We start from the raw sequence: 72089 nt of genomic DNA, 5'->3' as shown, positions 1-72089 counted from the left end.
ACGTATAACGTTATATACTATTACGTAATAACGCATAACGTTATATACTAATACGTAACAACGTATAACATTATATACTATTACGTACTAACGTACAACGTTATATAGTATTACCGGATGACGTATAACGTTATATACTATCACGTAATGACGTATAACGTTATATACTATTACGTAATAACGTGTAACGTTATATATTAATACGTAATATCGTATAACGTTATATACTATTACGTAATAACGTGTAACGTTATATACTATTACGTAATATCGTATAACGGTATATACTAATACGTACTAACGTATAACGTTATATACTAATAAGTAACAACGTATAACATTATATACTATTACGTACTAACGTACAACGTTATATAGTATTACCGGATGACGTATAACGTTATATACTATTACGTAATAACGTGTAACGTTATATACTAATACGTAATAACGTGTAACGTTATATACTATTACGTAATAACGTGTAACGTTATATACTAATACGTAATAACGTGTAACGTTATAAACTAATACGTAATGACGTATAACGTTATATACTATCACGTAATGACGTATAACGTTTTATACTATTACGTAATAACGTGTAACGTTATATACTAATACGTAATAACGTGTAACGTTATAAACTAATACGTAATGACGTATAACGTTATATACTATTACGCAATGACGTATAACGTTATATACTATTACGTAATATCGTATAACGGTATATACTAATACGTACTAACGTATAACGTTATATACTATTACGTACTAACGTGTAACGTTCTATAGTATTACCGGATGACGTATAACGTTATATAGTATTAGCGGATGACGTATAACGTTATATACTATTACGTAATGACGTATAACGTTATATACTATTACGTAATAACGTATAACGTTATATACTAATAAGTAACAACGTATAACATTATATACTATTACGTACTAACGTACAACGTTATATAGTATTACCGGATGACGTATAACGTTATATACTATTACGTAATAACGTGTAACGTTATATACTAATACGTAATAACGTGTAACGTTATATACTATTACGTAATAACGTGTAACGTTATATACTAATACGTAATAACGTGTAACGTTATAAACTAATACGTAATGACGTATAACGTTATATACTATCACGTAATGACGTATAACGTTTTATACTATTACGTAATAACGTGTAACGTTATATATTAATACGTAGTATCGTATAGTGTTATATACTATTACGTAATAACGTGTAAGGTTTTATACTATTACGTAATAACGTGTAACGTTATATATTAATACGTAGTATCGTATAGCGTTATATACTATTACGTAATAACGTGTAACGTTATATACTAATACGTAATAACGTATAACGTTATATACTATTACGTACTAACGTATAACGTTATATAGTATTACCGGATGACGTATAACGTTATATACTATTACGTACTAACGTATAACGTTATATACTATTACGCAATGACGTATAACGATATATACTATTACGTACTAACGTATAACGTTATATATTATTACGTACTAACGTATAACGTTATATAGTATTACCGGATGACGTATAACGTTATATAGTATTATCGGATGTCGTATAACGTTATATACTATTACGTAATGACGTATAACGTTATATTCTATTACGTACTAACGTATAACGTTATATACTATTACGTTATGACGTATAACGTTATATACTAGTACGTACTAACGTGTAACGTTATATAGTGTTACCGGATGACGTATAACGTTATATAGTATTACGTAATAACGTATAACGTTATATACTATTGCGTACTAACGTATAAAGTCATATAGTATTACCGGATGACGTATAACGTTATATAGTATTACCGATATGACGTATAACGTTATATAGTATTACCGGATGACGTATAACGTTATATACTATCACGTAATGACGTATAACGTTTTATACTATTACGTAATAACGTGTAACGTTATATATTAATACGTAGTATCGTATAGCGTTATATACTATTACGTAATAACGTGTAACGTTATATACTAATACGTAATAACGTGTAACGTTATAAACTAATACGTAATGACGTATAACGTTATATACTATTACGCAATGACGTATAACGTTATATACTATTACGTAATATCGTATAACGGTATATACTAATACGTACTAACGTATAACGTTATATACTATTACGTACTAACGTGTAACGTTCTATAGTATTACCGGATGACGTATAACGTTATATAGTATTACCGGATGACGTATAACGTTATATACTATTACGTAATGACGTATAACGTTATATACTATTACGTAATAACGTATAACGTTATATACTAATAAGTTACAACGTATAACATTATATACTATTACGTACTAACGTACAACGTTATATAGTATTACCGGATGACGTATAACGTTATATACTATTACGTACTGACGTATAACGTTATATAGTATTACCGGATGACGTATAACGTTATATACTATTACGTACTAACGTATAACGTTATATACTATCACGTAATGACGTATAACGTTATATACTATTACGTAATAACGTATAACGCTATATACTAATAATTAATAACGTACAACGCTATATACTAATACGTAACAACGTATAACATTATATACTATTACGTACTAACGTATAACGTTATATAGTATTACCGGATGACGTATAACGTTATATACTATTACGTACTAACGTATAACGTTATATACTATTACGCAATGACGTATAACGATATATACTATTACGTACTAACGTATAACGTTATATACTATCACGTAATGACGTATAACGTTATATACTATTACGTAATAACGTGTAACGTTATATATTAATACGTAATATCGTATAACGTTATATACTATTACGTAATAACGTGTAACGTTATATACTAATACGTAATAACGTGTAACGTTATAAACTAATACGTAATGACGTATAACGTTATATACTATTACGTAATGACGTATAACGTTATATACTATTACGTAATATCGTATAACGGTATATACTAATACGTAATAACGTATAACGTTATATACTATTACGTACTAACGTATAACGTTATATAGTATTACCGGATGACGTATAACGTTATATACTATTACGTACTAACGTGTAACGTTCTATAGTATTACCGGATGACGTATAACGTTATATAGTATTACCGGATGACGTATAACGTTATATACTATTACGTAATGACGTATAACGTTATATACTATTACGTAATAACGTATAACGTTATATACTAATAAGTAACAACGTATAACATTATATACTATTACGTACTAACGTACAACGTTATATAGTATTACCGGATGACGTATAACGTTATATACTATTACGTACTGACGTATAACGTTATATAGTATTACCGGATGACGTATAACGTTATATACTATTACGTACTAACGTATAACGTTATATACTATCACGTAATGACGTATAACGTTATATACTATTACGTAATAACGTATAACGCTATATACTAATACTTAATAACGTACAACGCTATATACTAATACGTAACAACGTATAACATTATATACTATTACGTACTAACGTATAACGTTATATAGTATTACCGGATGACGTATAACGTTATATACTATTACGTACTAACGTATAACGTTATATACTATTACGCAATGACGTATAACGATATATACTATTACGTACTAACGTATAACGTTATATACTATCACGTAATGACGTATAACGTTATATACTATTACGTAATAACGTGTAACGTTATATATTAATACGTAATATCGTATAACGTTATATACTATTACGTAATAACGTGTAACGTTATATACTAATACGTAATAACGTGTAACGTTATAAACTAATACGTAATGACGTATAACGTTATATACTATTACGTACTAACGTATAACGTTATATAGTATTACCGGATGACGTATAACGTTATATAGTATTATCGGATGTCGTATAACGTTATATACTATTACGTAATGACGTATAACGTTATATTCTATTACGTACTAACGTATAACGTTATATACTATTACGTTATGACGTATAACGTTATATACTAATACGTAACAACGTATAACATTATATACTATTACGTACTAACGTACAACGTTATATAGTATTACCGGATGACGTATAACGTTATATACTATCACGTAATGACGTATAACGTTATATACTATTACGTAATAACGTGTAACGTTATATAGTATTACCGGATGACGTATAACGTTATATAGTATTACCGGATGACGTATAACGTTATATAGTATTACCGGATGACGTATAACGTTATATAGTATTACCGGATGACGTATAACGTTATATGTTATTACTTACTAACGTGTAACGTTATATAGTATTACCAGATGACGTATAACGTTATATAGTAATACGTACTAACGTATAACGTTATATTCTATTACGTACAAACGTATAACGTTATATACTATTACGTTATGACGTATAACGTTATATACTATTACGTAATATCGTATAACGGTATATACTAATACGTACTAACGTATAACGTTATATACTATTACGTACTAACGTGTAACGTTATATAGTATTACCGGATGACGTATAACGTTATATAGTATTACCGGATGACGTATAACGTTATATACTATTACGTAATGACGTATAACGTTATATACTATTACGTAATAACGCATAACGTTATATACTAATACGTAACAACGTATAACATTATATACTATTACGTACTAACGTACAACGTTATATAGTATTACCGGATGACGTATAACGTTATATACTATCACGTAATGACGTATAACGTTATATACTATTACGTAATAACGTGTAACGTTATATATTAATACGTAATATCGTATAACGTTATATACTATTACGTAATAACGTGTAACGTTATATACTATTACGTAATATCGTATAACGGTATATACTAATACGTACTAACGTATAACGTTATATACTAATAAGTAACAACGTATAACATTATATACTATTACGTACTAACGTACAACGTTATATAGTATTACCGGATGACGTATAACGTTATATACTATTACGTAATAACGTGTAACGTTATATACTAATACGTAATAACGTGTAACGTTATATACTATTACGTAATAACGTGTAACGTTATATACTAATACGTAATAACGTGTAACGTTATAAACTAATACGTAATGACGTATAACGTTATATACTATCACGTAATGACGTATAACGTTTTATACTATTACGTAATAACGTGTAACGTTATATACTAATACGTAATAACGTGTAACGTTATAAACTAATACGTAATGACGTATAACGTTATATACTATTACGCAATGACGTATAACGTTATATACTATTACGTAATATCGTATAACGGTATATACTAATACGTACTAACGTATAACGTTATATACTATTACGTACTAACGTGTAACGTTCTATAGTATTACCGGATGACGTATAACGTTATATAGTATTAGCGGATGACGTATAACGTTATATACTATTACGTAATGACGTATAACGTTATATACTATTACGTAATAACGTATAACGTTATATACTAATAAGTAACAACGTATAACATTATATACTATTACGTACTAACGTACAACGTTATATAGTATTACCGGATGACGTATAACGTTATATACTATTACGTAATAACGTGTAACGTTATATACTAATACGTAATAACGTGTAACGTTATATACTATTACGTAATAACGTGTAACGTTATATATTAATACGTAGTATCGTATAGCGTTATATACTATTACGTAATAACGTGTAACGTTATATACTAATACGTAATAACGTATAACGTTATATACTATTACGTACTAACGTATAACGTTATATAGTATTACCGGATGACGTATAACGTTATATACTATTACGTACTAACGTATAACGTTATATACTATTACGCAATGACGTATAACGATATATACTATTACGTACTAACGTATAACGTTATATATTATTACGTACTAACGTATAACGTTATATAGTATTACCGGATGACGTATAACGTTATATAGTATTATCGGATGTCGTATAACGTTATATACTATTACGTAATGACGTATAACGTTATATTCTATTACGTACTAACGTATAACGTTATATACTATTACGTTATGACGTATAACGTTATATACTATTACGTAATATCGTATAACGGTATATACTAATACGTAATAACGTATAACGTTATATACTATTACGTACTAACGTATAACGTTATATAGTATTACCGGATGACGTATAACGATATATACTATTACGTACTAACGTATAACGTTATATACTATTACGCAATGACGTATAACGATATATACTATTACGTACTAACGTATAACGTTATATATTATCACGTAATGACGTATAACGATATATACTATTACGTAAGAACGTGTAACGTTATATATTAATACGTAATATCGTATAACGTTATATACTATTACGTAATAACGTGTAACGTTATATACTAATACGTAATAACGTGTAACGTTATAAACTAATACGTAATGACGTATAACGTTATATACTATTACGTACTAACGTGTAACGTTATATACTATTACGTAATATCGTATAACGGTATATACTAATACGTAATAACGTATAACGTTATATACTATTACGTACTAACGTATAACGTTATATAGTATTACCGGATGACGTATAACGATATATACTATTACGTACTAACGTATAACGTTATATACTATTACGCAATGACGTATAACGATATATACTATTACGTACTAACGTATAACGTTATATATTATCACGTAATGACGTATAACGATATATACTATTACGTAAGAACGTGTAACGTTATATATTAATACGTAATATCGTATAACGTTATATACTATTACGTAATAACGTGTAACGTTATATACTAATACGTAATAACGTGTAACGTTATAAACTAATACGTAATGACGTATAACGTTATATACTATTACGTACTAACGTGTAACGTTATATAGTATTACCGGATGACGTATAACGTTATATAGTATTGCCGGATGACGTATAACGTTATATACTATTACGTAGTGACGTATAACGTTATATACTATTACGTAATAACGTATAACGTTATATACTAATGCGTAACAACGTATAACATTATATACTATTACGTACTAACGTATAACATTATATAGTATTACCGGATGTCGTATAACGTTATATACTATTACGTAATGACGTATAACGTTATATACTATTACGTAATAACGTATAACGATATATACTAATACGTAACAACGTATAACATTATATACTATTACGTACTAACGTATAACGTTATATACTAATACGTAATAACGTATAACGTTATATATTATTACGTACTAACGTATAACGTTATATACTGTTACGTTATGACGTATAACGTTATATACTAGTACGTACTAACGTGTAACGTTATATAGTATTACCGGATGACGTATAACGTTATATAGTATTACGTAATAACGTATAACGTTATATACTATTACGTACTAACGTATAAAGTTATATAGTATTACCGGATGACGTATAACGTTATATAGTATTACCGGATGACGTATAACGTTATATAGTATTACCGGATGACGTATAACGTTATATGTTATTACGTACTAACGTGTAACGTTATATAGTATTACCAGATGACTTATAACGTTATATACTAATACGTACTAACGTATAACGTTATATTCTATTACGTACTAACGTATAACGTTATATACTATCACGTTATGACGTATAACGTTATATACTAATACGTAATGACGTATAACGTTATATACTATTACGTACTAACGTATAAAGTTATTTATTACTACGTACTAACGTGTAACGTTATATAGTATTACCGGATGACGTATAACGTTTTATACTATTACGTACTAACTTATAACGTTATATAGTATTACGTAATAACGTATAACGTTATATACTATTACGTACTAACGTATAAAGTTATATAGTATTACCGGATGACGTATAACGTTATATAGTATTACCGGATGACGTATAACGTTATATAGTATTACCGGATGACGTATAACGTTATATGTTATTACGTACTAACGTGTAACGTTATATAGTATTACCGGATGACGTATAACGTTATATACTATTACGTACTGACGTATAACGTTATATAGTATTACCGGATGACGTATAACGTTATATACTATTACGTACTAACGTATAACGTTATATACTATCACGTAATGACGTATAACGTTATATACTATTACGTAATAACGTATAACGCTATATACTAATACTTAATAACGTACAACGCTATATACTAATACGTAACAACGTATAACATTATATACTATTACGTACTAACGTATAACGTTATATAGTATTACCGGATGACGTATAACGTTATATACTATTACGTACTAACGTATAACGTTATATACTATTACGCAATGACGTATAACGATATATACTATTACGTACTAACGTATAACGTTATATACTATCACGTAATGACGTATAACGTTATATACTATTACGTAATAACGTGTAACGTTATATATTAATACGTAATATCGTATAACGTTATATACTATTACGTAATAACGTGTAACGTTATATACTAATACGTAATAAAGTGTAACATTATAAACTAATACGTAATGACGTATAACGTTATATACTATTACGTAATGACGTATAACGTTATATACTATTACGTAATATCGTATAACGGTATATACTAATACGTAATAACGTATAACGCTATATACTATTACGTACTAACGTATAACGTTATATAGTATTACCGGATGACGTATAACGTTATATACTATTACGTACTAACGTATAACGTTATATACTATTACGCAATGACGTATAACGATATATACTATTACGTACTAACGTATAACGTTATATATTATCACGTAATGACGTATAACGATATATACTATTACGTAAGAACGTGTAACGTTATATATTAATACGTAATATCGTATAACGTTATATACTATTACGTAATAACGTGTAACGTTATATACTAATACGTAATAACGTGTAACGTTATAAACTAATACGTAATGACGTATAACGTTATATACTATTACGTACTAACGTGTAACGTTATATAGTATTACCGGATGACGTATAACGTTATATAGTATTGCCGGATGACGTATAACGTTATATACTATTACGTAGTGACGTATAACGTTATATACTATTACGTAATGACGTATAACGTTATATACTAATACGTAACAACGTATAACATTATATACTATTACGTACTAACGTATAACGTTATATAGTATTACCGGATGACGTATAACGTTATATACTATTACGTACTAACGTATAACGTTATATACTATTACGTAATGACGTATAACGTTATATACTAATACGTAATAAAGTATAACGTTATATACTATTACGTACTAACGTATAACGTTATATAGTATTACCGGATGACGTATAACGTTATATAGTATTATCGGATGTCGTATAACGTTATATACTATTACGTAATGACGTATAACGTTATATTCTATTACGTACTAACGTATAACGTTATATACTATTACGTTATGACGTATAACGTTATATACTAGTACGTACTAACGTGTAACGTTATATAGTGTTACCGGATGACGTATAACGTTATATAGTATTACGTAATAACGTATAACGTTATATACTATTGCGTACTAACGTATAAAGTTATATAGTATTACCGGATGACGTATAACGTTATATAGTATTACCGGATGACGTATAACGTTATATAGTATTACGGGATGACGTATAACGTTATATAGTATTACCGGATGACGTATAACGTTATATAGTATTACCGGATGACGTATAACGTTATATGTTATTACTTACTAACGTGTAACGTTATATAGTATTACCAGATGACGTATAACGTTATATAGTAATACGTACTAACGTATAACGTTATATTCTATTACGTACAAACGTATAACGTTATATACTATTACGTTATGACGTATAACGTTATATACTATTACGTAATATCGTATAACGGTATATACTAATACGTACTAACGTATATCGTTATATACTATTACGTACTAACGTGTAACGTTATATAGTATTACCGGATGACGTATAACGTTATATAGTATTACCGGATGACGTATAACGTTATATACTATTACGTAATGACGTATAACGTTATATACTATTACGTAATAACGCATAACGTTATATACTAATACGTAACAACGTATAACATTATATACTATTACGTACTAACGTACAACGTTATATAGTATTACCGGATGACGTATAACGTTATATACTATCACGTAATGACGTATAACGTTATATACTATTACGTAATAACGTGTAATGTTATATATTAATACGTAATATCGTATAACGTTATATACTATTACGTAATAACGTGTAACGTTATATACTAATACGTAATAACGTGTAACGTTATAAACTAATACGTAATGACGTATAACGTTATATACTATCACGTAATGACGTATAACGTTTTATACTATTACGTAATAACGTGTAACGTTATATATTAATACGTAGTATCGTATAGCGTTATATACTATTACGTAATAACGTGTAACGTTATATACTAATACGTAATAACGTGTAACGTTATAAACTAATACGTAATGACGTATAACGTTATATACTATCACGTAATGACGTATAACGTTATATACTATTACGTAATAACGTATAACGCTATATACTAATACTTAATAACGTACAACGCTATATACTAATACGTAACAACGTATAACATTATATACTATTGCGTACTAACGTATAACGTTATATAGTATTACCGGATGACGTATAACGTTATATACTATTACGTACTAACGTATAACGTTATATACTATTACGTAATGACGTATAACTTTATATACTAATACGTAATAACGTATAACGTTATATACTACTACGTACTAACGTATAACGTTATATAGTATTACCGGATGACGTATAACGATATATACTATTACGTACTAACGTATAACGTTATATATTATCACGTAATGACGTATAACGTTATATACTATTACGTAAGAACGTGTAACGTTATATATTAATACGTAATATCGTATAACGTTATATACTATTACGTAATAACGTGTAACGTTATATACTAATACGTAATAACGTGTAACGTTATAAACTAATACGTAATGACGTATAACGTTATATACTATTACGTACTAACGTGTAACGTTATATAGTATTACCGGATGACGTATAACGTTATATAGTATTGCCGGATGACGTATAACGTTATATACTATTACGTAGTGACGTATAACGTTATATACTATTACGTAATAACGTATAACGTTATATACTAATACGTAACAACGTATAACATTATATACTATTACGTACTAACGTATAACGTTATATAGTATTACCGGATGTCGTATAACGTTATATACTATTACGTAATGACGTATAACGTTATATACTATTACGTAATAACGTATAACGTTATATACTAATACGTAACAACGTATAACATTATATACTATTACGTACTAACGTATAACGTTATATACTAATACGTAATAACGTATAACGTTATATATTATTACGTACTAACGTGTAACGTTATATAGTATTACCGGATGACGTATAACGTTATATGTTATTACGTACTAACGTGTAACGTTATATGGTATTACGAGATGACGTATAACGTTATATACTAATACGTACTAACGTATAACGTTATATTCTATTACGTACTAACGTATAACGTTATATACTGTTACGTTATGACGTATAACGTTATATACTAGTACGTACTAACGTGTAACGTTATATAGTATTACCGGATGACGTATAACGTTATATAGTATTACGTAATAACGTATAACGTTATATTCTATTACGTACTAACGTATAACGTTATATACTATTACGTACTAACGTATAACGTTATATACTAATACGTAATAACGTATAACGTTATATATTATTACGTACTAACGTGTAACGTTATATAGTATTACCGGATGACGTATAACGTTATATGTTATTACGTACTAACGTGTAACGTTATATAGTATTACCAGATGACGTATAACGTTATATACTAATACGTACTAACGTATAACGTTATATACTATCACGTAATGACGTATAACGTTATATACTATTACGTAATAACGTATAACGCTATATACTATTACGTACTAACGTGTAACGTTATATAGTATTACCGGATGACGTATAACGTTTTATACTATTACGTACTAACTTATAACGTTATATAGTATTACGTAATAACGTATAACGTTATATACTATTACGTACTAACGTAAAACGTTATATAGTATTACCGGATGTCGTATAACGTTATATACTATTACGTAATGACGTATAACGTTATATACTATTACGTAATAACGTATAACGTTATATACTAATACGTAACAACGTATAACATTATATACTATTACGTACTAACGTATAACGTTATATACTAATACGTAATAACGTATAACGTTATATATTATTACGTACTAACGTGTAACGTTATATAGTATTACCGGATGACGTATAACGTTATATGTTATTACGTACTAACGTGTAACGTTATATAGTATTACCAGATGACGTATAACGTTATATACTAATACGTACTAACGTATAACGTTATATTCTATTACGTACTAACGTATAACGTTATATACTGTTACGTTATGACGTATAACGTTATATACTATTACGTACTAACGTATAACGTTATATACTATCACGTAATGACGTATAACGTTATATACTATTACGTAATAACGTATAACGCTATATACTAATACTTAATAACGTACAACGCTATATACTAATACGTAACAACGTATAACATTATATACTATTACGTACTAACGTATAACGTTATATAGTATTACCGGATGACGTATAACGTTATATACTATTACGTACTAACGTATAACGTTATATACTATTACGCAATGACGTATAACGATATATACTATTACGTACTAACGTATAACGTTATATACTATCACGTAATTACGTATAACGTTATATACTATTACGTGATAACGTGTAACGTTATATATTAATACGTAATATCGTATAACGTTATATACTATTACGTAATAACGTGTAACGTTATATACTAATACGTAATAACGTGTAACGTTATAAACTAATACGTAATGACGTATAACGTTATATACTATTACGTAATGACGTATAACGTTATATACTATTACGTAATATCGTATAACGGTATATACTAATACGTAATAACGTATAACGTTATATACTATTACGTACTAACGTATAACGTTATATAGTATTACCGGATGACGTATAACGTTATATACTATTACGTACTAACGTATAACGTTATATACTATTACGCAATGACGTATAACGATATATACTATTACGTACTAACGTATAACGTTATATATTATCACGTAATGACGTATAACGTTATATACTATTACGTAAGAACGTGTAACGTTATATATTAATACGTAATATCGTATAACGTTATATACTATTACGTAATAACGTGTAACGTTATATACTAATACGTAATAACGTGTAACGTTATAAACTAATACGTAATGACGTATAACGTTATATACTATTACGTACTAACGTGTAACGTTATATAGTATTACCGGATGACGTATAACGATATATAGTATTGCCGGATGACGTATAACGTTATATACTATTACGTAGTGACTTATAACGTTATATACTATTACGTAATGACGTATAACGTTATATACTAATACGTAACAACGTATAACATTATATACTATTACGTACTAACGTATAACGTTATATAGTATTACCGGATGACGTATAACGTTATATACTATTACGTACTAACGTATAACGTTATATACTATAACGTAATGACGTATAACGTTATATACTAATACGTAATAACGTATAACGTTATATACTATTACGTACTAACGTATAACGTTATATAGTATTACCGGATGACGTATAACGTTATATAGTATTATCGGATGTCGTATAACGTTATATACTATTACGTAATGACGTATAACGTTATATTCTATTACGTACTAACGTATAACGTTATATACTATTACGTTATGACGTATAACGTTATATACTAGTACGTACTAACGTGTAACGTTATATAGTGTTACCGGATGACGTATAACGTTATATAGTATTACGTAATAACGTATAACGTTATATACTATTGCGTACTAACGTATAAAGTTATATAGTATTACCGGATGACGTATAACGTTATATAGTATTACCGGATGACGTATAACGTTATATAGTATTACCGGATGACGTATAACGTTATATAGTATTACCGGATGACGTATAACGTTATATGTTATTACTTACTAACGTGTAACGTTATATAGTATTACCAGATGACGTATAACGTTATATACTAATACGTACTAACGTATAACGTTATATTCTATTACGTACAAACGTATAACGTTATATACTATTACGTTATGACGTATAACGTTATATACTATTACGTAATGACGTATAACGTTATATACTACTACGTAATAACGCATAACGTTATATACTAATACGTAACAACGTATAACATTATATACTATTACGTACTAACGTACAACGTTATATAGTATTACCGGATGACGTATAACGTTATATACTATCACGTAATGACGTATAACGTTATATACTATTACGTAATAACGTGTAACGTTATATATTAATACGTAATATCGTATAACGTTATATACTATTACGTAATAACGTGTAACGTTATATACTAATACGTAATAACGTGTAACGTTATAAACTAATACGTAATGACGTATAACGTTATATACTATCACGTAATGACGTATAACGTTTTATACTATTACGTAATAACGTGTAACGTTATATATTAATACGTAGTATCGTATAGCGTTATATACTATTACGTAATAACGTGTAACGTTATATACTAATACGTAATAACGTGTAACGTTATAAACTAATACGCAATGACGTATAACGTTATATACTATTACGCAATTACGTATAACGTTATATACTATTACGTAATATCGTATAACGGTATATACTAATACGTACTAACGTATAACGTTATATACTATTACGTACTAACGTGTAACGTTCTATAGTATTACCGGATGACGTATAACGTTATATAGTATTACCGGATGACGTATAACGTTATATACTATTACGTAATGACGTATAACGTTATATACTATTACGTAATAACGTATAACGTTATATACTAATAAGTAACAACGTATAACATTATATACTATTACGTACTAACGTACAACGTTATATAGTATTACCGGATGACGTATAACGTTATATACTATTACGTACTGACGTATAACGTTATATAGTATTACCGGATGACGTATAACGTTATATACTATTACGTACTAACGTATAACATTATATACTATCACGTAATGACGTATAACGTTATATACTATTACGTAATAACGTATAACGCTATATACTAATACTTAATAACGTACAACGCTATATACTAATACGTAACAACGTATAACATTATATACTATTGCGTACTAACGTCTAACGTTATATAGTATTACCGGATGACGTATAACGTTATATACTATTACGTACTAACGTATAACGTTATATACTATTACGCAATGACGTATAACGATATATACTATTACGTACTAACGTATAACGTTATATACTATCACGTAATGACGTATAACGTTATATACTATTACGTAATAACGTGTAACGTTATATACTAATACGTAATAACGTGTAACGTTATAAACTAATACGTAATGACGTATAACGTTATATACTATTACGTAATGACGTATAACGTTATATACTATTACGTAATATCGTATAACGGTATATACTAATACGTAATAACGTATAACGTTATATACTATTACGTACTAACGTATAACGTTATATAGTATTACCGGATGACGTATAACGTTATATACTATTACGTACTAACGTATAACGTTATATACTATTACGCAATGACGTATAACGATATATACTATTACGTACTAACGTATAACGTTATATATTATCACGTAATGACGTATAACGATATATACTATTACGTAAGAACGTGTAACGTTATATATTAATACGTAATATCGTATAACGTTATATACTATTACGTAATAACGTGTAACGTTATATACTAATACGTAATAACGTGTAACGTTATAAACTAATACGTAATGACGTATAACGTTATATACTATTACGTACTAACGTATAACGTTATATAGTATTACCGGATGACGTATAACGTTATATAGTATTGCCGGATGACGTATAACGTTATATACTATTACGTAGTGACGTATAACGTTATATACTATTACGTAATGACGTATAACATTATATACTAATACGTAACAACGTATAACATTATATACTATTACGTACTAACGTATAACGTTATATAGTATTACCGGATGACGTATAACGTTATATACTATTACGTACTAACGTATAACGTTATATACTATTACGTAATGACGTATAACGTTATATACTAATACGTAATAAAGTATAACGTTATATACTATTACGTACTAACGTATAACGTTATATAGTATTACCGGATGACGTATAACGTTATATAGTATTATCGGATGTCGTCTAACGTTATATACTATTACGTAATGACGTATAACGTTATATTCTATTACGTACAAACGTATAACGTTATATACTATTACGTTATGACGTATAACGTTATATACTATTACGTAATATCGTATAACGGTATATACTAATACGTACTAACGTGTAACGTTATATATTAATACGTAATATCGTATAACGTTATATACTATTACGTAATAACGTGTAACGTTATATACTAATACGTAATAACGTGTAACGTTATAAACTAATACGTAATGACGTATAACGTTATATACTATCACGTAATGACGTATAACGTTTTATACTATTACGTAATAACGTGTAACGTTATATATTAATACGTAGTATCGTATAGCGTTATATACTATTACGTAATAACGTGTAACGTTATATACTAATACGTAATAACGTGTAACGTTATAAACTAATACGTAATGACGTATAACGTTATATACTATTACGCAATGACGTATAACGTTATATACTATTACGTAGTGACGTATAACGTTATATACTATTACGTAATAACGTATAACGTTATATACTAATACGTAACAACGTATAACATTATATACTATTACGTACTAACGTATAGTTATATAGTATTACCGGATGACGTATAACGTTATATACTATTACGTACTAACGTATAACGTTATATACTATTACGTAATGACGTATAACTTTATATACTAATACGTAATAACGTATAACGTTATATACTACTACGTACTAACGTATAACGTTATATAGTATTACCGGATGACGTATAACGATCGTATAACGATATATACTATTACGTACTAACGTATAACGTTATATATTATCACGAAATGACGTATAACGTTATATACTATTACGTAAGAACGTGTAACGTTATATATTAATACGTAATATCGTATAACGTTATATACTATTACGTAATAACGTGTAACGTTATATACTAATACGTAATAACGTGTAACGTTATAAACTAATACGTAATGACGTATAACGTTATATACTATTACGTACTAACGTGTAACGTTATATAGTATTACCGGATGACGTATAACGTTATATAGTATTGCCGGATGACGTATAACGTTATATACTATTACGTAGTGACGTATAACGTTATATACTATTACGTAATAACGTATAACGTTATATACTAATACGTAACAACGTATAACATTATATACTATTACGTACTAACGTATAACGTTATATAGTATTACCGGATGTCGTATAACGGTATATACTATTACGTAATGACGTATAACGTTATATACTATTACGTAATAACGTATAACGTTATATACTAATACGTAACAACGTATAACATTATATACTATTACGTACTAACGTATAACGTTATATACTAATACGTAATAACGTATAACGTTATATATTATTACGTACTAACGTGTAACGTTATATAGTATTACCGGATGACGTATAACGTTATATGTTATTACGTACTAACGTGTAACGTTATATAGTATTACCAGATGACGTATAACGTTATATACTAATACGTACTAACGTATAACGTTATATTCTATTACGTACTAACGTATAACGTTATATACTGTTACGTTATGACGTATAACGTTATATACTAGTACGTACTAACGTGTAACGTTATATAGTATTACCGGATGACGTATAACGTTATATAGTATTACGTAATAACGTATAACGTTATATACTATTACGTACTAACGTATAAAGTTATATAGTATTACCGGATGACGTATAACGTTATATAGTATTACCGGATGACGTATAACGTTATATAGTATTACCGGATGACGTATAACGTTATATGTTATTACGTACTAACGTGTAACGTTATATAGTATTACCAGATGACTTATAACGTTATATACTAATACGTACTAACGTATAACGTTATATTCTATTACGTACTAACGTATAACGTTATATACTATTACGTTATGACGTATAACGTTATATACTAATACGTAATGACGTATAACGTTATATACTATTACGTACTAACGTATAAAGTTATATATTACTACGTACTAACGTGTAACGTTATATAGTATTACCGGATGACGTATAACGTTTTATACTATTACGTACTAACTTATAACGTTATATAGTATTACGTAATAACGTATAACGTTATATACTATTACGTACTAACGTATAAAGTTATATAGTATTACCGGATGACGTATAACGTTATATAGTATTACCGGATGACGTATAACGTTATATAGTATTACCGGATGACGTATAACGTTATATGTTATTACGTACTAACGTGTAACGTTATATACTAATACGTAATAACGTGTAACGTTATATAGTGTTACCGGATGACGTATAACGTTATATAGTATTACGTAATAACGTATAACGTTATATACTATTGCGTACTAACGTATAACGTTATATAATATTACGTAATAACGTGTAACGTTATATACTAATACGTAATAACGTGTAACGTTATATAGTGTTACCGGATGACGTATAACGTTATATAGTATTACCGGATGACGTATAACGTTATATAGTATTACGTAATAACGTATAACGTTATATACTATTGCGTACTAACGTCTAACGTTATATACTATTGCGTACTAACGTATAAAGTTATATAGTATTACCGGATGACGTATAACGTTATATAGTATTACCGGATGACGTATAACGTTATATAGTATTACCGGATGACGTATAACGTTATATAGTATTACCGGATGACGTATAACGTTATATGTTATTACTTACTAACGTGTAACGTTATATAGTATTACCAGATGACGTATAACGTTATATAGTAATACGTACTAACGTATAACGTTATATTCTATTACGTACAAACGTATAACGTTATATACTATTACGTTATGACGTATAACGTTATATACTATTACGTAATATCGTATAACGGTATATACTAATACGTACTAACGTATAACGTTATATACTATTACGTACTAACGTGTAACGTTATATAGTATTACCGGATGACGTATAACGTTATATAGTATTACCGGATGACGTATAACGTTATATACTATTACGTAATGACGTATAACGTTATATACTATTACGTAATAACGCATAACGTTATATACTAATACGTAACAACGTATAACATTATATACTATTACGTACTAACGTACAACGTTATATAGTATTACCGGATGACGTATAACGTTATATACTATCACGTAATGACGTATAACGTTATATACTATTACGTAATAACGTGTAACGTTATATATTAATACGTAATATCGTATAACGTTATATACTATTACGTAATAACGTGTAACGTTATATACTAATACGTAATAACGTGTAACGTTATAAACTAATACGTAATGACGTATAACGTTATATACTATCACGTAATGACGTATAACGTTTTATACTATTACGTAATAACGTGTAACGTTATATATTAATACGTAGTATCGTATAGCGTTATATACTATTACGTAATAACGTGTAACGTTATATACTAATACGTAATAACGTGTAACGTTATATACTAATACGTAATAACGTGTAACGTTATAAACTAATACGTAATGACGTATAACGTTATATACTATTACGTACTAACGTATAACGTTATATAGTATTACCGGATGACGTATAACGTTATATAGTATTGCCGGATGACGTATAACGTTATATACTATAACGTAGTGACGTATAACGTTATATACTATTACGTAATGACGTATAACATTATATACTAATACGTAACAACGTATAACATTATATACTATTACGTACTAACGTATAACGTTATATAGTATTACCGGATGACGTATAACGTTATATACTATTACGTACTAACGTATAACGTTATATACTATTACGTAATGACGTATAACGTTATATACTAATACGTAATAAAGTATAACGTTATATACTATTACGTACTAACGTATAACGTTATATAGTATTACCGGATGACGTATAACGTTATATAGTATTATCGGATGTCGTCTAACGTTATATACTATTACGTAATGACGTATAACGTTATATTCTATTACGTACTAACGTATAACGTTATATACTATTACGTTATGACGTATAACGTTATATACTAGTACGTACTAACGTGTAACGTTATATAGTGTTACCGGATGACGTATAACGTTATATAGTATTACGTAATAACGTATAACGTTATATACTATTGCGTACTAACGTATAAAGTTATATAGTATTACCGGATGACGTATAACGTTATATAGTATTACCGGATGACGTATAACGTTATATAGTATTACCGGATGACGTATAACGTTATATAGTATTACCGGATGACGTATAACGTTATATGTTATTACTTACTAACGTGTAACGTTATATAGTATTACCAGATGACGTATAACGTTATATAGTAATACGTACTAACGTATAACGTTATATTCTATTACGTACAAACGTATAACGTTATATACTATTACGTTATGACGTATAACGTTATATACTAATACGTAATATCGTATAACGGTATATACTAATACGTACTAACGTGTAACGTTATATAGTATTACCGGATGACGTATAACGTTATATGTTATTACGTACTAACGTGTAACGTTATATAGTATTACCAGATGACGTATAACGTTATATACTAATACGTACTGACGTATAACGTTATATTCTATTACGTACTAACGTATAACGTTATATACTGTTACGTTATGACGTATAACGTTATATACTAGTACGTACTAACGTGTAACGTTATATAGTATTACCGGATGACGTATAACGTTATATAGTATTACGTAATAACGTATAACGTTATATACTATTACGTACTAACGTATAAAGTTATATAGTATTACCGGATGACGTATAACGTTATATAGTATTACCGGATGACGTATAACGTTATATAGTATTACCGGATGACGTATAACGTTATATGTTATTACGTACTAACGTGTAACGTTATATAGTATTACCAGATGACTTATAACGTTATATACTAATACGTACTAACGTATAACGTTATATTCTATTACGTACTAACGTATAACGTTATATACTATTACGTTATGACGTATAACGTTATATACTAATACGTAATGACGTATAACGTTATATACTATTACGTACTAACGTATAAAGTTATATATTACTACGTACTAACGTGTAACGTTATATAGTATTACCGGATGACGTATAACGTTTTATACTATTACGTACTAACTTATAACGTTATATAGTATTACGTAATAACGTATAACGTTATATACTATTACGTACTAACGTATAAAGTTATATAGTATTACCGGATGACGTATAACGTTATATAGTATTACCGGATGACGTATAACGTTATATAGTATTACCGGATGACGTATAACGTTATATGTTATTACGTACTAACGTGTAACGTTATATACTAATACGTAATAACGTGTAACGTTATATAGTGTTACCGGATGACGTATAACGTTATATAGTATTACGTAATAACGTATAACGTTATATACTATTGCGTACTAACGTATAACGTTATATAATATTACGTAATAACGTGTAACGTTATATACTAATACGTAATAACGTGTAACGTTATATAGTGTTACCGGATGACGTATAACGTTATATAGTATTACCGGATGACGTATAACGTTATATAGTATTACGTAATAACGTATAACGTTATATACTATTGCGTACTAACGTCTAACGTTATATACTATTGCGTACTAACGTATAAAGTTATATAGTATTACCGGATGACGTATAACGTTATATAGTATTACCGGATGACGTATAACGTTATATAGTATTACCGGATGACGTATAACGTTATATAGTATTACCGGATGACGTATAACGTTATATGTTATTACTTACTAACGTGTAACGTTATATAGTATTACCAGATGACGTATAACGTTATATAGTAATACGTACTAACGTATAACGTTATATTCTATTACGTACAAACGTATAACGTTATATACTATTACGTTATGACGTATAACGTTATATACTATTACGTAATATCGTATAACGGTATATACTAATACGTACTAACGTATAACGTTATATACTATTACGTACTAACGTGTAACGTTATATAGTATTACCGGATGACGTATAACGTTATATAGTATTACCGGATGACGTATAACGTTATATACTATTACGTAATGACGTATAACGTTATATACTATTACGTAATAACGCATAACGTTATATACTAATACGTAACAACGTATAACATTATATACTATTACGTACTAACGTACAACGTTATATAGTATTACCGGATGACGTATAACGTTATATACTATCACGTAATGACGTATAACGTTATATACTATTACGTAATAACGTGTAACGTTATATATTAATACGTAATATCGTATAACGTTATATACTATTACGTAATAACGTGTAACGTTATATACTAATACGTAATAACGTGTAACGTTATAAACTAATACGTAATGACGTATAACGTTATATACTATCACGTAATGACGTATAACGTTTTATACTATTACGTAATAACGTGTAACGTTATATATTAATACGTAGTATCGTATAGCGTTATATACTATTACGTAATAACGTGTAACGTTATATACTAATACGTAATAACGTGTAACGTTATAAACTAATACGTAATGACGTATAACGTTATATACTATTACGCAATGACGTATAACGTTATATACTATTACGTAGTGACGTATAACGTTATATACTATTACGTAATAACGTATAACGTTATATACTAATACGTAACAACGTATAACATTATATACTATTACGTACTAACGTATAACGTTATATAGTATTACCGGATGACGTATAACGTTATATACTATTACGTACTAACGTATAACGTTATATACTATTACGTAATGACGTATAACTTTATATACTAATACGTAATAACGTATAACGTTATATACTACTACGTACTAACGTATAACGTTATATAGTATTACCTGATGACGAATAACGATATATACTATTACGTACTAACGTATAACGTTATATATTATCACGTAATGACGTATAACGTTATATACTATTACGTAAGAACGTGTAACGTTATATATTAATACGTAATATCGTATAACGTTATATACTATTACGTAATAACGTGTAACGTTATATACTAATACGTAATAACGTGTAACGTTATAAACTAATACGTAATGACGTATAACGTTATATACTATTACGTACTAACGTGTAACGTTATATAGTATTACCGGATGACGTATAACGTTATATAGTATTGCCGGATGACGTATAACGTTATATACTATTACGTAGTGACGTATAACGTTATATACTATTACGTAATAACGTATAACGTTATATACTAATACGTAACAACGTATAACATTATATACTATTACGTACTAACGTATAACGTTATATAGTATTACCGGATGTTGTATAACGTTATATACTATTACGTAATGACGTATAACGTGATATACTATTACGTAATAACGTATAACGTTATATACTAATACGTAACAACGTATAACATTATATACTATTACGTACTAACGTATAACGTTATATACTAATACGTAATAACGTATAACGTTATATATTATTACGTACTAACGTGTAACGTTATATAGTATTACCGGATGACGTATAACGTTATATGTTATTACGTACTAACGTGTAACGTTATATAGTATTACCAGATGACGTATAACGTTATATACTAATACGTACTAACGTATAACGTTATATTCTATTACGTACTAACGTATAACGTTATTTACTGTTACGTTATGACGTATAACGTTATATACTAGTACGTACTAACGTGTAACGTTATATAGTATTACCGGATGACGTATAACGTTATATAGTATTACGTAATAACGTATAACGTTATATACTATTACGTACTAACGTATAAAGTTATATAGTATTACCGGATGACGTATAACGTTATATAGTATTACCGGATGACGTATAACGTTATATAGTATTACCGGATGACGTATAACGTTATATGTTATTACTTACTAACGTGTAACGTTATATAGTATTACCAGATGACTTATAACGTTATATACTAATACGTACTAACGTATAACGTTATATTCTATTACGTACTAACGTATAACGTTATATACTATTACGTTATGACGTATAACGTTATATACTAATACGTAATGACGTATAACGTTATATACTATTACGTACTAACGTATAAAGTTATATATTACTACGTACTAACGTGTAACGTTATATAGTATTACCGGATGACGTATAACGTTTTATACTATTACGTACTAACTTATAACGTTATATAGTATTACGTAATAACGTATAACGTTAAATACTATTACGTACTAACGTATAAAGTTATATAGTATTACCGGATGACGTATAACGTTATATAGTATTACCGGATGACGTATAACGTTATATAGTATTACCGGATGACGTATAACGTTATATGTTATTACGTACTAACGTGTAACGTTATATAGTATTACCAGATGACGTATAACGTTATATACTAATACGTACTAACGTATAACGTTATATTCTATTACGTACTAACGTATAACGTTATATACTATTACGTTATGACGTATAACGTTATATACTATTACGTAATATCGTATAACGGTATATACTAATACGTACTAACGTATAACGTTATATACTATTACGTACTAACGTGTAACGTTATATAGTATTACCGGATGACGTATAACGTTATATACTATCACGTAATGACGTATAACGTTATATACCATTACGTAATAACGTGTAACGTTATATATTAATACGTACTATCGTATAACGTTATATACTATTACGTAATAACGTGTAACGTTATATACTAATACGTAATAACGTGTAACGTTATAAACTAATACGTAATGACGTATAACGTTATATACTATCACGTAATGACGTATAACGTTATATACTATTACGTAATAACGTGTAACGTTATATAATAATACGTAGTATCGTATAACGTTATATACTATTATGTAATAACGTGTAACGTTATATACTAATACGTAATAACGTGTAACGTTATAAACTAATACGTAATGACGTATAACGTTATATACTATTACGCAATGACGTATAACGTTATATACTATTACGTAATATCGTATAACGGTATATACTAATACGTACTAACGTATAACGTTATATATTATTATGTACTAACGTGTAACGTTCTATAGTATTACCGGATGACGTATAACGTTATATAGTATTACCGGATGACGTATAACGTTATATACTATTACGTAATGACGTATAACGTTATATACTATTACGTAATAACGTATAACGTTATATACTAATACGTAACAACGTATAACATTATATACTATTACGTACTAACGTACAACGTTATACAGTATTACCGGATGACGTATAACGTTATATACTATTACGTACTAACGTATAACGTTATATAGTATTACCGGATGACGTATAACGTTATATACTATTACGTACTAACGTATAACGTTATATACTATCACGTAATGACGTATAACGTTATATACTATTACGTAATAACGTATAACGCTATATACTAATACTTAATAACGTACAACGCTATATACTAATACGTAACAACGTATAACATTATATACTATTACGTACTAACGTATAACGTTATATAGTATTACCGGATGACGTATAACGTTATATACTATTACGTACTAACGTATAACGTTATATACTATTACGCAATGACGTATAACGATATATACTATTACGTACTAAAGTATAACGTTATATACTATCACGTAATGACGTATAACGTTATATACTATTACGTAATAACGTGTAACGTTATATATTAATACGTAATATCGTATAACGTTATATACTATTACGTAATAACGTATAACGTTATATACTATTACGTACTAACGAGTAACATTATATAGTATTACCGGATGACGTATAACGTTATATAGTATTACCGGATGACGTATAACGTTATATACTATTACGTAATAACGTATAACGTTATATACTAATACGTAACAACGTATAACATTATATACTATTACGTACTAACGTATAAGGTTATATAGTATTACCGGATGACGTATAACGTTATATACTATTACGCAATGACGTATAACGTTATATACTATTACGTAATAACGTATAACGTTATATACTAATACGTAACAACGTATAACATTATATACTATTACGTACTAACGTATAACGTTATATACTAATACGTAATAACGTATAACGTTATATGTTATTACGTACTAACGTGTAACGTTATATAGTATTACCAGATGACGTATAACGTTATATACTAATACGTACTAACGTATAACGTTATATTCTATTACGTACTAACGTATAACGTTATATACTGTTACATTATGACGTATAACGTTATATACTAGTACGTACTAACGTGTAACGTTATATAGTATTACCGGATGACGTATAACGTTATATAGTATTACGTAATAACGTATAACGTTATATACTATTACGTACTAACGTATAAAGTTATATAGTATTACCGGATGACGTATAACGTTATATAGTATTACCGGATGACGTATAACGTTATATAGTATTACCGGATGACGTATAACGTTATATGTTATTACGTACTAACGTGTAACGTTATATAGTATTACCAGATGACTTATAACGTTATATACTATTACGTACTAACGTATAAAGTTATATAGTATTACCGGATGACGTATAACGTTATATAGTATTACCGGATGACGTATAACGTTATATAGTATTACCGGATGACGTATAACGTTATATAGTATTACCGGATGACGTATAACGTTATATGTTATTACGTACTAACGTGTAACGTTATATAGTATTACCAGATGACGTATAACGTTATATACTAATACGTACTAACGTATAACGTTATATTCTATTACGTACTAACGTATAACGTTATATACTATTACGTTATGACGTATAACGTTATATACTATTACGTAATATCGTATAACGGTATATACTAATACGTACTAACGTATAACGTTATATACTATTACGTACTAACGTGTAACATTATATAGTATTACCGGATGACGTATAACGTTATATACTATTACGTAATAACGTGTAACGTTATATATTAATACGTAATATCGTATAACGTTATATACTATTACGTAATAACGTGTAACGTTATATACTAATACGTAATAACGTGTAACGTTATAAACTAATACGTAATGACGTATAACGTTATATACTATCACGTAATGACGTATAACGTTATATACTATTACGTAATAACGTGTAACGTTATATATTAATACGTAGTATCGTATAACGTTATATACTATTACGTAATAACGTGTAACGTTATATACTAATACGTAATAACGTGTAACGTTATAAACTAATACGTAATATCGTATAACGGTATATACTAATACGTACTAACGTATAACGTTATATACTATTACGTACTAACGTGTAACGTTCTATAGTATTACCGGATGACGTATAACGTTATATAGTATTACCGGATGACGTATAACGTTATATACTATTACGTAATGACGTATAACGTTATATACTATTACGTACTAACGTATAACGTTATATACTAATACGTAATAACGTATAACGTTATACATTATTACGTACTAACGTGTAACGTTATATAGTATTACCGGATGACGTATAACGTTATATGTTATTACGTACTAACGTGCAACGTTATATAGTATTACCAGATGACGTATAACGTTATATACTAATACGTACTAACATATAACGTTATATACTATTACGTTATGACGTATAACGTTATATACTAATACGTAATGACGTATAACGTTATATACTAATACGTAATGACGTATAACGTTATATACTATTACGTACTAACGTATAACGTTATATATTACTACGTACTAACGTGTAACGTTATATAGTATTACCGGATGACGTATAACGTTTTATACTATTACGTACTAACTTATAACGTTATATAGTATTACGTAATAACGTATAACGTTATATACTATTACGTACTAACGTATAAAGTTATATAGTATTACCGGATGACGTATAACGTTATATAGTATTACCGGATGACGTATAACGTTATATAGTATTACCGGATGACGTATAACGTTATATGTTATTACGTACTAACGTGTAACGTTATATAGTATTACCAGATAACGTATAACGTTATATACTATCACGTAATGACGTATAACGTTATATACCATTACGTAATAACGTGTAACGTTATATATTAATACGTACTATCGTATAACGTTATATACTATTACGTAATAACGTGTAACGTTATATACTAATACGTAATAACGTGTAACGTTATAAACTAATACGTAATGACGTATAACGTTATATACTATCACGTAATGACGTATAACGTTATATACTATTACGTAATAACGTGTAACGTTATATAATAATACGTAGTATCGTATAACGTTATATACTATTATGTAATAACGTGTAACGTTATATACTAATACGTAATAACGTGTAACGTTATAAACTAATACGTAATGACGTATAACGTTATATACTATTACGCAATGACGTATAACGTTATATACTATTACGTAATATCGTATAACGGTATATACTAATACGTACTAACGTATAACGTTATATATTATTATGTACTAACGTGTAACGTTCTATAGTATTACCGGATGACGTATAACGTTATATAGTATTACCGGATGACGTATAACGTTATATACTATTACGTAATGACGTATAACGTTATATACTATTACGTAATAACGTACAACGTTATACAGTATTACCGGATGACGTATAACGTTATATACTATTACGTAATATCGTATAACGGTATATACTAATACGTACTAACGTATAACGTTATATATTATTATGTACTAACGTGTAACGTTCTATAGTATTACCGGATGACGTATAACGTTATATAGTATTACCGGATGACGTATAACGTTATATACTAATACGTAACAACGTATAACATTATATACTATTACGTACTAACGTACAACGTTATACAGTATTACCGGATGACGTATAACGTTATATACTATTACGTACTAACGTATAACGTTATATAGTATTACCGGATGACGTATAACGTTATATACTATTACGTACTAACGTATAACGTTATATACTATCACGTAATGACGTATAACGTTATATACTATTACGTAATAACGTATAACGCTATATACTAATACTTAATAACGTACAACGCTATATACTAATACGTAACAACGTATAACATTATATACTATTACGTACTAACGTATAACGTTATATAGTATTACCGGATGACGTATAACGTTATATACTATTACGTACTAACGTATAACGTTATATACTATTACGCAATGACGTATAACGATATATACTATTACGTACTAAAGTATAACGTTATATACTATCACGTAATGACGTATAACGTTATATACTATTACGTAATAACGTGTAACGTTATATATTAATACGTAATATCGTATAACGTTATATACTATTACGTAATGACGTATAACGTTATATACTAATACGTAATAACGTATAACGTTATATACTACTACGTACTAACGTATAACGTTATATAGTATTACCGGATGACGTATAACGTTATATAGTATTACCGGATGTCGTATAACGTTATATACTATTACGCAATGACGTATAACGTTATATACTATTACGTAATAACGTATAACGTTATATACTAATACGTAACAACGTATAACATTATACAGGGTGCGCCGTTAGAATCCGGACAAAAGAAGTTTTGTGCAGAAAGTTGTTTATTTAAGTCAATACACAAAAACACATGAAAATGTTGTTATATCTCATTTAAAGGGTCCTTGCTGAGAACTTTTATTCTATGTAACCACCCTCTGCCTTTATGACCTGCTCTATTCTTGCTCTAAAGCGCGAGCACGCTGACTTCAACTGGTCGCGTTTAATTGTCGCGAATTCTGACTCGATAGCAGCTCGTAGGGAGTTGACGTTGGGGTGCCTGCATTTATTAGTTTGTCTCTCGATAACGCCCCACACGTAATAGTCCAATGGGTTTAGGTCGGGACTGTTAGGAGGCCAGAAATCTTTCGACCAAAACATGTCCACATTGTCAGAGAGCCAATTTTGAACAAGATGACTTGTGTGAGCAGGTGCGCCATCTTGTTGAAATAAATACGGCCTTCCAGAAGCCGTAATTTCCATCCACGGCTTTATTACTGTCTTCAGGACCTCCAAATAAACCTCCTTTGTGATTCTTTCGCCTTTTTGGAAGAAGTGCGGAGGCATGACGTCGCCCTCACTTGAGACAACGCTCAAAACGTGAACACTTGCTGGAAATTTGGTTTTGCCCACAACAGGAACATCTTCGAGATTGTGGGCCAGCCAACGGTCGTTCCTCCGAATTTTATAATTTCGACCGGCGTTCTCCCGGCGCGAAGACTTTCTATAATCGCCGCTCTTCTATCGTATTCCGGGTTTTGCTTAACGAGTTCTGTCATTTTGAGGTTATAGAAGACTTATTGACATATTTAACTAACTTCAGAGTCAATCAGCACAAACATCTGAATTCTAATATGGTGGGAACTACAAATTGAATTCTGTCCGAATTCTAACGGCGCACCCTGTATACTATTACGTACTAACGTATAACGTTATATACTAATACGTAATAACGTATAACGTTATATGTTTTTACGTACTAACGTGTAACGTTATATAGTATTACCAGATGACGTATAACGTTATATACTAATACGTACTAACGTATAACGTTATATTCTATTACGTACTAACGTATAACGTTATATACTGTTACATTATGACGTATAACGTTATATACTAGTACGTACTAACGTGTAACGTTATATAGTATTACCGGATGACGTATAACGTTATATAGTATTACGTAATAACGTATAACGTTATATACTATTACGTACTAACGTATAAAGTTATATAGTATTACCGGATGACGTATAACGTTATATAGTATTACCGGATGACGTATAACGTTATATAGTATTACCGGATGACGTATAACGTTATATGTTATTACGTACTAACGTGTAACGTTATATAGTATTACCAGATGACTTATAACGTTATATACTATTACGTACTAACGTATAAAGTTATATAGTATTACCGGATGACGTATAACGTTATATAGTATTACCGGATGACGTATAACGTTATATAGTATTACCGGATGACGTATAACGTTATATGTTATTACGTACTAACGTGTAACGTTATATAGTATTACCAGATGACGTATAACGTTATATACTAATACGTACTAACGTATAACGTTATATTCTATTACGTACTAACGTATAACGTTATATACTATTACGTTATGACGTATAACGTTATATACTATTACGTAATATCGTATAACGGTATATACTAATACGTACTAACGTATAACGTTATATACTATTACGTACTAACGTGTAACGTTATATAGTATTACCGGATGACGTATAACGTTATATAGTATTACCGGATGACGTATAACGTTATATACTATTACGTAATAACGTGTAACGTTATATATTAATACGTAATATCGTATAACGTTATATACTATTACGTAATAACGTGTAACGTTATATACTAATACGTAATAACGTGTAACGTTATAAACTAATACGTAATGACGTATAACGTTATATACTATCACGTAATGACGTATAACGTTATATACTATTACGTAATAACGTGTAACGTTATATATTAATACGTAGTATCGTATAACGTTATATACTATTACGTAATAACGTGTAACGTTATATACTAATACGTAATAACGTGTAACGTTATAAACTAATACGTAATATCGTATAACGGTATATACTAATACGTACTAACGTATAACGTTATATACTATTACGTACTAACGTGTAACGTTCTATAGTATTACCGGATGACGTATAACGTTATATAGTATTACCGGATGACGTATAACGTTATATACTATTACGTAATGACGTATAACGTTATATACTATTACGTACTAACGTATAACGTTATATACTAATACGTAATAACGTATAACGTTATACATTATTACGTACTAACGTGTAACGTTATATAGTATTACCGGATGACGTATAACGTTATATGTTATTACGTACTAACGTGCAACGTTATATAGTATTACCAGATGACGTATAACGTTATATACTAATACGTACTAACATATAACGTTATATACTATTACGTTATGACGTATAACGTTATATACTAATACGTAATGACGTATAACGTTATATACTATTACGTACTAACGTATAACGTTATATATTACTACGTACTAACGTGTAACGTTATATAGTATTACCGGATGACGTATAACGTTTTATACTATTACGTACTAACTTATAACGTTATATAGTATTACGTAATAACGTATAACGTTATATACTATTACGTACTAACGTATAAAGTTATATAGTATTACCGGATGACGTATAACGTTATATAGTATTACCGGATGACGTATAACGTTATATAGTATTACCGGATGACGTATAACGTTATATAGTATTACCGGATGACGTATAACGTTATATGTTATTACGTACTAACGTGTAACGTTATATAGTATTACCAGATGACGTATAACGTTATATACTAATACGTACTAACGTATAACGTTATATTCTATTACGTACTAACGTATAACGTTATATACTATTACGTTATGACGTATAACGTTATATACTATTACGTAATATCGTATAACGGTATATACTAATACGTACTAACGTATAACGTTATATACTATTACGTACTAACGTGTAACGTTATATAGTATTACCGGATGACGTATAACGTTATATAGTATTACCGGATGACGTATAACGTTATATACTATTACGTAATGATGTATAACGTTATATACTATTACGTAATAACGTGTAACGTTATATATTAATACGTAATATCGTATAACGTTATATACTATTACGTAATAACGTATAACGTTATATACTATTACGTACTAACGTGTAACATTATATAGTATTACCGGATGACGTATAACGTTATATAGTATTACCGGATGACGTATAACGTTATATACTATTACGTAATAACGTATAACGTTATATACTAATACGTAACAACGTATAACATTATATACTATTACGTACTAACGTATAACGTTATATAGTATTACCGGATGACGTATAACGTTATATACTATTACGTACTAACGTATAACGTTATATACTATTACGTAATGACGTATAACGTTATATACTAATACGTAATAACGTATAACGTTATATACTACTACGTACTAACGTATAACGTTATTTAGTATTACCGGATGACGTATAACGTTATATAGTATTACCGGATGTCGTATAACGTTATATACTATTACGTAATGACGTATAACGTTATATACTATTACGTAATGACGTATAACGTTATATACTAATACGTAATAACGTATAACGTTATATTCTATTACGTACTAACGTATAACGTTATATACTGTTACGTTATGACGTATAACGTTATATACTAGTACGTACTAACGTGTAACGTTATATAGTATTACCGGATGACGTATAACGTTATATAGTATTACGTAATAACGTATAACGTTATATACTATTACGTACTAACGTATAAAGTTATATAGTATTACCGGCTGACGTATAACGTTATATAGTATTACCGGATGACGTATAACGTTATATAGTATTACCGGATGACGTATAACGTTATATGTTATTACTTACTAACGTGTAACGTTATATAGTATTACCAGATGACTTATAACGTTATATACTAATACGTACTAACGTATAACGTTATATTCTATGACGTACTAACGTATAACGTTATATACTATTACGTTATGACGTATAACGTTATATACTAATACGTAATGACGTATAACGTTATATACTATTACGTACTAACGTATAAAGTTATATATTACTACGTACTAACGTGTAACGTTATATAGTATTACCGGATGACGTATAACGTTTTATACTATTACGTACTAACTTATAACGTTATATAGTATTACGTAATAACGTATAACGTTATATACTATTACGTACTAACGTATAAAGTTATATAGTATTACCGGATGACGTATAACGTTATATAGTATTACCGGATGACGTATAACGTTATATAGTATTACCGGATGACGTATAACGTTATATAGTATTACCGGATGACGTATAACGTTATATGTTATTACGTACTAACGTGTAACGTTATATAGTATTACCAGATGACGTATAACGTTATATACTAATACGTACTAACGTATAACGTTATATTCTATTACGTACTAACGTATAACGTTATATACTATTACGTTATGACGTATAACGTTATATACTATTACGTAATATCGTATAACGGTATATACTAATACGTACTAACGTATAACGTTATATACTATTACGTACTAACGTGTAACGTTCTATAGTATTACCGGATGACGTATAACGTTATATAGTATTACCGGATGACGTATAACGTTATATACTATTACGTAATAACGTGTAACGTTATATATTAATACGTAATATCGTATAACGTTATATACTATTACGTAATAACGTGTAACGTTATATACTAATACGTAATAACGTGTAACGTTATAAACTAATACGTAATGACGTATAACGTTATATACTATTACGTAATGACGTATAACGTTATATACTATTACGTAATATCGTATAACGGTATATACTAATACGTAATAACGTATAACGTTATATACTATTACGTACTAACGTATAACGTTATATACTATTACGTACTAACGTGCAACATTATATAGTATTACCGGATGACGTATAACGTTATATAGTATTACCGGATGACGTATAACGTTATATACTATTACGTACTAACGCATAACGTTATATAGTATTACCGGATGACGTATAACGTTATATAGTATTACCGGATGTCGTATAACGTTATATACTATTAAGTAATAACGTATAACGTTATATACTATTACGTAATAACGTATAACGTTATATACTAATACGTAACAACGTATAACATTATATACTATTACGTACTAACGTATAACGTTATATACTAATACGTAATAACGTATAACGTTATACATTATTACGTACTAACGTGTAACGTTATATAGTATTACCGGATGACGTATAACGTTATATGTTATTACGTACTAACGTGTAACGTTATATAGTATTACCAGATGACGTATAACGTTATGTACTAATACGTACTAACGTATAACGTTATATATTACTACGTACTAACGTGTAACGTTATATAGTATTACCGGATGACGTATAACGTTTTATACTATTACGTACTAACTTATAACGTTATATAGTATTACGTAATAACGTATAACGTTATATACTATTACGTACTAACGTATAAAGTTATATAGTATTACCGGATGACGTATAACGTTATATAGTATTACCGGATGACGTATAACGTTATATAGTATTACCGGATGACGTATAACGTTATATGTTATTACGTACTAACGTGTAACGTTATATAGTATTACCAGATGACGTATAACGTTATATACTAATACGTACTAACGTATAACGTTATATTCTATTACGTACTAACATATAACGTTATATACTATTACGTTATGACGTATAACGTTATATACTATTACGTAATATCGTATAACGGTATATACTAATACGTACTAACGTATAACGTTATATACTATTACGTACTAACGTGTAACGTTATATAGTATTACCGGATGACGTATAACGTTATATAGTATTACCGGATGACGTATAACGTTATATACTATTACGTAATGATGTATAACGTTATATACTATTACGTAATAACGTGTAACGTTATATATTAATACGTAATATCGTATAACGTTATATACTATTACGTAATAACGTATAACGTTATATACCATTACGTACTAACGTGTAACATTATATAGTATTACCGGATGACGTATAACGTTATATAGTATTACCGGATGACGTATAACGTTATATACTATTACGTAATAACGTATAACGTTATATACTAATACGTAACAACGTATAACATTATATACTATTACGTACTAACGTATAACGTTATATAGTATTACCGGATGACGTATAACGTTATATACTATTACGTACTAACGTATAACGTTATATACTATTACGTAATGACGTATAACGTTATATACTAATACGTAATAACGTATAACGTTATATACTACTACGTACTAACGTATAACGTTATATAGTATTACCGGATGACGTATAACGTTATATAGTATTACCGGATGTCGTATAACGTTATATACTATTACGTAATGACGTATAACGTTATATACTATTACGTAATGACGTATAACGTTATATACTAATACGTAATAACGTATAACGTTATATTCTATTACGTACTAACGTATAACGTTATATACTGTTACGTTATGACGTATAACGTTATATACTAGTACGTACTAACGTGTAACGTTATATAGTATTACCGGATGACGTATAACGTTATATAGTATTACGTAATAACGTATAACGTTATATACTATTACGTACTAACGTATAAAGTTATATAGTATTACCGGCTGACGTATAACGTTATATAGTATTACCGGATGACGTATAACGTTATATAGTATTACCGGATGACGTATAACGTTATATGTTATTACTTACTAACGTGTAACGTTATATAGTATTACCAGATGACTTATAACGTTATATACTAATACGTACTAACGTATAACGTTATATTCTATTACGTACTAACGTATAACGTTATATACTATTACGTTATGACGTATAACGTTATATACTAATACGTAATGACGTATAACGTTATATACTATTACGTACTAACGTATAAAGTTATATATTACTACGTACTAACGTGTAACGTTATATAGTATTACCGGATGACGTATAACGTTTTATACTATTACGTACTAACTTATAACGTTATATAGTATTACGTAATAACGTATAACGTTATATACTATTACGTACTAACGTATAAAGTTATATAGTATTACCGGATGACGTATAACGTTATATAGTATTACCGGATGACGTATAACGTTATATAGTATTACCGGATGACGTATAACGTTATATGTTATTACGTACTAACGTGTAACGTTATATAGTATTACCAGATGACGTATAACGTTATATACTAATACGTACTAACGTATAAGGTTATATTCTATTACGTACTAACGTATAACGTTATATACTATTACGTTATGACGTATAACGTTATATACTATTACGTAATATCGTATAACGGTATATACTAATACGTACTAACGTATAACGTTATATACTATTACGTACTAACGTGTAACGTTCTATAGTATTACCGGATGACGTATAACGTTATATAGTATTACCGGATGACGTATAACGTTATATACTATTACGTAATAACGTGTAACGTTATATATTAATACGTAATATCGTATAACGTTATATACTATTACGTAATAACGTGTAACGTTATATACTAATACGTAATAACGTGTAACGTTATAAACTAATACGTAATGACGTATAACGTTATATACTATTACGTAATGACGTATAACGTTATATACTATTACGTAATATCGTATAACGGTATATACTAATACGTAATAACGTATAACGTTATATACTATTACGTACTAACGTATAACGTTATATACTATTACGTACTAACGTGCAACATTATATAGTATTACCGGATGACGTATAACGTTATATAGTATTACCGGATGACGTATAACGTTATATACTATTACGTACTAACGCATAACGTTATATAGTATTACCGGATGACGTATAACGTTATATAGTATTACCGGATGTCGTATAACGTTATATACTATTAAGTAATAACGTATAACGTTATATACTATTACGTAATAACGTATAACGTTATATACTAATACGTAACAACGTATAACATTATATACTATTACGTACTAACGTATAACGTTATATACTAATACGTAATAACGTATAACGTTATACATTATTACGTACTAACGTGTAACGTTATATAGTATTACCGGATGACGTATAACGTTATATGTTATTACGTACTAACGTGTAACGTTATATAGTATTACCAGATGACGTATAACGTTATGTACTAATACGTACTAACGTATAACGTTATATACTATTACGATATGACGTATAACGTTATATACTAATACGTAATGACGTATAACGTTATATACTATTACGTACTAACGTATAACGTTATATATTACTACGTACTAACGTGTAACGTTATATAGTATTACCGGATGACGTATAACGTTTTATACTATTACGTACTAACTTATAACGTTATATAGTATTACGTAATAACGTATAACGTTATATACTATTACGTACTAACGTATAAAGTTATATAGAATCACCGGATGACGTATAACGTTATATAGTATTACCGGATGACGTATAACGTTATATAGTATTACCGGATGACGTATAACGTTATATGTTATTACGTACTAACGTGTAACGTTATATAGTATTACCAGATGACGTATAACGTTATATACTAATACGTACTAACGTTAAACGTTATATTCTATTACGTACTAACGTATAACGTTATATACTATTACGTTATGACGTATAACGTTATATACTATTACGTAATATCGTATAACGGTATATACTAATACGTACTAACGTATAACGTTATATACTATTACGTACTAACGTGTAACGTTATATAGTAACACCGGATGACGTATAACGTTATATAGTATTACCGGATGACGTATAACGTTATATACTATTACGTAATGATGTATAACGTTATATACTATTACGTAATAACGCATAACGTTATATACTAATACGTAACAACGTATAACATTATATACTATTACGTACTAACGTACAACGTTATATAGTATTACCGGATGACGTATAACGTTATATACTATTACGTACTAACGTATAACGTTATATACTATTACGCAATGACGTATAACGATATATACTATTACGTACTAACGTATAACGTTATATACTATCACGTAATGACGTATAACGTTATATATTAATACGTAATATCGTATAACGTTATATACTATTACGTAATAACGTGTAACGTTATATACTAATACGTAATAACGTGTAACGTTATAAACTAATACGTAATGACGTATAACGTTATATACTATCACGTAATGACGTATAACGTTATATACTATTACGTAATAACGTGTAACGTTATATACTAATACGTAATAACGTGTAACGTTATAAACTAATACGTAATGACGTATAACGTTATATACTATTACGTAATGACGTATAACGTTATATACTATTACGTAATATCGTATAACGGTATATACTAATACGTACTAACGTATAACGTTATATACTATTACGTAATGACGTATAACGTTATATACTATTACATACTAACGTGTAACGTTATATAGTATTACCGGATGACGTATAACGTTATATAGTATTACCGGATGACGTATAACGTTATATACTATTACGTAATGACGTATAACGTTATATACTATTACGTAATAACGCATAACGTTATATACTAATACGTAACAACGTATAACATTATATACTATTACGTACTAACGTACAACGTTATATAGTATTACCGGATGACGTATAACGTTATATACTATCACGTAATGACGTATAACGTTATATACTATTACGTAATAACGTGTAACGTTATATATTAATACGTAATATCGTATAACGTTATATACTATTACGTAATAACGTGTAACGTTATATACTAATACGTAATAACGTGTAACGTTATAAACTAATACGTAATGACGTATAACGCTATATACTATCACGTAATGACGTATAACGTTATATACTATTACGTAATAACGTGTAACGTTATATATTAATACGTAGTATCGTATAACGGTATATACTAATACGTAATAACGTGTAACGTTATATACTAATACGTAATAACGTGTAACGTTATAAACTAATACGTAATGACGTATAACGTTATATACTATTACGTAATGACGTATAACGTTATATACTATTACGTACTAACGTGCAACATTATATAGTATTACCGGATGACGTATAACGTTATATAGTATTACCGGATGACGTATAACGTTATATACTATTACGTAATGACGTATAACGTTATATACTATTACGTAATAACGTATAACGTTATATACTAATACGTAACAACGTATAACATTATATACTATTACGTACTAACGTACAACGTTATACAGTATTACCGGATGACGTATAACGTTATATACTATTACGTACTAACGTATAACGTTATATAGTATTACCGGATGACGTATAACGTTATATACTATTACGTAATAACGTGTAACGTTATATATTAATACGTAATATCGTATAACGTTATATACTATTACGTAATAACGTGTAACGTTATATACTAATACGTAATAACGTGTAACGTTATAAACTAATACGTAATGACGTATAACGTTATATACTATTACGTAATGACGTATAACGTTATATACTATTACGTAATATCGTATAACGGTATATACTAATACGTAATAACGTATAACGTTATATACTATTACGTACTAACGTATAACGTTATATACTATTACGTACTAACGTGCAACATTATATAGTATTACCGGATGACGTATAACGTTATATAGTATTACCGGATGACGTATAACGTTATATACTATTACGTAATGACGTATAACGTTATATACTATTACGTAATAACGTATAACGTTATATACTAATACGTAACAACGTATAACATTATATACTATAACGTACTAACGTATAACGTTATATAGTATTACCGGATGACGTATAACGTTATATAGTATTGCCGGATGACGTATGACGTTATATACTATTATGTAGTGACGTATAACGTTATATACTATTACGTAATGACGTATAACGTTATATACTAATACGTAACAACGTATAACATTATATACTATTACGTACTAACGTATAACGTTATATAGTATTACCGGATGACGTATAACGTTATATACTATTACGTACTAACGTATAACGTTATATACTATTACGTAATGACGTATAACGTTATATACTATTACGTAATAACGTATAACGTTATATACTAATACGTAACAACGTATAACATTATATACTATTACGTACTAACGTATAACGTTATATACTATTACGTACTAACGTGCAACATTATATAGTATTACCGGATGACGTGTAACGTTATATAGTATTACCGGATGACGTATAACGTTATATGTTATTACGTACTAACGTGTAACGTTATATAGTATTACCAGATGACGTATAACGTTATATACTAATACGTACTAACGTATAACGTTATATACTATTACGTTATGACGTATAACGTTATATACTAATACGTAATGACGTATAACGTTATATACTATTACGTACTAACGTATAACGTTATATATTACTACGTACTAACGTGTAACGTTATATAGTATTACCGGATGACGTATAACGTTTTATACTATTACGTACTAACTTATAACGTTATATAGTATTACGTAATAACGTATAACGTTATATACTATTACGTACTAACGTATAAAGTTATATAGAATTACCGGATGACGTATAACGTTATATAGTATTACCGGATGACGTATAACGTTATATAGTATTACCGGATGACGTATAACGTTATATGTTATTACGTACTAACGTGTAACGTTATATAGTATTACCAGATGACGTATAACGTTATATACTAATACGTACTAACGTATAACGTTATATTCTATTACGTACTAACGTATAACGTTATATACTATTACGTTATGACGTATAACGTTATAAACTATTACGTAATATCGTATAACGGTATATACTAATACGTACTAACGTATAACGTTATATACTATTACGTACTAACGTGTAACGTTATATAGTAATACCGGATGACGTATAACGTTATATAGTATTACCGGATGACGTATAACGTTATATACTATTACGTAATAACGTATAACGCTATATACTAATACTTAATAACGTACAACGCTATATACTAATACGTAACAACGTATAACATTATATACTATTACGTACTAACGTATAACGTTATATAGTATTACCGGATGACGTATAACGTTATATACTATTACGTACTAACGTATAACGTTATATACTATTACGTACTAACGTGTAACATTATATAGTATTACCGGATGACGTATAACGTTATATAGTATTACCGGATGACGTATAACGTTATATACTATTACGTAATGACGTATAACGTTATATACTATTACGTACTAACGTGTAACATTATATAGTATTACCGGATGACGTATAACGTTATATAGTATTACCGGATGACGTATAACGTTATATACTATTACGTAATATCGTATAACGTTATATACTATTACGTAATAACGTGTAACGTTATATACTAATACGTAATAACGTGTAACGTTATAAACTAATACGTAATGACGTATAACGTTATATACTATTACGTAATGACGTATAACGTTATATACTATTACGTAATATCGTATAACGGTATATACTAATACGTAATAACGTATAACGTTATATACTATTACGTACTAACGTATAACGTTATATACTATTACGTACTAACGTGCAACATTATATAGTATTACCGGATGACGTATAACGTTATATAGTATTACCGGATGACGTATAACGTTATATACTATTACGTAATGACGTATAACGTTATATACTATTACGTAATAACGTATAACGTTATATACTAATACGTAACAACGTATAACATTATATACTATAACGTACTAACGTATAACGTTATATAGTATTACCGGATGACGTATAACGTTATATAGTATTGCCGGATGACGTATGACGTTATATACTATTATGTAGTGACGTATAACGTTATATACTATTACGTAATGACGTATAACGTTATATACTAATACGTAACAACGTATAACATTATATACTATTACGTACTAACGTATAACGTTATATAGTATTACCGGATGACGTATAACGTTATATACTATTACGTACTAACGTATAACGTTATATACTATTACGTAATGACGTATAACGTTATATACTATTACGTAATAACGTATAACGTTATATACTAATACGTAACAACGTATAACATTATATACTATTACGTACTAACGTATAACGTTATATACTAATACGTAATAACGTATAACGTTATACATTATTACGTACTAACGTGTAACGTTATATAGTATTACCGGATGACGTATAACGTTATATAGTATTGCCGGATGACGTATGACGTTATATACTATTATGTAGTGACGTATAACGTTATATACTATTACGTAATGACGTATAACGTTATATACTAATACGTAACAACGTATAACATTATATACTATTACGTACTAACGTATAACGTTATATAGTATTACCGGATGACGTATAACGTTATATACTATTACGTACTAACGTATAACGTTATATACTATTACGTAATGACGTATAACGTTATATACTATTACGTAATAACGTGTAACGTTATATACTAATACGTAATAACGTGTAACGTTATAAACTAATACGTAATGACGTATAACGTTATATACTATTACGTAATGACGTATAACGTTATATACTATTACGTACTAACGTGCAACATTATATAGTATTACCGGATGACGTATAACGTTATATAGTATTACCGGATGACGTATAACGTTATATACTATTACGTAATGACGTATAACGTTATATACTATTACGTAATAACGTATAACGTTATATACTAATACGTAACAACGTATAACATTATATACTATTACGTACTAACGTACAACGTTATACAGTATTACCGGATGACGTATAACGTTATATACTATTACGTACTAACGTATAACGTTATATAGTATTACCGGATGACGTATAACGTTATATACTATTACGTAATAACGTGTAACGTTATATATTAATACGTAATATCGTATAACGTTATATACTATTACGTAATAACGTGTAACGTTATATACTAATACGTAATAACGTGTAACGTTATAAACTAATACGTAATGACGTATAACGTTATATACTATTACGTAATGACGTATAACGTTATATACTATTACGTAATATCGTATAACGGTATATACTAATACGTAATAACGTATAACGTTATATACTATTACGTACTAACGTATAACGTTATATACTATTACGTACTAACGTGCAACATTATATAGTATTACCGGATGACGTATAACGTTATATAGTATTACCGGATGACGTATAACGTTATATACTATTACGTAATGACGTATAACGTTATATACTATTACGTAATAACGTATAACGTTATATACTAATACGTAACAACGTATAACATTATATACTATAACGTACTAACGTATAACGTTATATAGTATTACCGGATGACGTATAACGTTATATAGTATTGCCGGATGACGTATGACGTTATATACTATTATGTAGTGACGTATAACGTTATATACTATTACGTAATGACGTATAACGTTATATACTAATACGTAACAACGTATAACATTATATACTATTACGTACTAACGTATAACGTTATATAGTATTACCGGATGACGTATAACGTTATATACTATTACGTACTAACGTATAACGTTATATACTATTACGTAATGACGTATAACGTTATATACTATTACGTAATAACGTATAACGTTATATACTAATACGTAACAACGTATAACATTATATACTATTACGTACTAACGTATAACGTTATATACTATTACGTACTAACGTGCAACATTATATAGTATTACCGGATGACGTGTAACGTTATATAGTATTACCGGATGACGTATAACGTTATATGTTATTACGTACTAACGTGTAACGTTATATAGTATTACCAGATGACGTATAACGTTATATACTAATACGTACTAACGTATAACGTTATATACTATTACGTTATGACGTATAACGTTATATACTAATACGTAATGACGTATAACGTTATATACTATTACGTACTAACGTATAACGTTATATATTACTACGTACTAACGTGTAACGTTATATAGTATTACCGGATGACGTATAACGTTTTATACTATTACGTACTAACTTATAACGTTATATAGTATTACGTAATAACGTATAACGTTATATACTATTACGTACTAACGTATAAAGTTATATAGAATTACCGGATGACGTATAACGTTATATAGTATTACCGGATGACGTATAACGTTATATAGTATTACCGGATGACGTATAACGTTATATGTTATTACGTACTAACGTGTAACGTTATATAGTATTGCCAGATGACGTATAACGTTATATACTAATACGTACTAACGTATAACGTTATATTCTATTACGTACTAACGTATAACGTTATATACTATTACGTTATGACGTATAACGTTATAAACTATTACGTAATATCGTATAACGGTATATACTAATACGTACTAACGTATAACGTTATATACTATTACGTACTAACGTGTAACGTTATATAGTAATACCGGATGACGTATAACGTTATATAGTATTACCGGATGACGTATAACGTTATATACTATTACGTAATAACGTATAACGCTATATACTAATACTTAATAACGTACAACGCTATATACTAATACGTAACAACGTATAACATTATATACTATTACGTACTAACGTATAACGTTATATAGTATTACCGGATGACGTATAACGTTATATACTATTACGTACTAACGTATAACGTTATATACTATTACGTACTAACGTGTAACATTATATAGTATTACCGGATGACGTATAACGTTATATAGTATTACCGGATGACGTATAACGTTATATACTATTACGTAATGACGTATAACGTTATATACTATTACGTACTAACGTGTAACATTATATAGTATTACCGGATGACGTATAACGTTATATAGTATTACCGGATGACGTATAACGTTATATACTATTACGTAATATCGTATAACGTTATATACTATTACGTAATAACGTGTAACGTTATATACTAATACGTAATAACGTGTAACGTTATAAACTAATACGTAATGACGTATAACGTTATATACTATTACGTAATGACGTATAACGTTATATACTATTACGTAATATCGTATAACGGTATATACTAATACGTAATAACGTATAACGTTATATACTATTACGTACTAACGTATAACGTTATATACTATTACGTACTAACGTGCAACATTATATAGTATTACCGGATGACGTATAACGTTATATAGTATTACCGGATGACGTATAACGTTATATACTATTACGTAATGACGTATAACGTTATATACTATTACGTAATAACGTATAACGTTATATACTAATACGTAACAACGTATAACATTATATACTATAACGTACTAACGTATAACGTTATATAGTATTACCGGATGACGTATAACGTTATATAGTATTGCCGGATGACGTATGACGTTATATACTATTATGTAGTGACGTATAACGTTATATACTATTACGTAATGACGTATAACGTTATATACTAATACGTAACAACGTATAACATTATATACTATTACGTACTAACGTATAACGTTATATAGTATTACCGGATGACGTATAACGTTATATACTATTACGTACTAACGTATAACGTTATATACTATTACGTAATGACGTATAACGTTATATACTATTACGTAATAACGTATAACGTTATATACTAATACGTAACAACGTATAACATTATATACTATTACGTACTAACGTATAACGTTATATACTAATACGTAATAACGTATAACGTTATACGTTATTACGTACTAACGTGTAACGTTATATAGTATTACCGGATGACGTATAACGTTATATGTTATTACGTACTAACGTGTAACGTTATATAGTATTACCAGATGACGTATAACGTTATATACTAATACGTACTAACGTATAACGTTATATACTATTACGTTATGACGTATAACGTTATATACTAATACGTAATGACGTATAACGTTATATACTATTACGTACTAACGTATAACGTTATATATTACTACGTACTAACGTGTAACGTTATATAGTATTACCGGATGACGTATAACGTTTTATACTATTACGTACTAACTTATAACGTTATATAGTATTACGTAATAACGTATAACGTTATATACTATTACGTACTAACGTATAAAGTTATATAGAATTACCGGATGACGTATAACGTTATATAGTATTACCGGATGACGTATAACGTTATATAGTATTACCGGATGACGTATAACGTTATATGTTATTACGTACTAACGTGTAACGTTATATAGTATTACCAGATGACGTATAACGTTATATACTAATACGTACTAACGTATAACGTTATATTCTATTACGTACTAACGTATAACGTTATATACTATTACGTTATGACGTATAACGTTATATACTATTACGTAATATCGTATAACGGTATATACTAATACGTACTAACGTATAACGTTATATACTATTACGTACTAACGTGTAACGTTATATAGTAATGCCGGATGACGTATAACGTTATATAGTATTACCGGATGACGTATAACGTTATATACTATTACGTAATGATGTATAACGTTATATACTATTACGTAATAACGCATAACGTTATATACTAATACGTAACAACGTATAACATTATATACTATTACGTACTAACGTACAACGTTATATAGTATTACCGGATGACGTATAACGTTATATACTATTACGTACTAACGTATAACGTTATATACTATTACGCAATGACGTATAACGATATATACTATTACGTACTAACGTATAACGTTATATACTATCACGTAATGACGTATAACGTTATATACTATTACGTAATAACGTGTAACGTTATATATTAATACGTAATATCGTATAACGTTATATACTATTACGTAATAACGTGTAACGTTATATACTAATACGTAATAACGTGTAACGTTATAAACTAATACGTAATGACGTATAACGTTATATACTATCACGTAATGACGTATAACGTTATATACTATTACGTAATAACGTGTAACGTTATATATTAATAAGTAATATCGTATAACGTTATATACTATTACGTAATAACGTGTAACGTTATATACTAATACGTAATAACGTGTAACGTTATAAACTAATACGTAATGACGTATAACGTTATATACTATTACGTAATGACGTATAACGTTATATACTATTACGTAATACCGTATAACGGTATATACTAATACGTACTAACGTATAACGTTATATACTATTACGTAATGACGTATAACGTTATATACTATTACGTAATATCGTATAACGGTATATACTAATACGTACTAACGTATAACGTTATATAGTATTACCGGATGACGTATAACGTTATATACTATTACGTACTAACGTATAACGTTATATACTATCACGTAATGACGTATAACGTTATATACTATTACGTAATAACGTATAACGCTATATACTAATACGTAACAACGTATAACATTATATACTATAACGTACTAACGTATAACGTTATATAGTATTACCGGATGACGTATAACGTTATATACTATTACGTACTAACGTATAACGTTATATACTATTACGTAATGACGTATAACGTTGTATACTAATACGTAATAACGTATAACGTTATATACTATTACGTAATAACGTATAACGCTATATACTAATACTTAATAACGTACAACGCTATATACTAATACGTAACAACGTATAACATTATATACTATTACGTACTAACGTATAACGTTATATAGTATTACCGGATGACGTATAACGTTATATACTATTACGTACTAACGTATAACGTTATATACTATTACGTACTAACGTGTAACATTATATAGTATTACCGGATGACGTATAACGTTATATAGTATTACCGGATGACGTATAACGTTATATACTATTACGTAATGACGTATAACGTTATATACTATTACGTAATGACGTATAACGTTATATACTATTACGTACTAACGTGTAACATTATATAGTATTACCGGATGACGTATAACGTTATATAGTATTACCGGATGACGTATAACGTTATATACTATTACGTAATGACGTATAACGGTATATACTATTACGTAATAACGTATAACGTTATATACTAATACGTAACAACGTATAACATTATATACTATAACGTACTAACGTATAACGTTATATAGTATTACCGGATGACGTATAACGTTATATAGTATTGCCGGATGACGTATAACGTTATATACTATTACGTAGTGACGTATAACGTTATATACTATTACGTAATGACGTATAACGTTATATACTAATACGTAACAACGTATAACATTATATACTATTACGTACTAACGTATAACGTTATATAGTATTACCGGATGACGTATAACGTTATATACTATTACGTACTAACGTATAACGTTATATACTATTACGTAATGACGTATAACGTTGTATACTAATACGTAATAACGTATAACGTTATATACTATTACGTACTAACGTATAACGTTATATAGTATTACCGGATGACGTATAACGTTATATAGTATTACCGGATGTCGTATAACGTTATATACTATTAAGTAATGACGTATAACGTTATATACTATTACGTAATAACGTATAACGTTATATACTAATACGTAACAACGTATAACATTATATACTATTACGTACTAACGTATAACGTTATATACTAATACGTAATAACGTATAACGTTATATATTATTACGTACTAACGTGTAACGTTATATAGTATTACCGGATGACGTATAACGTTATATGTTATTACGTACTAACGTGTAACGTTATATAGTATTACCAGATGACGTATAACGTTATATACTAATACGTACTAACGTATAACGTTATATTCTATTACGTACTAACGTATAACGTTATATACTATTACGTTATGACGTATAACGTTATATACTAGTACGTACTAACGTGTAACGTTATATAGTATTACCGGATGACGTATAACGTTATATAGTATTACGTAATACCGTATAAAGTTATATACTATTACGTACTAACGTATAAAGTTATATAGTATTACCGGATGACGTATAACGTTATATAGTATTACCGGATGACGTATAACGTTATATACTAATACGTAACAACGTATAACATTATATACTATAACGTACTAACGTATAACGTTATATAGTATTACCGGATGACGTATAACGTTATATAGTATTGCCGGATGACGTATAACGTTATATACTATTACGTAGTGACGTATAACGTTATATACTAATACGTAATAACGTATAACGTTATATATTATTACGTACTAACGTGTAACGTTATATAGTATTACCGGATGACGTGTAACGTTATATAGTATTACCGGATGTCGTATAACGTTATATACTATTAAGTAATGACGTATAACGTTATATACTATTACGTAATAACGTATAACGTTATATACTAATACGTAATAACGTATAACGTTATATATTATTACGTACTAACGTGTAACGTTATATAGTATTACCGGATGACGTATAACGTTATATGTTATTACGTACTAACGTGTAACGTTATATAGTATTACCAGATGACGTATAACGTTATATACTAATACGTACTAACGTATAACGTTATATTCTATTACGTACTAACGTATAACGTTATATACTATTACGTACTAACGTGTAACATTATATAGTATTACCGGATGACGTATAACGTTATATAGTATTACCGGATGACGTATAACGTTATATACTATTACGTAATGACGTATAACGTTATATACTATTACGTAATGACGTATAACGTTATATACTATTACGTACTAACGTGTAACATTATATAGTATTACCGGATGACGTATAACGTTATATAGTATTACCGGATGACGTATAACGTTATATACTATTACGTAATATCGTATAACGTTATATACTATTACGTAATAACGTGTAACGTTATATACTAATACGTAATAACGTGTAACGTTATAAACTAATACGTAATGACGTATAACGTTATATACTATTACGTAATGACGTATAACGTTATATACTATTACGTAATATCGTATAACGGTATATACTAATACGTAGTAACGTATAACGTTATATACTATTACGTACTAACGTATAACGTTATATACTATTACGTACTAACGTGCAACATTATATAGTATTACCGGATGACGTATAACGTTATATAGTATTACCGGATGACGTATAACGTTATATACTATTACGTAATGACGTATAACGTTATATACTATTACGTAATAACGTATAACGTTATATACTAATACGTAACAACGTATAACATTATATACTATAACGTACTAACGTATAACGTTATATAGTATTACCGGATGACGTATAACGTTATATAGTATTGCCGGATGACGTATGACGTTATATACTATTATGTAGTGACGTATAACGTTATATACTATTACGTAATGACGTATAACGTTATATACTAATACGTAACAACGTATAACATTATATACTATTACGTACTAACGTATAACGTTATATAGTATTACCGGATGACGTATAACGTTATATACTATTACGTACTAACGTATAACGTTATATACTATTACGTAATGACGTATAACGTTATATACTATTACGTAATAACGTATAACGTTATATACTAATACGTAACAACGTATAACATTATATACTATTACGTACTAACGTATAACGTTATATACTAATACGTAATAACGTATAACGTTATACATTATTACGTACTAACGTGTAACGTTATATAGTATTACCGGATGACGTATAACGTTATATGTTATTACGTACTAACGTGTAACGTTATATAGTATTACCAGATGACGTATAACGTTATATACTAATACGTACTAACGTATAACGTTATATACTATTACGTTATGACGTATAACGTTATATACTAATACGTAATGACGTATAACGTTATATACTATTACGTACTAACGTATAACGTTATATATTACTACGTACTAACGTGTAACGTTATATAGTATTACCGGATGACGTATAACGTTTTATACTATTACGTACTAACTTATAACGTTATATAGTATTACGTAATAACGTATAACGTTATATACTATTACGTACTAACGTATAAAGTTATATAGAATTACCGGATGACGTATAACGTTATATAGTATTACCGGATGACGTATAACGTTATATAGTATTACCGGATGACGTATAACGTTATATGTTATTACGTACTAACGTGTAACGTTATATAGTATTACCAGATGACGTATAACGTTATATACTAATACGTACTAACGTATAACGTTATATTCTATTACGTACTAACGTATAACGTTATATACTATTACGTTATGACGTATAACGTTATATACTATTACGTAATATCGTATAACGGTATATACTAATACGTACTAACGTATAACGTTATATACTATTACGTACTAACGTGTAAAGTTATATAGTAATACCGGATGACGTATAACGTTATATAGTATTACCGGATGACGTATAACGTTATATACTATTACGTAATGATGTATAACGTTATATACTATTACGTAATAACGCATAACGTTATATACTAATACGTAACAACGTATAACATTATATACTATTACGTACTAACGTACAACGTTATATAGTATTACCGGATGACGTATAACGTTATATACTATTACGTACTAACGTATAACGTTATATACTATTACGCAATGACGTATAACGATATATACTATTACGTACTAACGTATAACGTTATATACTATCACGTAATGACGTATAACGTTATATACTATTACGTAATAACGTGTAACGTTATATATTAATACGTAATATCGTATAACGTTATATACTATTACGTAATAACGTGTAACGTTATATACTAATACGTAATAACGTGTAACGTTATAAACTAATACGTAATGACGTATAACGTTATATACTATCACGTAATGACGTATAACGTTATATACTATTACGTAATAACGTGTAACGTTATATATTAATAAGTAATATCGTATAACGTTATATACTATTACGTAATAACGTGTAACGTTATATACTAATACGTAATAACGTGTAACGTTATAAACTAATACGTAATGACGTATAACGTTATATACTATTACGTAATGACGTATAACGTTATATACTATTACGTAATATCGTATAACGGTATATACTAATACGTACTAACGTATAACGTTATATACTATTACGTAATGACGTATAACGTTATATACTATTACGTAATATCGTATAACGGTATATACTAATACGTACTAACGTATAACGTTATATAGTATTACCGGATGACGTATAACGTTATATACTATTACGTACTAACGTATAACGTTATATACTATCACGTAATGACGTATAACGTTATATACTAATACGTAACAACGTATAACATTATATACTATAACGTACTAACGTATAACGTTATATAGTATTACCGGATGACGTATAACGTTATATACTATTACGTACTAACGTATAACGTTATATACTATTACGTAATGACGTATAACGTTGTATACTAATACGTAATAACGTATAACGTTATATACTATTACGTAATAACGTATAACGCTATATACTAATACTTAATAACGTACAACGCTATATACTAATACGTAACAACGTATAACATTATATACTATTACGTACTAACGTATAACGTTATATAGTATTACCGGATGACGTATAACGTTATATACTATTACGTACTAACGTATAACGTTATATACTATTACGTACTAACGTGTAACATTATATAGTATTACCGGATGACGTATAACGTTATATAGTATTACCGGATGACGTATAACGTTATATACTATTACGTAATGACGTATAACGTTATATACTATTACGTAATGACGTATAACGTTATATACTATTACGTACTAACGTGTAACATTATATAGTATTACCGGATGACGTATAACGTTATATAGTATTACCGGATGACGTATAACGTTATATACTATTACGTAATGACGTATAACGGTATATACTATTACGTAATAACGTATAACGTTATATACTAATACGTAACAACGTATAACATTATATACTATAACGTACTAACGTATAACGTTATATAGTATTACCGAATGACGTATAACGTTATATAGTATTGCCGGATGACGTATAACGTTATATACTATTACGTAGTGACGTATAACGTTATATACTATTACGTAATGACGTATAACGTTATATACTAATACGTAACAACGTATAACATTATATACTATTACGTACTAACGTATAACGTTATATAGTATTACCGGATGACGTATAACGTTATATACTATTACGTACTAACGTATAACGTTATATACTATTACGTAATGACGTATAACGTTGTATACTAATACGTAATAACGTATAACGTTATATACTATTACGTACTAACGTATAACGTTATATAGTATTACCGGATGACGTATAACGTTATATAGTATTACCGGATGTCGTATAACGTTATATACTATTAAGTAATGACGTATAACGTTATATACTATTACGTAATAACGTATAACGTTATATACTAATACGTAACAACGTATAACATTATATACTATTACGTACTAACGTATAACGTTATATACTAATACGTAATAACGTATAACGTTATATATTATTACGTACTAACGTGTAACGTTATATAGTATTACCGGATGACGTATAACGTTATATGTTATTACGTACTAACGTGTAACGTTATATAGTATTACCAGATGACGTATAACGTTATATACTAATACGTACTAACGTATAACGTTATATTCTATTACGTACTAACGTATAACGTTATATACTATTACGTTATGACGTATAACGTTATATACTAGTACGTACTAACGTGTAACGTTATATAGTATTACCGGATGACGTATAACGTTATATAGTATTACGTAATACCGTATAAAGTTATATACTATTACGTACTAACGTATAAAGTTATATAGTATTACCGGATGACGTATAACGTTATATAGTATTACCGGATGACGTATAACGTTATATACTAATACGTAACAACGTATAACATTATATACTATAACGTACTAACGTATAACGTTATATAGTATTACCGGATGACGTATAACGTTATATAGTATTGCCGGATGACGTATAACGTTATATACTATTACGTAGTGACGTATAACGTTATATACTAATACGTAATAACGTATAACGTTATATATTATTACGTACTAACGTGTAACGTTATATAGTATTACCGGATGACGTGTAACGTTATATAGTATTACCGGATGTCGTATAACGTTATATACTATTATGTAATGACGTATAACGTTATATACTATTACGTAATAACGTATAACGTTATATACTAATACGTAATAACGTATAACGTTATATATTATTACGTACTAACGTGTAACGTTATATAGTATTACCGGATGACGTATAACGTTATATGTTATTACGTACTAACGTGTAACGTTATATAGTATTACCAGATGACGTATAACGTTATATACTAATACGTACTAACGTATAACGTTATATTCTATTACGTAGTAACGTATAACGTTATATACTATTACGTTATGACGTATAACGTTATATACTAGTACGTACTAACGTGTAACGTTATATAGTATTACCGGATGACGTATAACGTTATATAGTATTACGTAATACCGTATAAAGTTATATACTATTACGTACTGACGTATAAAGTTATATAGTATTACCGGATGACGTATAACGTTATATAGTATTACCGGATGACGTATAACGTTATATAGTATTACCGGATGACGTATAACGTTATATGTTATTACGTACTAACGTGTAACGTTATATAGTATTACCAGATGACGTATAACGTTATATACTAATACGTACTAACGTATAACGTTATATTCTATTACGTACTAACGTATAACGTTATATACTATTACGTTATGACGTATAACGTTATATACTAATACGTAATGACGTATAACGTTATATAGTATTACGTAATAACGTATAACGTTATATACTATTACGTACTAACGTATAAAGTTATATAGTATTACCGGATGACGTATAACGTTATATAGTATTACCGGATGACGTATAACGTTATATAGTATTACCGGATGACGTATAACGTTATATAGTATTACCAGATGACGTATAACGTTATATACTAATACGTACTAACGTATAACGTTATATTCTATTACGTACTAACGTATAACGTTATATACTTTTACGTTATGACGTATAACGTTATATACTATTACGTAATATCGTATAACGGTATATACTAATACGTACTAACGTATAACGTTATATACTATTACGTACTAACGTGTAACGTTATATAGTATTACCGGATGACGTATAACGTTATATACTATTACGTACTAACGTATAGCGTTATATACTATTACGTACTAACGTATAACGTTATATAGAATTACCGGATGACGTATAACGTTATATACCATTACGTAATGACGTATAACGTTATATACTATTACGTAATAACGTATAACGTTATATACTAATACGTAACAACGTATAACATTATATACTATTACGTACAAACGTATAACGTTATATACTAATACGTAATAACGTATAACGTTATATATTATTACCTACTAACGTGTAACGTTATATAGTATTACCGGATGACGTATAACGTTATATATTATTACGTACTAACGTATAACGTTATATTTTATTACGTACTAACGTATAACGTTATATACTATTACGTTATGACGTATAACGTTATATACTAATACGTAATGACGTATAACGTTATATACTATTACGTACTAACGTATAAAGTTATATAGTATTACCGGATGACGTATAACGTTATATAGTATTACCGGATGACGTATAACATTATATACTATTACGTACTAACGTATAACGTTATATAGTATTACCGGATGACGTATAACGATATATACTAATACGTACTAACGTATAACGTTACATTCTATTACGTACTAACGTATAACGATATATACTATTACGTTATGACGTATAACGTTATATACTAATACGTAATGACGTATAACGTTATATACTATTACGTACTAACGTATAAAGTTATATACTACTACGTACTAACGTGTAACGTTACATAGTATTACCGGATGACGTATAACGTTATATACTAATACGTACTAACGTATAACGTTATATTCTATTACGTACTAACGTATAACGTTATATACTATTACGTTATGACGTATAACGTTATATACTAATACGTAATGACGTATAACGTTATATACTATTACGTACTAACGTATAACGTTATATACTACTACGTACTAACGTGTAACGTTATATAGTATTACCGGATGACGTATAACGTTACATAGTATTACGTAATAACGTATAACGTTATATACTATTACGTACTAACGTATAAAGTTATATAGTATTACCGGATGACGTATAACGTTATATAGTATTACCGGATGACGTATAACATTATATACTATTACGTACTAACGTATAACGTTATATAGTATTACCGGATGACGTATAACGATATATACTATTACGTACTAACGTATAACGTTATATACTATCACGTAATGACGCATAACGTTATATACTAATACGTACTAACGTATAACGTTATATACTATAACGTACTAACGTATTACGTTATATAGTATTACCGGATGGCGTATACCGTTATATACTATTACGTACTAACGTATAGCGTTATATACTATTACGTACTAACGTATAACGTTATATAGAATTACCGGATGACGTATAACGTTATATACCATTACGTAATGACGTATAACGTTATATACTATTACGTAATAACGTATAACGTTATATACTAATACGTAACAACGTATAACATTATATACTATTACGTACAAACGTATAACGTTATATACTAATACGTAATAACGTATAACGTTGTATATTATTACCTACTAACGTGTAACGTTATATAGTATTACCGGATGACGTATTACGTTATATATTATTACGTACTAACGTGTAACGTTATATAGTATTACCCGATGACGTATAACGTTATATACTAATACGTACTAACGTATAACGTTATATTTTATTACGTACTAACGTATAACGTTATATACTATTACGTTATGACGCATAACGTTATATACTAATACGTAATGACGTATAACGTTATATACTATTACGTACTAACGTATAACGTTATATACTATTACGTACTAACGTGTAACGTTATATAGTATTACCGGATGACGTATAACGTTATATAGTATTGCCGGATGACGTATAACGTTATATACTATCACGTAATGACGTATAACGTTATATACTATTACGCAATGACGTATAACGATATATACTATTACGTACTAACGTATAACGTTATATACTATCACGTAGTGACGTATAACGTTATATACTATTACGTAATAACGTATAACGTTATATACTAATACGTAACAACGTATAACATTATGTACTATTACGTACTAACGTATAACGTTATATAGTATTACCGGGTGACGTATAACGTTATATACTATTACGTACTAACGTATAACGTTATATACTATTACGTAATGACGTATAACGTTATATACTAATACGTAATAACGTATAACGTTATATACTATTACGTACTAACGTATAACGTTATATAGTATTACCGGATGACGTATAACGTTATATACCATTACGTAATGACGTATAACGTTATATACTATGACGTAATAACGTATAACGTTATATACTAATACGTAACAACGTATAACATTATATACTATTACGTACAAACGTATAACGTTATATACTAATACGTAATAACGTATAACGTTATATATTATTACCTACTAACGTGTAACGTTATATAGTATTACCGGATGACGTATAACGTTATATATTATTACGTACTAACGTGTAACGTTATATAGTATTAACAGATGACGTATAACGTTATATACTAATACGTACTAACGTATAACGTTATATTTTATTACGTACTAACGTATAACGTTATATACTATTACGTTATGACGTATAACGTTATATACTAATACGTAATGACGTATAACGTTATATACTATTACGTACTAACGTATAACGTTATATACTATTACGTACTAACGTGTAACGTTATAAAGTATTACCGGATGACGTATAACGTTATATAGTATTGCCGGATGACGTATAACGTTATATACTATCACGTAATGACGTATAACGTTATATACTATTACGCAATGACGTATAACGATATATACTATTACGTACTAACGTATAACGTTATATACTATCACGTAGTGACGTATAACGTTATATACTATTACGTAATAACGTATAACGTTATATACTAATACGTTACAACGTATAACATTATATATTATTACGTACTAACGTATAACGTTATATAGTATTACCGGGTGACGTATAACGTTATATACTATTACGTACTAACGTATAACGTTATATACTATTACGTAATGACGTATAACGTTATATACTACTACGTACTAACGTGTAACGTTATATAGTATTACCGGATGTCGTATAACGTTATATAGTATTGCCGGTTGACGTATAACGTTATATACTATCACGTAATGACGTATAACGTTATATACTATTACGCAATGACGTATAACGATATATACTATTACGTACTAACGTATAACGTTATATACTATCACGTAGTGACGTATAACGTTATATACTATTACGTAATAACGTATAACGTTATATACTAATAAGTAACAACGTATAACATTATATACTATTACGTACTAACGTATAACGTTATATAGTATTACCGGGTGACGTATAACGTTATATACTATTACGTACTAACGTATAACGTTATATACTATTACGTAATGACGTATAACGTTATATACTATTACGTAATAACGTATAACGTTATATACTATTACGTACTAACGTATAACGTTATATAGTATTACCGGATGACGTATAACGTTATATAGTATTACCGGATGTCGTATAACGTAATATACTATTACGTAATGACGTATAACGTTATATACTAATACGTAACAACGTATAACATTATATACTATTACGTACTAACGTATAACGTTATATACTAATACGTAATAACGTATAACGTTATATATTATTACTTACTAACGTGTAACGTTATATAGTATTACCGGATGACGTATAACGTTATATGTTATTACGTACAAACGTGTAACGTTATATAGTATTACCAGATGACGTATAACGTTATATACTAATACGTACTAACGTATAACGTTATATTCTATTACGTACTAACGTATAACGTTATATACTATTACGTTATGACGTATAACGTTATATACTAATACGTAATGACGTATATCGTTATATACTATTACGTACTAACGTATAACGTTATATACTACTACGTACTAACGTGTAACGTTACATAGTATTACCGGATGACGTATAACGTTATATACTAATACGTACTAACGTATAACGTTATATTCTATTACGTACTAACGTATAACGTTATATACTATTACGTTATGACGTATAACGTTATATACTAATACGTAATGACGTATAACGTTATATACTATTACGTACTAACGTGTAACGTTATATACTACTACGTACTAACGTGTAACGTTATATAGTATTACCGGATGACGTATAACGTTACATAGTATTACGTAATAACGTATAACGTTATATACTATTACGTACTAACGTATAAAGTTATATAGTATTACCGGATGACGTATAACGTTATATAGTATTACCGGATGACGTATAACGTTGTATACTAATACGTAACAACGTATAACGTTATATACTATTGCGTACTAACGTATAACGTTATATAGTATTACCGGATGACGTATAACGTTATATACTATTACGTACTAACGTATAACGTTATATACTATCACGTAATGACGTATAACGTTATATACTATTACGTAATAACGTGTAACGTTATATATTAATACGTAATATCGTATAACGTTATATACTATTACGTAATAACGTATAACGCTATATACTAATACATAATAACGTACAACGGTATATACTAATACGTAACAACGTATAACATTATATACTATTACGTACTAACGTATAACGTTATATAGTATTACCGGATGACGAATAACGTTATATACTATTACGTACTAACGTATAACGTTATATACTATTACGCAATGACGTATAACGATATATACTATTACGTACTAACGTATAACGTTATATACTAATACGTAATAACGTATAACGTTATATACTATTACGTACTAACGTATAACGTTATATAGTATTACCGGATGACGTATAACGTTATATACCATTACGTAATGACGTATAACGTTATATACTATGACGTAATAACGTATAACGTTATATACTAATACGTAACAACGTATAACATTATATACTATTACGTACAAACGTATAACGTTATATACTAATACGTAATAACGTATAACGTTATATATTATTACCTACTAACGTGTAACGTTATATAGTATTACCGGATGACGTATAACGTTATATATTATTACGTACTAACGTGTAACGTTATATAGTATTAACAGATGACGTATAACGTTATATACTAATACGTACTAACGTATAACGTTATATTTTATTACGTACTAACGTATAACGTTATATACTATTACGTTATGACGTATAACGTTATATACTAATACGTAATGACGTATAACGTTATATACTATTACGTACTAACGTATAACGTTATATACTATTACGTACTAACGTGTAACGTTATAAAGTATTACCGGATGACGTATAACGTTATATAGTATTGCCGGATGACGTATAACGTTATATACTATCACGTAATGACGTATAACGTTATATACTATTACGCAATGACGTATAACGATATATACTATTACGTACTAACGTATAACGTTATATACTATCACGTAGTGACGTATAACGTTATATACTATTACGTAATAACGTATAACGTTATATACTAATACGTTACAACGTATAACATTATATATTATTACGTACTAACGTATAACGTTATATAGTATTACCGGGTGACGTATAACGTTATATACTATTACGTACTAACGTATAACGTTATATACTATTACGTAATGACGTATAACGTTATATACTACTACGTACTAACGTGTAACGTTATATAGTATTACCGGATGTCGTATAACGTTATATAGTATTGCCGGTTGACGTATAACGTTATATACTATCACGTAATGACGTATAACGTTATATACTATTACGCAATGACGTATAACGATATATACTATTACGTACTAACGTATAACGTTATATACTATCACGTAGTGACGTATAACGTTATATACTATTACGTAATAACGTATAACGTTATATACTAATAAGTAACAACGTATAACATTATATACTATTACGTACTAACGTATAACGTTATATAGTATTACCGGGTGACGTATAACGTTATATACTATTACGTACTAACGTATAACGTTATATACTATTACGTAATGACGTATAACGTTATATACTATTACGTAATAACGTATAACGTTATATACTATTACGTACTAACGTATAACGTTATATAGTATTACCGGATGACGTATAACGTTATATAGTATTACCGGATGTCGTATAACGTAATATACTATTACGTAATGACGTATAACGTTATATACTAATACGTAACAACGTATAACATTATATACTATTACGTACTAACGTATAACGTTATATACTAATACGTAATAACGTATAACGTTATATATTATTACTTACTAACGTGTAACGTTATATAGTATTACCGGATGACGTATAACGTTATATGTTATTACGTACAAACGTGTAACGTTATATAGTATTACCAGATGACGTATAACGTTATATACTAATACGTACTAACGTATAACGTTATATTCTATTACGTACTAACGTATAACGTTATATACTATTACGTTATGACGTATAACGTTATATACTAATACGTAATGACGTATATCGTTATATACTATTACGTACTAACGTATAACGTTATATACTACTACGTACTAACGTGTAACGTTACATAGTATTACCGGATGACGTATAACGTTATATACTAATACGTACTAACGTATAACGTTATATTCTATTACGTACTAACGTATAACGTTATATACTATTACGTTATGACGTATAACGTTATATACTAATACGTAATGACGTATAACGTTATATACTATTACGTACTAACGTGTAACGTTATATACTACTACGTACTAACGTGTAACGTTATATAGTATTACCGGATGACGTATAACGTTACATAGTATTACGTAATAACGTATAACGTTATATACTATTACGTACTAACGTATAAAGTTATATAGTATTACCGGATGACGTATAACGTTATATAGTATTACCGGATGACGTATAACGTTGTATACTAATACGTAACAACGTATAACGTTATATACTATTGCGTACTAACGTATAACGTTATATAGTATTACCGGATGACGTATAACGTTATATACTATTACGTACTAACGTATAACGTTATATACTATCACGTAATGACGTATAACGTTATATACTATTACGTAATAACGTGTAACGTTATATATTAATACGTAATATCGTATAACGTTATATACTATTACGTAATAACGTATAACGCTATATACTAATACATAATAACGTACAACGGTATATACTAATACGTAACAACGTATAACATTATATACTATTACGTACTAACGTATAACGTTATATAGTATTACCGGATGACGAATAACGTTATATACTATTACGTACTAACGTATAACGTTATATACTATTACGCAATGACGTATAACGATATATACTATTACGTACTAACGTATAACGTTATATACTATCACGTAATGACGTATAACGTTATATACTATTACGTAATAACGTGTAACGGTATATATTAATGGGTAATAACGTATAACTTTATATACTATTACGTACTAACGTATAACGATATATACTATTACGTAATAACGTGTAACGTTATAAACTAATACGTAATGACGTATAACGTTATATACTATTACGTACTAACGTGTAACGTTATATAGTATTACCGGATGACGTATAACGTTATATGTTATTACGTACTAACGTGTAACGTTATATATTATTACCAGATGACGTATAACGTTATATACTAATACGTACTAACGTATAACGTTATATTCTATTACTTACTAACGTATAACGTTTTATACTATTACGTTATGACGTATAACGTTATATACTACTACGTACTAACGTGTAACGTTATATAGTATTACCGGATGACGTATAACGTTATATAGTATTACCGGATGACGTATAACGTTATATACTATTACGTAATGACGTATAACGTTATATACTATTACGTAATAACGTATAACGTTACATACTAATACGTAACAACGTATAACATTGTATACTATTACGTACTAACGTATAACGTTATATAGTATTACCGGATGACGTATAACGATATATACTATTACGTACTAACGTGTAACGTTATAAACTAATACGTAATGACGTATAACGTTATATACTATTACGTACTAACGTATAACGTTATATACTATCACGTAATGACGTATAACGTTATATACTATTACGTAATAACGTGTAACGTCATATATTAATACGTAATATCGTATAACGTTAAATACTATTACGTAATAACGTGTAACGTTATATACTAATACGTAATAACGTGTAACGTTATATACTAATGCGTAATAACGTATAACTTTATATACTATTACGTACTAACGTATAACGATATATACTATTACGTAATAACGTGTAACGTTATAAACTAATACGTAATGACGTATAACGTTATATAGTATTACCGGATGACGTATAACGTTATATACTATTACGTAGTGACGTATAACGTTATATACTATTACGTAATAACGTTTAACGTTATATACTAATACGTAACAACGTATAACATTATATACTATTACGTACTAACGTATAACGTTATATAGTATTACCGGATGACGTATAACGTTATATAGTATTACCGGATGACGTATAACGTTATATACTATTACGTAATAACGTGTAACGTTATATATTAATACGTAATATCGTATAACGTTATATACTATTACGCAATGACGTATAACGATATATACTATTACGTACTAACGTATAACGTTATATACTATCACGTAGTGACGTATAACGTTATATACTATTACGTAATAACGTATAACGTTATATTCTAATACGTAACAACGTATAACATTATATACTATTACGTACTAACGTATAACGTTATATAGTATTACCGGGTGACGTATAACGTTATATACTATTACGTACTAACGTATAACGTTATATACTATTACGTAACGACGTATAACGTTATATACTAATACGTAATAACGTATAACGTTATATACTATTACGTACTAACGTATAACGTTATATAGTATTACCGGATGACGTATAACGTTATATAGTATTACCGGATATCGTATAACGTTATATACTATTACGTAATGACGTATAACGTTATACACTATTACGTAATAACGTATAACGTTATATACTAATACGTAACAACGTATAACATTATATACTATTACGTACTAACGCATAACGTTATATACTAATACGTAATAACGTATAACGTTATATATTATTACGTACTAACGTGTAACGTTATATAGTATTACCGGATGATGTTTAACGTTATATCTTATTACGTACTAACGTGTAACGTTATATAGTATTACCAGATGACGTATAACGTTATATACTAATACGTACTAACGTATAACGTTATATACTAATACGTAATGACGTATAACGTTATATACTATTACGTACTAACGTATAACGTTATATACTACTACGTACTAACGTGTAACGTTATATACTATTACGTACTAACGTATAACGTTATATAGTATTACCGGATGACGTATAACGTTATATGTTATTACGTACTAACGTGTAACATTATATATAATTACCAGATGACGTATAACGTTATATACTATTACGTACTAACGTGTAACGTTATATAGTATTACCGGATGACGTATAACGTTATATAGTATTACCGGATGACGTATAACGTTATATACTAATACGTAACAACGTATAACATTATATACTATTACGTACTAACGTATAACGTTATATAGTATTACCGGATGACGTATAACGTTATATACTATTACGTAGTGACGTATAACGTTATATACTATTACGTAATAACGTATAACGTTATATACTAATACGTAACAACGTATAACATTATATACTATTACGTACTAACGTATAACGTTATATAGTAGTACCGGATGACGTATAACGTTATATACTATTACGTACTAACGTGTAACGTTATATAGTATTACCGGATGACGTATAACGTTATATAGTATTACCGGATGACGTATAACGTTATATACTATTACGTAGTGACGTATAACGTTATATACTATTACGTAATAACGTATAACGTTATATACTAATACGTAACAACGTATAACATTATATACTATTACGTACTAACGTATAACGTTATATAGTATTACCGGATGACGTATAACGTTATATACTATTACGTACTAACGTATAACGTTATATACTATTACGTAATGACGTATAACGTTATATACTATTACGTACTAACGTATAAAGTTATATAGTATTACCGGATGGCGTATAACGTTATATAGTATTACCGGATGACGTATAACGTTATATACTATTACGTAATAACGTGTAACGTTATATATTAATACGTAATATCGTATAACGTTATATACTATTATGTAATAACGTATAACGCTCTATACTAATACTTAATAACGTACAACGCTATATACTAATACGTAACAACGTATAACATTATATGCTATTACGTACTAACGTATAACGTTATATAGTATTACCGGATGACGTATAACGTTATATACTATTACGTACTAACGTATAACGTTATATACTATAACGCAATGACGTATAACGATATATACTATTACGTACTAACGTATAACGTTATATACTATCTCGTAATGACGTATAACGTTATATACTATTACGTAATAACGTGTAACGTTATATATTAATACGTAATATCGTATAACGTTATATACTATTACGTAATAACGTGTAACGTTATATACTAATACTTAATAACGTACAACGCTATATACTAATACGTAACAACGTATAACATTATATACTATTACGTACTAACGTATATCGTTATATAGTATTACCGGATGACGAATAACGTTATATACTATTACGTACTAACGTATAACGTTATATACTATTACGCAATGACGTATAACGATATATACTATTACGTACTAACGTATAACGTTATATACTATCACGTAATGACGTATAACGTTATATACTATTATGTAATAACGTGTAACGTTATATATTAATACGTAATATAGTATAACGTTAAATGCTATTACGTAATAACGTGTAACGTTATATACTAATACGTAATAACGTGTAACGTTATATACTAATGCGTAATAACGTATAACTTTATATACTATTACGTACTAACGTATAACGGTATATACTATTACGTAATAACGTGTAACGTTATAAACTAATACGTAATGACGTATAACGTTATATGCCATTACGTACTAACGTGTAACGTTATATAGTATTACCGGATGACGTATAACGTTATATGTTATTCCGTACTAACGTGTAACGTTATATAGTATTACCAGATGACGTATAACGTTATATACTAATACGTACTAACGTATAACGTTACATACTATTACGTTAGGACGTATAACGTTATATACTACTACGTACTAACGTGTAACGTTATATAGTATTACCGGATGGCGTATAACGTTATATAGTATTACCGGATGACGTATAACGTTATAAACTAATACGTAATGACGTATAACGCTATATACTATTACGTACTAACGTGTAACGTTATATAGTATTACCGGATGACGTATAACGTTATATAGTATTGCCGGATGACGTATAACGTTATATACTATCGCGTAATGACGTATAACGTTATATACTATTACGCAATGACGTATAACGATATATACTATTACGTACTAACGTGTAACGTTATATACTATCACGTAGTGACGTATAACGTTATATACTATTACGTAATAACGTATAACGTTATATTCTAATACGTAACAACGTATAACATTATATACTATTACGTACTAACGTATAACGTTATATATTATTACCGGGTGACGTATAACGTTATATACTATTACGTACTAACGTATAACGTTATATACTATTACGTAACGACGTATAACGTTATATACTAATACGTAATAACGTATAACGTTATATACTATTACGTACTAACGTATAACGTTATATAGTATTACCGGATGACGTATAACGTTATATAGTATTACCGGATGTCGTATAACGTTATATACTATTACGTAATGACGTATAACGTTATACACTATTACGTAATGACGTATAACGTTATATACTAATACGTAACAACGTATAACATTATATACTATTACGTACTAACGCATAACGTTATATACTAATACGTAATAACGTATAACGTTATATATTATTACGTACTAACGTGTAACGTTATATAGTATTACCGGATGATGTATAACGTTATATCTTATTACGTACTAACGTGTAACGTTATATAGTATTACCAGATGACGTATAACGTTATATACTAATACGTACTAACGTATAACGTTATATTCTATTACGTACTAACGTATAACGTTATATACTATTACGTTATGACGTATAACGTTATATACTAATACGTAATGACGTATAACGTTATATACTATTACGTACTAACGTATAACGTTATATACTACTACGTACTAACGTGTAACGTTACATAGTATTACCGGATGACGTATAACGTTATATACTAATACGTACTAACGTATAACGTTATATTCTATTACGTACTAACGTATAACGTTATATACTATTGCGTTATGACGTATAACGTTATATACTAATACGTAATGACGTATAACGTTATATACTATTACGTACTAACGTATAACGTTATATACTACTACGTACTAACGTGTAACGTTATATAGTATTACCGGATGACGTATAACGTTATATAGTATTACCGGATGACGTATAACGTTATATAGTATTACCGGATGACGTATAACGTTATATAGTATTACCGGATGACGTATAACGTTATATAATATTACGTAATGACGTATAACGTTATATACTATTACGTAATAACGTATAACGTTATATACTAATACGTAACAACGTATAACATTATATACTATTACGTACTAACGTATAACGTTATATAGTATTACCGGATGACGTATAACGTTATATACTATTACGTACTAACGTATAACGTTATATACTATTACGTAATAACGTGTAACGTTATATATTAATACGTAATATCGTATAACGTTATATACTATTACGTAATAACGTATAACGCTATATACTAATACATAATAACGTACAACGCTATATACTAATACGTAACAACGTATAACATTATATACTATTACGTACTAACGTATAACGTTATATAGTATTACCGGATGACGAATAACGTTATATAATATTACGTACTAACGTATAACGTTATATACTATTACGCAATGACGTATAACGATATATACTATTACGTACTAACGTATAACGTTATATACTATCACGTAATGACGTATAACGTTATATACTATTACGTAATAACGTGTAACGTCATATATTAATACGTAATATCGTATAACGTTAAATACTATTACGTAATAACGTGTAACGTTATATACTAATACGTAATAACGTGTAACGTTATATACTAATGCGTAATAACGTATAACTTTATATACTATTACGTACTAACGTATAACGATATATACTATTACGTAATAACGTGTAACGTTATAAACTAATACGTAATGACGTATAACGTTATATACTATTACGTACTAACGTGTAACGTTATATAGTATTACCGGATGACGTATAACGTTATATGTTATTACGTACTAACGTGTAACGTTATATATTATTACCAGATGACGTATAACGTTATATACTAATACGTACTAACGTATAACGTTATATTCTATTACTTACTAACGTATAACGTTATATACTATTACGTTATGACGTATAACGTTATATACTACTACGTACTAACGTGTAACGTTATATAGTATTACCGGATGACGTATAACGTTATATACTATTACGTACTAACGTATAACGTTATATACTATCACGTAATGACGTATAACGTTATATACTATTACGTAATAACGTGTAACGTTATATATTAATACGTAATATCGTATAACGTTATATACTATTACGTAATAACGTATAACGCTATATACTAATACATAATAACGTACAACGCTATATACTAATACGTAACAACGTATAACATTATATACTATTACGTACTAACGTATAACGTTATATAGTATTACCGGATGACGAATAACGTTATATACTATTACGTACTAACGTATAACGTTATATACTATTACGCAATGACGTATAACGATATATACTATTACGTACTAACGTATAACGTTATATACTATCACGTAATGACGTATAACGTTATATACTATTACGTAATAACGTGTAACGTCATATATTAATACGTAATATCGTATAACGTTAAATACTATTACGTAATAACGTGTAACGTTATATACTAATACGTAATAACGTGTAACGTTATATACTAATGCGTAATAACGTATAACTTTATATACTATTACGTACTAACGTATAACGATATATACTATTACGTAATAACGTGTAACGTTATAAACTAATACGTAATGACGTATAACGTTATATACTATTACGTACTAACGTGTAACGTTATATAGTATTACCGGATGACGTATAACGTTATATGTTATTACGTACTAACGTGTAACGTTATATATTATTACCAGATGACGTATAACGTTATATACTAATACGTACTAACGTATAACGTTATATTCTATTACTTACTAACGTATAACGTTATATACTATTACGTTATGACGTATAACGTTATATACTACTACGTACTAACGTGTAACGTTATATAGTATTACCGGATGACGAATAACGTTATATGTTATTACGTACTAACGTGTAACGTTATATAGTATTACCA

Source organism: Bombus pascuorum, chromosome 1 (genome assembly GCF_905332965.1).
Source record: "Bombus pascuorum chromosome 1, iyBomPasc1.1, whole genome shotgun sequence".
Taxonomy (NCBI): Eukaryota; Metazoa; Arthropoda; class Insecta; order Hymenoptera; family Apidae; genus Bombus; species Bombus pascuorum.
This window is presented reverse-complemented; position numbering follows the sequence as displayed.